Raw genomic sequence first — 64,821 nt, forward strand, 5'->3', positions numbered from 1 at the left:
CGGTCTGTTATTCCCTCCAGATAGGGAAGAATTATGCCTGGATGTAAAGGCTACAGTAGCCTAGTTCATTATAGCCTCAAAACAAACACAATGTGTGCTCAGCTCAGTTTGAGAGGGAGAGAGATAGAGAGAGAAGGTAAAAAGGAAGCTGTCACATTCTGCTAATAAAATGGTTGATTTGTTTGTTTTCTCTGCCATCACACCTCAAATGTCACGTCCAGCCAAACACCGGCTTCTCATTAGCTGAGCTAATTAACTTTGCAACTGTCAAACTAACAGACGCTAACGAAACTGACGGCGGGAAAAGAGGCGGTTGAAGGGTGCTTATAACTCAAGAGGCTAACAACAGCTGACACGACGCTCCCTTGGATGCCGGGAAGAAAAAAGGGAAATGTTGACATCAAATCGAGTTATCTCCGAGAGGAAAGGGAGAAAGGTTTGAGGATGGAGAGAGAGGGAGAGATAGACAGAAAGAGAGAAAGAGAGAAAGCAAGCCAAGGCAATCTCATCTTTAATGCTGGGTTATTGGCACCAGACAGAGTAGGCTTTGTTCCCGCTGTTTGCTCTGGCTTTGAGTCCGTGCCTCTTCACGGTCCCTCTGTCGGAGCCAGTAAAGAGGCTGTGAGTGACTCTCAATCTAATGATGAATAGTGCCCCGGGAAGCTGCGGGAGATTACTCCCCTGAGAACCTGAAAGCCACGGCCGCTGTGATTTATGACATATTTATCTGCCGCTATCTGAGGTGGCTGTCATCGGCCGGGAGAGTGAAGGAGGAGATGAGGGGATGACGGGCCGGGAGAGAATTATGCAGCTATAATTGTCAATCATGGGCAGGATTGAGCGGTGAGCGCTAGCTGTTTTCATAACAGAGGTGCATAAAGCTGTCTCGGAGGGCAGAGGGGGACTCTTAAACGAGAATGATTTCCACGTTATATATATTTATATATAGCATTACACTTAGATATCTTCTCCTCCTCAAATTTTAATTATATCCACATTATTCTTCACCCAGTCACCCACTGAGGTGATCACTTTAGAGTGTAAGGCCTCTGCCCATGGCAATCTACAGCCCCAACATTTACTATGGAACTGAGCAAATATGTGCAGATCTCATCCAGATGTTCATCATTCATATGTAGTGAGCTAAGTGTTTGGATTGTTTGCTTTTGTCTGCTTCAAGTGGCGCAAAACTCCCCCAAAGTGTCATTTGTCATTTTCCATGTTTGTAAACAGTTAATAGGCTTATATATCTGTATTTTATTTATAGATGCTTCGTAGATCCTTTTTGACATTCACTGTACTTACTCTTTCATTTACTTTATATTTGAAACCATACAATAAAAATGTTTATACGTCCCCTTTAATTGCACCTCTTAACACAGCTGAATTTCTTTGTCTCAGTCTATTCAGGCATAAATATGGGGATCAAATATTTATGGGATGTGGAAATAAAGCTTTTCAAATCTGAGTAAAAAGTAAATAGCCACATTGATTTGGACAGCCTCCTCCTTGCACCGCTCAGAATGGTTTGGTTGTTCAGTGCGGTAAGCAGCAGCTCAGCTGCCAGAGAGAGTGAGATCCCAGGACTGCCAATGAGCCTGATTACTGTGTGTGCAGTCAAGTAGAAAACTCATTAAACAACGTATAAGCCCCTTAATCAAATCAATAGCCAAAGCAACTCCAAACTGAGTAAAGCCTCAGTCTTTTCTCATTTAATTATGAGTATAAAGTCAGAGCTTGGATTTGTGTTAGAAAAAAACAAGATGATTTTTGTCTCTTTGGTTTAGCAGTAGGCCTAATGTTCTTGAGTAAAGGTGCATGGTCATTGAGTATTAAATATACAAAAGTAATGGCATTGTTATGACTGGTAACGCCACTTCTGTTTTTGATTTTGTTATTCATTTTGTAGAATTTATTTATGTATGATACAAACTCTAATATGTGTGTGTTCGAGAGAGTTTCTAAACACACGCTCGTGAACATGTCTCTGTGTGCCTATAGGTGTGTGTGTGTGTGTGTGTGTGTGTGTGTGTGTGTGTGTGTGTGTGTGTGTGTGTGTGTGTGTGTGTGTGTGTGTGTGTGTGTGTGTGTGTGTGTGTGTGTGTGTGTGTGTGTGTGTGTGTGTCTAGTAAAGTGCTGATGGACTGGGGAACTGGTGCGGGTAATTAACTCACTGAATGTGCAGATGTTTCTGAGGACTCATGGCGTTAGCACGCACACGCGCACGCGCACACACACACACACACACACACACACACACACACACACACACACACACACACACACACACACACACACACACACACACACACACACACACACACACACACCAGCATCTGCCTAAGCACCTTCCTGAGCATGAGGAGCTCAATCTTTTCCACTTGACAGCAGTGCAAGTGAAGCCATTTAGTGGCAGCTGGTTCGGCATGGCCAGGAGTAGATGGGTTGGAAAACCCTGTGTGCTTTAATTAATTGAGGGGAGATTACATGGTCTTCCAACCATGTAGTTTGTCATCAGAATCCATTACACATTGATATTAGACGTTTCTCCACAGTGTCAACAGCACTTTAGAGGGCAGCTGAAGTTTAAGAAGTGTGAAGGAAGTTTTCTGCTGAGACCTGATTATAGTGGTAAATGGCATTATGCAAAAAAGAGGTCAGTGACAATCGAAATTGTCTTGTCAATTACAGCCATTGTCACAGAATTTGCTGTAAAATAACATGATGTGTTCAGACATATTCTAGCACTTAAATGGAAACAGATGAGTTGAAAAATCCAGATTATCCAAGACCTCTACAAGTATTGTTTAAGTTTGACAAGCATTTCTGAATCTTCACCCTCACCTGAATTGTGGAGAGTTCACTATTCCGCATAGTGATTTAACTTCATAGCTTCCAAAGGTCTCTCCTCATCTCATAGTTAAATCCATAACCACTGTTGTTTACATTGATGACCTGTCAGCTGCAGGCACAATTTAATGACCAGCAAGACTGCACTTATTCTGCACCACTTTACTCAAAGCACTCTTAAAGACCTCTCCTATGGGTTATTATTGTCTCTGTCAATGATAGCATTTTTTATTTGCTACGTTTGTAAATCTCTGACTGCATTGCTGGGGGAGATTGAGTCCGTTTAACACCCACAGTCTGGAGACAGACCTCATAATGGCAGACTGTAAATAAAACATAAAGCCTTCGTTCCAAATGGCTCCCTATTCCCTAAATAGTGCTCTACTTTTGACCTGAGCCCCTTGGGCCCTGGTCAAAAGTAGTGTACAATAAAGGGAATAGGGTGCCATTTGGGATGGAGACCAATTATGAGCTCTCTGAGGTGGAATCTGCCCATTATAATCACATCAAGTGTTTGTTTACTGGAACAATGGGGCAGAATGTTAGAATGTTCCATTACCTTCTGGAACTGAGGAGATAATAATTACAGGTACAGCATCTATCTTCCTCTCTGTTGGTCTTGTTTCTTACACTTGGCACTTCCAAAACGAGGAAGCAAAGATGTCTTTGACTTTATCTCTCTAGAAGCTCCCGACTGTATGGCCTCTTCTAAATCTTCTGAAATACCTCAGTGTCTCTGTGACAGGGAAGAGAGAGAGCTGGGAGAGACAGAAGGGCAAAAGGCGGTTGACAGCAAAAGCATAGTAAATATTTACCATGTGTCTGTTCCTTTTTGAGTATAATTCAAAATAAGCTGTGCTCTTTGACAGTATTTTTCATGGAGGAGCCAATTCAGTAGGGAGCGTTTTAACCATTTCAAAGTTTAAATGTCTACATTTTTTTACATTTTAATTGCTACACTCATCTACTTAAAACAACATTCAATGATCCCCCAGAGACTGGAATAAAAACATTGTTTTAACCGTGACATTTCTTTCAAGAGTTTTTGAGTTTGAGTTCAGACTCAAAAAGGAATAGTTTACAAATGAAAAAGCACAAGTGACACATTGACTTTATTTTTTTACGTTAAAAGGGAAATTATTTATTTTTTAAATGACAAATGATCCATCTTTCTTTTAGTGGAAATTAGAATATGTCAGTCTCAGAATTATCTCATCTGATTAATTTACAATTAATGACATTTAGCAAACGCTGTTATCCATAAATGTGATGATTCATGATTTATGAAACACTGTCAAAACCCCCAACAATGATACCTGATTGAATCTGAATATGTGGGAATAATTTAAAATAAATGTCAATTCATGTTGCCTTCCTCATCTCTGACATTTTTTGTCATAGTGGGATTATTATTGCATATGAACTTTATTTGACATCTATTAAGAGTAACCCCTATTCTTCTAATAATACCAACGGACATTATTGCCAATAATCCCTTTGACAAATGAAACAGGATTAGTTGAGATTAACACCTTGGCATTTGTTCTATGAACAACAGCTGCAATATGATAGCTGTGACCACAATGACATTGTTTTGGGTAAAATTACATGTGTATCCCAAAATATGCACTACTGTCTAGACAGTCAACATTTAATTGAAAGTCACATGCAGGAGATGTTGGACTTGGATTGATTTTCAGTTTTTTCTTTACTGTATAAAGGACTTTGAGCTCAAATAGACAGGGATCCAACGGTGGAGAGGATGGGTGACAAACAATAATAGGACCCATAAAAACACAGGACCCATAAAAACACAGGACCCATAAAAACACAGGACCCGTAAAAACACAGGACCCATAAAAACACAGGACTCATAAAAACACAGGACCCGTAAAAACACAGGACCCATAAAAACACAGGACCCATAAAAACACAGGACCCATAAAAACACAGGACCCGTAAAAACACAGGACCCATAAAAACACAGGACCCATAAAAGCACAGGACCCATAAAAACACAGGACCCATAAAAACACAGGACCCGTAAAAACACAGGACCCGTAAAAACACAGTACCCATAAAAACACAGGACCCGTAAAAACACAGGACCCGTAAAAACACAGGACCCGTAAAAACACAGGAACCGTAAAAACACAGGACCCGTAAAAACACAGGTCTTTGGACCAATATTTAAAGGTATTTGGCCTTGACCATCCTGAGAACCCTGAGTGCCAACAGCATCAAAGATGCTCTCCCGCCAGATCCACCAGTCTAGTCCTAATTACCCCTTAGCCTTCTGCCACCATCTTCCCCACCTGCAGGGTCAGACGAACAGACAACAAACAATACCTCCTCATTCCCTGGCCGTCTGCCAGGGGCGGTGTAAAAATGGAGTAGAGACGTACGGCAGCTGATAAAAAGCATAAGCCAGTGTGAGTGGACTGTGATTGGAGATGAAGGGATAAGAGAGCTACAGATGTATGACCTTAATTTGATCACTCTTTTGTTGCTGGGAATTTTCCTTCACTGCAAGAAATGCAAACTAAATCTATCAACCCCTACCAAAATGTTCATGAATTATAATCCACATAATAATTCACATTTCCTGTTGCTGCAGGATTATTTTCCTGCTGGAGCATACTAGCCCAAATTAAGATCCTAAATCTGTATTAATTTGCCCCCTTGAGATGTAACTAAGAGGGAAAATGCAGTCCCCCTGTAGTCTAAAATAGAGAGGCGTTGAGTGGTTAAGTGGGTGGTGGTAGTAGGTCTACTGTAGTCTAGGCAGTCACAGCGGTTGAATGTGTGCTAAAGTCAGTGCAAGCCGTTTCATTCTGTCTCTTGCTCTTCAGTAAATCTCAGTTGATTAAACGTTGTTATCGGAGGACAACTGAGTCCCACCGTCATAATTAAAGAATAACAGCGTGCGACATTCTGAGAAGGCAAATGGTGTCATATGCTCTCCAGACCAGCTGCCTGCCAGCGCAAACATCCGACCGACACTTATCTGGTTAGGATTTATTGAGCTAAGGCTGAGCTGAGCTGGGTCCTGGAATCTATGGTTAACTGCCTTATAAAACCAGACAAGCCCCTCTCACATTAAGACTGAGCCCAGGGCTGTTTAAGAACACTACCTCGGTCTGCTGGCGATTAAAGTTCCTCACAGTCATTCATTAATTCACGAGGGATGGGCGGTTATTGTCAGTTCCAGACAATTGGAATTAGGAATGAGATTTAGAATGCATGCAGCAGATTACGTTTAGCTGATCCATCAGTTAAGTGATGGTGTGATGATGTAATGTGCAAATGGGGATGCAGCTGTTAGTCTGCTATCAATACAGGTCAGGTGTCCTGTACTTTGAAATGGCACACACATACATCCACAAACAGCAGAGACAACAACACACAACACAACTACAACTCAGACGTCAACAAATCAGTTTGTGAAATTGCTGTGTTAGCTCCAGTTCCTGATATGTAGACCTTGTGATTCCTTCTAAAACAGTAGATTTAGCTAGAACGCATGCATTGGAATCTTTGATTTGGCAAGACCTGCACAGGGGTTTCTGGTGGGTTGTTGTCCCCCCGGGTCTTGTCAGAAATGCCACACTCATACTATACTGCTCAGGTAGAAGACAACAATATTGATGTCCCTGAACTCTAATGAATGTCTCTTGTCTTGTCCTGTCCAAGAAAACAAGATTGACATCACAGAACTCTCCACTCTTAGAAGAAAAGCTTCCAAAAGGTTTCTTCAGCTGTCCCCATAGGAGAACCCTTTTTGGTTCTGCATAGAACACTTTTGGGTTCCATATAGAACCCTATCTGGAAAGAGTCCTACATGGAACCAAAAATGGTTCTACCTGGAACCAAAAAGTGTTCTTCAAAGGGTTATCCTATGGGGACAGCCAAATAACCATTTTAGGTTCTAGATAGTAATGAATGTCTCTTGTCTTGTCGTTTTCCCTTGTCAGTAAAGTACGGTGTTTACATTACCATAGGGAATTAGTACCATATCCTAATGGGAATTTGTGTATGCATGTGTTCCTGGCTGTGCAAAGTTGAAAATAAATAAATACATGGAAACCCACCTAGACTGGCCAAGGGTAATTATCAAAGGGAGAATCTCATTCAGTCCGCGACCGACAGATATCTCATCTCATTACATGATCAAACCACATATGGGCCAAAGCCAGCGTTACATAGCCCCACTACGACACTGTAGCCTGAACTTCCAGCCAGCTGGCGTGTTCCTCTGTTCAATTAATGATGTTCAGAGCCGCAGCCTAGCAGGTGAAAATGTGCCGCTACAATTATTCAGACCGGCGCTGGAATAACAACCAGGCAGCCCACCAAATGGTGCTGTCAGCCCCCGGGTTTAATTGCCTTGGCACCGGTGCCAGCTATAATCACCTGTCAATGCAAACAACGGCTGCATCTGTTTACACGTCTGTCAGAGGTGCCAGAATGCGCTGGCCTTCGGGACGAGACAGCTTTCACCGAAGATCGCGACCCAGACACAAAAGGTCACGGACCCTCCTGCTTTAGAAGTCATTCACCCAGCAGGAAGAAAGGCACTCAGAAGGAAGAGGACCAGTGGTGGTGGATGAGAAATGACGCCCCCGTAAATGTTACGGTGCTCTTGAATGATGAAGTTTTCTTGGATGGAAACATAGAATTCTTCTGAACTATTACAGATGATGTGTAGTTTCTGCACAAGACGTGCCATTTAATGAATAACTTTCTACCCTGATGTGTGATGTGTGTGTGTGTGTGTGTGTGTGTGTGTGTGTGTGTGTGTGTGTGTGTGTGTGTGTGTGTGTGTGTGTGTGTGTGTGTGTGTGTGTGTGTGTGTATTCTGGTTGCAGAAGAACCAATATACAGTCTTAGAAAAAAAGGTGCTATCTAGAACCTGAAAGGGTTCATCGGCTGTCCCCATAGGAGAACCCTTTGAAGAACCATTTTTTGTTCCAAAAAGAACCCTTTTGGTTTCAGGTAGAACCCTTTTGGGTTCCATATAGAACCCTCTGTGGAAAGGGTTCTACATGGAACCTAAAAGGGTTCTACCTGGAACCAAAGAGGGTCTACCTGGAACTAAAAAGGGTTATTTTTGGAACCAAAAATGGTTCTTCAAAGGGTTCTCCTATGGGGATAGCCGATGAACCCTTTCAGGTTCTAGATAGCACCTTTTTTTCTAAGACTGTATATTGGTTCTGTATATTGAATCATCTGATTCTACCTGGAACAAAAAGGGTTCTCCTATGGGGACACCCGAAAAACCCTTTAGGAACCCTTTTTTCTGAGAGTGTAGGCCCAGCCATCCCAACTGAGTATTTTGACAGCCAGACCCTATCCCCCCCTTCAGCCACCAACCCTTCAGCCACCATAGGTCACCCCATCCCTATTCCCCCCAACCTCCAGGTCTGACCCCCACCACTAGGCCCAGCGCCTCCACAGAAATGGCCACTGACAGGAGCAGCTGGGTCTCCCCTCGCCAGATTGATGAATTTTTCATAACGGCTTTCTTTCCCCAAGTCACCGTTCACCTTCAGCATAATTTATTACCTGCTCAGGAGCCTTGAACAGACAATATGCTTGAAGTGAACTGGAACAGTGTGGTGGATTATAACCAGTCCCTAACAACAGAGGCATGTAAATTCTTTACACTGTCATATCTACTGATACTATATATTCTAGGGCATAAACAAAAACTCATCACAAATATATATTTATCTCAACAAGACTTTACTATCAACCAAAGGCTACAGTATCATACTGTTTGCTTGTATGTTGTATCTGAATAACGGGGGCCCTTGTGGTTGTAAAATATATCATTTCCAAGTAAGGATGCATATGGTGGCAGTCTGACAACTCCACACTGACACTACATATACTTAACCTCTCTGCAGCTTTGAGCATACCGACAAGCACTCAACGCAGTACATTAACATTAGCATTGACCTTAACCTCCTCTTCCTCACCATTTAAACAGCCTGGTCAATAACCAGCAGTAATTAGTGTTCAGGGCAGACTGGGCTACATCCCAAATGGCACCCTATTACCTATAGTGCACTACTTCTTACCAGAATAGGGAATAGGGTGCAATTTTGGATTCAGGCTGGGTCTGCTGCACTGTGCTCAACTGTCTTGGGAGTGTATTGTCAGACAATGAAGCTTCTCATTAAAGTCATTGGATATGCACACAACAGTCACTTTTTGACTTGGTTATGCAGGCAGGCCCAAGAACATGTTGTCAGTTGCCACACCATCAGGAGATAATTGTGAAAATAAATGATTAGATCGCTTTATTGTGATATCAAAAATCAACATCTTTAATATCAATATAAAACTGCTGCATTTCTACAACTATGTGACTGTATTGTTTACTGGTTAAGTCTCATGTGGCAGCAGAGAATACTTTGACGATGTTAAAAATCAACTCTTGAAATTTCCCTGTTCCATAAACAGAACAAAAATATTAGATTAGTGACACTTTAATATATACAAGCTATTCTAAGAAACCTCTGTGGTGTCAAATCAAATATTAATTCATGTGTGTAAACACCACATCAGACACAGCAACGGACACAGTCTGATCCAGTAATCAGTCATTAACAAGAACAGACAGTAGGTGCGTCCCTATGGGCCCTGGTCAAAAGTAGTGCACTATGTAGGGAATAGGGTGCCATTTGGTATGCATACACTTTGACTCATGGACTACTTAAGCAATAGGGTCTGAGGAGGTGAGGTATATGGCCAATAACCCAGCTAAGGGGCTGATCGTAGGCACCACGCAAAGCCTTATTGGTATTATAAACTGGTTACCAACATAATTAGAACAGTAAACAAGTAATTTTGCGTCATACCTGGTTTATAATAAGTGATAATTAACGTATTGCTAACTTAGAGGGGACATTCATCTTAAACATAGTTGATATTCCTGGATGTCGGGCCGGGCCAATCGGGCCAATCGGGCCGGGCCAATGGGGCCCTGGCTGCAGTTTTGTATTGTATTGTAACAGCTCAGTCAGCCTTGTCTATAAATCACACAAGTCCCTGTGGTGGTCCTCCCACACACACAAGCACAAACGCACACATGCATGCACTCTCTCACACACACACACACACACAAGCCATTGCCAAGCACTCCATCACTATGGCATTTATTCTGTAAAACCACCATGAAAAATGAGTATGCCAACAGACCTCTTCTGCTCTCTCACAGTGATACCCAATAGAAGAGTCCACTAATTGTTCTTTCAGTCCGGGGGGGAAGTGCTATTCATTGGTCTAAACAGCAGGGTTGGCAGAGGTGAAATCACTCCTATGAAGATAGATCTCTCTCTTTCTCTCTGAATGTGTGGCCTAGATTTGATGGAGAGAAGTCCAGTACAGTACAGTGATCTCAAGCTTCTCGTGACCCAAGTGTATGTACTCTTAAAAGAACAATACAACCGAGTTACCATCATGGTACATACATGGCTGGCCATTTACCATTTTATCATGACAAAGACAAAGAGCTAAGGGACATCATGTAGGATACCAAACGTCCCTTTGTCACACATATACACTCAAAGGATATTTTCATTGCTAAGTGAATCACGTCATATGACAGAACACACAAAATTATACCAGAGTATTGATTTTCCTTTACTTTCTATGTGAGTTGAGTGAGGCTACGCAATGACATTAGACAACCTGCAGATGACTGAATTACATTATCTCTAGCCCGAGAATATACTGTCAATATTCTACCCAGACATCAATAAGTTAACCTTCCTTAGTGTACAGAAGCTTCTCCGATACAGTCCACTGAAGCTATCTAAAAACGAATCACTGCAATAACACTAAAGTGCATATGTTTATGTTAATATGAAACCAATTTAAAACTAGACTGCTGTAGAAGCGGTGACCCAAAACGTACCTACAAACGTCACGCTCATAGACACCTTTGAAACATGTGTAGCAGGTGTAGCGTGGCAGAGGTGAATGAATATTCAACATTACGACCTATAATAACATAAGGCTGCCATGGCCCTGCGCTGCGCTGCATGAAAACAAACACAACAGAACAGTAACAGGACAGGACAGAAGGCTAAGCCAGAAGAAGTGTGAGTGAGGGAGTACGGCCTCACAGATAGCGGTAACCAAGTGCCACCTAGTGTCACATGGGATTTCTGTGTCTAGGCCTAGTTCTCTTCCCTGCTGTTACTGTAGCCTAGAGTTACTTTTCCAGTTATTTCAAGAGCCATGTTGTTGTATCTAGCTCTGTCTGGTCTGCTTCTCTGACCCTGTTCCTCAAGGATCTAAATACAATAGATAGATAGGGGCGGCAGGTAGCCTAGTGGTTAGAGCGTTGGCCCAGTAACCGAAAGGTTGCTGAATAGAAACCCAGAGCTGACAAGGTCAAAATCGTTCTGCCCCTGAACAAGGCAGTTAACCCACTGTTCCCTGGTAGGACATTGTAAATAAGAATTTGATCTTAACTGACTTGCCTAGTTAAATAAAAAAATATATAGATAGATAGATAGATAGATAGATAGATAGATAGATAGATAGATAGATAGATAGATAGATAGATAGATAGATAGATAGATAGATAGATAGAATAATAAATTGATGTGAATGTAGGACTACAGTATGGATGTGGCATGCCTACAGGGATAACATAACAATAAATGAGCTATACCCAGATAAAGTATGTAAAGTATTCACCCTTTCTTCTGACCTTGTTCACTTTTTTATTTTCACTCGTTTCGTTTCACTAACCTCTCTGGTTTCTAACCGACAACAGGATCTGACCCGCTGCCCCTAGTGACACTCATCTGAATAAATTGAATAGAACCAGAGACAGCTAGGACACATTGGGGGGGAAATCTCCCTATATTACAATGGGGGAGGGAGGGGAAAGGAGGTGCAAAAAAAGTGCCCTCTACATGCTCGTCTGATCATGTGCTTGACAGTTCTGTTTTGCAGTGGAGGGGGTACGGCCTGTTGAACAAAAGGCTGAAAAGCATCATGGAACTCAACGACAGGCCAGCTCTGACAGTCAAACTAACACTGACCTGACATACAGACAGATAGGCAGACACGACTTGCCTTCGCTCCACGGCAGACCAACCGCCAAAACGAAAAATCATCCTGACCCACTCCAACCCTCCAATAAAGGAGAGATGGGGGGCAGAGTGGGGGGGGTCAAAGGTTAGGACTTAAGGAGGCAGCCATGAGAGGAGACTGTCATGCCCCAGTGCTCTCTGCGTGGCAGGCCTGGAGAGGAGCATGCAGAGTGAACTCATTCTGTCCAGTCCGGGTCTCATCTCAGCCTTCTAAATTAGCCCCATTGCCAATTCATGAAAGGCAGAGAGCTGACAGTCTGCCTGTCAAATCCCTGGCTGTAAACCAGGGCTCTTTTTCCATCTCAGATTACAAATAGGCCTACATGCAAAGTTTTGGGATTATGTATAGAACAGGACCTGATTGGTGGCCCTGCTGCTTCCATTCACAGAGGGTGGTCAGAGGGAAAGAAATGGTCCCATTTCAGATGAAAAGAAGAAACATACAAAACATGAAAAGGCATAGAAAGAATAGCATCAAACATAATAACATTCATTAACTTCATTATAAAATTCCCTAAACATTTAGGCTACAGCATTACTGATCTTGTAGGCCTACGTTAGAGACAGTATAAAAGACAGACACACAATGCATAAGAACATTAACTGAATTAATGTGCAAATAATGCCAATCAGCATTACAAAGTAGGCTACTGTACAAAATACTTTTAGATACTGACTGCACCAAAGATTTTGGAATATATTAATTTGCCTCTTCCTCTCTGACTGTAGGCTACTCGTCCACTCCTGAAACTACATACTATTTTGAAATGCATGCACACATGGGAACAGGAAGAAGGTTGTTTACTAGCAACTATCGTTGAGTGAAATGTTTAGGGAATTGATAGTTAACTGTCCAAATAATTCATGTATGTTTTACACTTTGGACAGATATTTTTAAACTTAACAATAGCTAGCTTGCTTAGTCAATCTAAAACTAGCTAATTGATACTTAGTATCAGATTTGAGCTGCTTGTTTTGCTAGCTAGCTACTTTAGGTAGCCAAACCTAGCTACCTACACTGTTTATGAGCTCAGTCTTTTGACCTAGAAAGATAGAAACTATAATGTCTCTCAACCTTTATTTCCAGATTGAACCATGTCTTCATTTGCTGACGAGATGGCGGGCGATGTGCTCGTTAAAGACATCACCCTAAACCTTCCTCAAATTGGAGTGGGATTACCAGGTTAGTAATGGCTTGAACTTCGCCTTACTTTACTTTACCTTATGTTTGTCTCTAAACTGGAGGTAACTTCCTGGCTCTGTTTGCAGAGTCACTGATGGCCCAGAATGCCCGTGCACGGCAGGCGATCTCGCGGGTGAGCAGGGAGGAGCTGGAAGACCGGCTCCTACAGCTCCATGAGGAAAACCTGCTCCACAAACAACACACCCAGAAACAGGAAGACAAAATCAAGAGGTGGGAACTGCACCCCTGCATACACACACAAACAAATACACAATAAAGGTTTCAATCCCAATGCATACCCCTACAGTATCAAACCTTAGAGTCTGAGGATTCTTCATATGTGGATTTCTTAAATATATATATATATTTTTTGGGGGGGGATATTTTTAACCCCTTTTCTCCCCAATTTCATGAAATACAATTGGTAGTTACAGTCCCATCAGGCCCATCACTGCAACTCCCCTATGGACTCGGGAGAGGTGAAGGTCAAGAGCCATGCATCCTCCAAAACACGACCCTGCCAAGCCGCACTGCTTCTTGACACACTGCTCACTTAACCCAGAAGCCAGCCACACCAATGTGTTGGAGGAAACGCCATCTGGCAACCGAAGTCAGCTTGCAGGCGCCCGGCCCGCCACAAGGAGTCGCTAGAGTGAGATGGGACAAGCAAACTCTCCCTTTAATCAAGACGACGCTGAGCTAACTGTGCACCGCCTCATTGGTCTCCCGGGCACGGCTGTGACACAGCCTGGGATCGAACCCGGGTCTGTAGTGATGCTTGAAGCACTGCAACACAATGCCTTAGACAACTGCACCACTCGGGAGGCCATATGTGGATTTGTAACCCTTTCTCATATTCCCATTATATGGATGCTCTAACTTATTTAATTTCACCTTGGCTTTTCACAGGATGGCCACCAAGCTGGTGCACTTAGTGAAGGACTGTTGGCGGGTGGAGCAAGTATTTTCAGGCGTGGTGCATCCAGGGGGCTGGGACATGGAGCTAGAGGATATGATGGAGGAGCTGCAGGAGAAGGTGGACCACTTCAAAAATAAGTGGATGCGTCCAAAATGGTACCCTTATTATTCCCTGTAATAGTGCACTAGTTTTAACTAGAGCTCTGGTCAAAAGTAGTGCAGGGAATAGGGTGCCATTTGGGACACAGACAGTGTTTCCATGTGTTATCTTCTGGGATTTTGAAATGCGCATCTTATCGATTGTATGTTTTGTTTATTTGCAACCCCAAATAAAATTGAATTCAAGGTCCAGGAGCTGCAGATGCAGAATGAGGCCCTGAAGCAGTGTCTGCTGGCCGCCAAACAGCAGCTGCAGACGCAAAGCAAACAAACCACCCCCTACTGCTATGTCCAATTACTCGTCAACATGGGCTGCGGAGGCTGAGGGAGGACACGGTCACACCCCTCACTGCTCCCAGAGGTGAATAGAAATAGAATAGATACTTTATTTTCCATTTGGTTAGAACGGAAATGTATCTTCTGCCTTTTCCGACACCAGAGCTGAGATCCGTAACCTGTATGTACGGTTCTCATCAGCTACACTGTGAAGGATTCAGTGCCTCTGTAGTGTTTTTGCTCCATGTTAGCAACATTCCATCTGTTATATTAATGCCTCTCTCCCTCTCTCTATCTCTCTCTCTCTCTCTCTCTCTCTCTCTCTCTCCTCTCTCTCTCTCTCTCTCTCTCTCTCTCCTCTCTCTCTCTCCTCTCTCTGCCTCACCCTTTCTCTCTGTGTCTGTTAGTGAGCAGAGCTGCTGAGAGACCAGCTGAGGAGGAAGAGAGGGGGTTTGAATAATCACTCCTCCACCTGTGAATCAGTAGACCACTGGACAGAGGTAACATATACTACTGGTAAAAAGTTTTAGTCACCTACTCATTCAAGGATTTTTCTTTATTTTTACTATTTTCACTGGCCTTTGTTATCCCCCGACCTCAACAAACAGAGTGAAGGTAAAGTAGCCAACAAGTGCTCAGTACATATGGGAACTCCTTCAATACTGTTGGAAAAGCATTCCAGGTGAAGCTGGTTAAGAGAAGCTGGTTGAGAGAAGAGTGTGCAAAACTGTCATCAAGGCAAAGGGTGGCTATTTGAATAATCTCAAATATAAAATATATTTGTATTTATTTAACACTTTTGGTTACTACATAATTCCATGTGTTATTGCATAGTTTTGATGGCTTCATTATTATTCTACAGTGTAGAAAATAGAGAAAAGCCTTGAATGAATAGGTGTTCTAAAACTTTTGACAGGTAGTGTAGCTTCTCTGTATCCTAACAATATACTCTATTCCAACAACTCCATTGAGCACGTTATTTCAAACATTTTGGAAAAGTTGTAGCAAAAAAATATAAACTCAGCAAAAAAGAAACGTCCCTTTTTCAGGACCCTGTCTTGTAAAAATCTAAATAACTTCACAGGTCTTCATTGTAAAGGGTTTAAACACTGTTTCCCATGCTTGTTCAATGAACCATAAACAATTTCTGTACATGCACCTGTGGAACGGTCGTTAAGACACGAACAGCTTACAGATGGTAGGCAATTACGGTCACAGTTATGAAAACATAGGACACTATAAAGAGGCCTTTATACTGATTCTGAAAAACACCAAAAGAAAGATGCCCAGGCTGCTCATCTGCGTGAACGTGCCTTAGACATGCTGCAAGGAGGCATGGGGACTGCAGATGTGGCCTGGGCAATAAATTGCAATGTCTGTACTGTGAGACGGCTAAAACAGCGCTATAGGGAGACAGGACGGACAGCTGATCGTCCTCGCAGTGGCAGACAACGGGTAACAACACCTGCACAGGATCGGTACATCTGAACACCACACCTGTGGAACAGGTACAGGATGGCAACAACAACTGCCGAGTTACACCAGGAACACACAATCCCTCCATCAGTGCTCAGACTGTCCGCAATAGAGAAAGAGGCAGGACTGAGGGCTTGTAGGCCTATTGTAATGCAGGTCCTCACCAGACATCACCGGAAACAACGTTGCCTATGGGCACAAACCCACCATCGCTGAACCAGAAAGGACTGGCAAAAAGTGCTCTTCACTAACAAGTTGTGGTTTTGTCTCACCAGGGGTGATGGTCAGATTCGCATTTATCGTTGAAGGAATGAGCATTACACCGAGGCCTGTACTCTGGAGTGGGATCGATTTGGAGGTGGAGGGTCCGTCATGGTCTGGGCTGGTGTGTCACAGCATCATCGGACTGAGCTTGTTGTCATTGCAGGCAATCTCAACGCTGTGCGTTACAGGGAAGACATCCTCTTCCCTCATGTGGTACCCTTCCTGCAGGCTCATCCTGACATGACCCTCCAGCATGACAATACTACCAGCCATACTGCTCGTTCTGTGCATGATTTCCTGCAAGACAGGAATGTCAGTGTTCTGCCATGGCCAGCGAAGAGCCCGGATCTCAATCCCATTGAGCAGGTCTGGGACCTGTTGGATCGGAGGGTCTGTGGAACTTGTTCAGTTTATGTCTCAGTCGTTGAGTTTTGTTATGTTCATACAAATATTTACACATGTTAAGTTTGCTGAAAATAAACGCAGTTGACAGTGAGAGGACGTTTCTTTTCTTTTCAGAGTTTCTATTGTGGATTGGAAATGATGCAGACAATTACATAGATGGAACTTGTTCCCCCTCGGTAATTATTTGAAATAATAAATAGCGTACAAAATACACACATACACTATATGGGGAATAGTGAACAAAAGCATACCCCTGTATTGTGTTGTGGTGTCTCTGCAGAAACAGCTAGGTGAAAAGGGCAACGCGTTCACTGTGCTCGAGGGCAGATTCCTACAACTCCAAGAGGTGAAACACAACAGCACGTTAAAGGAGACACTAGTTGATTAGCAAATGTTTTGGTCTCCCCAGCACGCTGTAATCAATAGTCGTCATGGAAACTTCAAACAACTTGTTCTTTCGAAAGAACACATACTATTTAAACCCAGTCACCATGGTAATGACCCCTATGTTGTGATTGCAGAGTCAGTAGACCCTGAAGTCCAGTCATGAAGCTGTGATGGCCAAGATGGACGAGCTCACGGGCCATCTGAAAGATGAGCAACTGAGGAGTCTTGGCCTGGAGAGCCAACTACAGGCCAACTCATTCTCATAGAGGAGGTAACCTTGCAATAAATTTAGTCTGGTTTCCCAGACACCGGTTAAGCCAAGTCCTCGACTAAAAAAGCACTTTCAATGGAGATTCTCCATTGAGCATGCTTTAAAGTCCTGTGTCTGGGAAACAGCCCTTTGGTTTAGCCTTTTAGTAGACTCTCTTATCAAGAGCAATTTGATGAGGCTGATACAATCTCAACAACGTAGGGAAACTTTTGGCTAACCTCTTGACTAATTAACTATCCTCTTTTAAAGGAAACACAGTTGCAGGAGCGAATCCATGACCTGGAGAAGGAGAGAGAGCTGCTAAAAGAGAACTGTGATAAACTACTTAACAGGTGAGGGATTTGACTCGACGTTTGTATTTTTCTTTGCATGTTGAAATCCTGCATTGAATACTTTTTTCTGCATGACCATTTTGTGGATTACATTTGGTTTTGTGTTCCCGGTGCTTTCTATGTAATCCGAGAACAGAAATTTGGGACGTTGCTGAAACTATAGTTAGTCCAGCTAGAGGTGGCACTGAAGTCTGACCTGACAGACTAAAACAAGATTCTGGACAAGATCAAAGTTGAAAGAGGTATCTGTCGACCAGGACCTTTGTGTCTTTAAAATTGTTTTGTGTGAATTCAGATTTACTTTTCTTTTCATGTATTATTAATCTGCCGCCCACTTTAACCAACATGTTTATAAATTGTACCCGCAAAACACCAGTCTCAACGTCAACAGTAAAGAGACGACTCCGGGATGCTGGCCTTCTAGGCAGAGTACCTCTGTCCAGTGTCTGTGTTCTTTTGCCCATCTTAATCTTGTATTTGTATCGGCCGGTCTGAGATATGGCTTTTTCTTTTCAACTCTGCCTAGAAGGCCAGCATCCCGGAGTCGCCTCTTCACTGTTGACATTGAGACTGGTGTTTTGCAGGTACTATTTAATGAAGTTGCCAGTTGAGAACTTGTGAGGTGTCTGTTTCTCAAACTAGACACCCTAATGTACTTGTCCTCTTGCTCAGTTGTGCACCGGGGCCTCCCACTCCTCTTTCTATTCTGGTTAGAGCCAGTTTGTGCTGTTCTGTGAAGGGAGTTGTACACAGCATTGTACGAGATCTTCAGTTTCTCTGCAATTTCTCGCATGGAATAGCCTTCATTTCTCAGAACAAAAATAGACTGACGAGTTTCAGAAGAAAGTTTTGTTTCTGGACATTTTGAGCCTGTAATCGAACCCACAAATGCTGATGCTCCAGATACTCAACTAGTCTAAAGAAGGCCAGTTTTGTTGCTTCTTTAATCAGAACAACAGTTTTCAGTTGTGCTAGCATAATTGCAAAAGTGTTTTCTAATGATCAATTAGCCTTTTAAAAGGATAAACTTGGATTAGCTAACACAACGTGCCATTGGAACACAGGAGTGATGGTTGATGATAATGGGCCTCTGTACGCCTATGTAAATATTCCATGAAAAATCTGCCGTTTCCAGCTACAATAGTCATTTACAACATTAACTATGTCTACAACTTGATGTTATTTTAAATTACAAAAAAACGCTTTTCTTTCAAAAACAAGGACATTTCTAAGTGACCCCAAACTTTTGAACAGTAGTGTGTGTGTGTGTGTGTGTGTGTGTGTGTGTGTGTGTGTGTGTGTGTGTGTGTGTGTGTGTGTGTGTGTGTGTGTGTGTGTGTGTGTGTGTGTGTGTGTGTGTGTGTGTGTGTGTGTGTATGAAAAATGTCATCTCTGCCACATGTCAAATGTATATAATTGCAGGAAATTAGCTTTAAAATAGCAACATTTTGTCACTGTAGCCAACAGGAGGTTCAATCCGCAAGTGCTTAATTGGCCACGCCCATGGCCAGACCCAACCATGCCATACTACCTAAGCCCCCATTTTGATCCAGAAAAAAACCCTGTAATCATTACCGATCGGGGGACCCCATTTGATTTGTAAGTCAATCTCACTCAAATATATAAAAAACTGCATACATTTATTGCCAGCCTATGGAAAAATGTGTGGAATTGCAGTAAATTTGCAATTAAGACTGCTGATTTTCCCTCCACCCATGGCAAAATTTGTAGAATTCCAGCAAATTAGTTATACTACTTTAAAATTGTCTCTCCGCCCCATGGCAAAATGTGTCGAATTGTTGGGAATTAACTTAAAAACATATTTTTTTTCTTGTCACTGTCGAGGGGGGTCGCTAAAATGTTTTGTGCTTGAAGATAGAACTTGGTTCTATTTGTGAAGCTTGACGGTCTGCAAGTCCTGCCTCTCCCATCTCATCATTGGTTTTTAGGAGCATATGCCCTTGTGGGTGATTGAAAGATGAACTGCGGTCCACACTCCAGTCCAGTTGGTGGTGATAATGTACCTTAGAGTTGTTTGCCAACCACCATATAAAGTCCAAAGAATAAGAAGAACCCTGAAGGAGGAGAGATTACTAGAAAGTAACTTGGTTTACCCTTTTATCTGTGGATTAATTGTCAGAGTAGAGGAGGACCTTGTGCATTTCAGGCAAAATAACAACCCAATGTTTATATCCCAGGACAAATTAGCTAGCAACCGCAAGCTAGCTAGCTAAATTGCCATAAGTGTTTGCTTTTAGACCTGTCCCCAAATTAATATAGTTGGTTCAGAGTTAGTTTTGATATTTCAACCTGCATGTCCTGATCGCGTCTGAGGTGGGTGGACAAATTCAAGATGCGTGCGATGCCACACGCTGACGCACGTGTCCGCGAGCGGTCTGGTCAGCATGTTATCCGCCCCCCTCTTTCCATTTCTCCCTCCCCCAAATGCAGAAGAGGCGCCAGCAGCAGAAGATGAGGATCAGACTGAATCGATCCTCTCAGACAGTGATGACTGCATTGTTCCTGGCCAGTCCTCCATGGGACGGAAGGTGGGTAAACCAGGGATACAGGATAGAACCTAGCCTGTTTACCTTGTACACTTTGATGAACCTCAGTCCGTAGACGATAGGAGTATAGTACCGTTGGATAGGAAGTACTGTATCAAGGTTATTGGGCTTGTTGTGTTTATATCAAGGCCGTTGGATCTTGAGGGTCCAGCATCACAGGAATAAAACAGCAGCATCCAAGTGAAAGCTGTACATCAGCTTTGGAAAAACAACTTTTTTCTCAACAAGTCTAGTTGCCTTTGTTTGTTTTTATTAGATTTGTATTGTTTATCTTGCCAACGCCATTGTTTGGACGAACCTCAAGTGCTGTAGGTATATCTGCTTCATGCTGAGGTTTGGTACTGATAGCCTTTAACCAGTTTGGCAGATGGGATTTTTTTCTTATTATTGAAAGCACAAAAGAAAACACAGGTGTTCATGAATCATTCATGGTGTGGGTTTGCACTGTAGAGATATGATGTCCTATTTAATATTAGCAGCATTATTGTTGTTGATGGATAGAAAAGCTTAGAAAGATAGCTAGAAAAATATTTCTCACTGATCATCTGGATGGGAGCAATTGTTCTGCATGTGAGTTGCTTGTATGTCCCTTTCACATCATCTGCTTAGAATGTTAATTGACAATTTACTTTGATTATTGTAGAAGTTTATGTTTCAGTGTTTTAACCTTTATTTAACTAGGCAAGTCAGTTAAAGAACAAATTCTTATTTTCAATGATGGCCTAGGAACAGTGGGTTACCTGCCTTGTTCAGGGACAGAACGACAGATTTTTATCTTGTCAGCTCGGGGATTTGATCTTGCAAGTCCACCACTCTAACCACTAGGCTACCTGCCCCTTCAAACATATTAGGAAGTATAAAAAATATTTATTTCTGTGCACTTCTTGCAACATATTGGACAGCGAGAATGGCATTAAGCCAATCAGAGCACAGGAGAGCGGAGCCTTCAGGCAAATGCCAGGCTAGTTAGACAGACATGGTTCCAGCCGTCCATCACCTAAACACTATCTGTTTCTATCTGAGGCAGAGTTGTTGTCTGAAGAAATGGATATCAGAGAAGACTTATATTTCTTTAAGTCTTTCAATGTTTTGACTAGAGCGTGTTGTTTTCTTTTATGCATTTTATAAAATGTTAAATTACTTACTGACATGGGGCCATGACTGTGTGGAATACTTTCGTCATTACTACCCTGGCTGGTAGGTTAAGATTCTATGGTGTGTTCCTATAGACCCATCATCAGCCTACTGAATAGGGATCCACAACAGCAATAATAACCACTAGACTTTCCAAAATCCAATCCAAAATCTGAGCGTGTGCATGTGGAGATCATGTCTCAGACACTGAGGCCTGAGTCTCGGGCGGCAGCAGACAGCAGCGTGGTCAGGCTGTTTGTAGAGTACTCCCTGTTGGACATTCCCTCTGAAGAGACCCCTCTCTCCCTGCCCAAGCCCCCACCTGGCAAGACCAGCCACTACAACTACAGCAACGGTAAGGGATAATGGATTGTTCACATACACCCAGTCACTCACTCATACACTGAATCACTCACTCATACACTGTACAAAACATTAATAACACCTTCCTAATATTGACTTGCACCTCCCTCAGAACAGCTTCAATTCGTCAGGGCATGGACTACAAGGTGACTAAATCATTCCACTGGGATGCTGGCCCAATTTGACACCAATGCTTCCCAGAGTTGTGTCTAGTTGGCTGAATGTCCTTTGGGTGTTGGACCATTCTTGATACGCATGGGAACTGTTGAGTGTGAAAAACCCAGCAGCGTTGCAGTTCTTGACTCAAACCGGTGCGCCTGTGTAACGGATGTGAAACGGCTAGCTAGTTAGCGGTGGTGCACGCTAAATAGCGTTTCAATCGGTGATGTCACTTGCTCTGAGACCTTGAAGTAGTGGTTCCCCTTGCTCTGCAAGTCTTTTGTGGAGCGATGGGTAATGATGCTTCGTGGTTGACTGTTGTTGATGTGTGCAGATTGTCCCTGGTTCGCGCCCGGGTATGGGCGAGGGGACGATCCAAAGTTACACCTGGCACCTACTACCATACCCCGTTCAAAGGCACTTCTATATTTTGTCTTGTCCATTCACCCTCTGAATGGCACACAATTGTCTCAAGGCTTAAAAATCCTTCTTAACCTGTCTCTTCCCCTTCATCTACAGTGATTTGAAGTGGATTTAACAAGTGGCATCAATAAGGAATCATAGCTTTCACCTGAATTCACCTGGTCTGTCAGGTCATTGATGGAGCAGGTGTTCATAATGTTTTGTCCACCCAGTGTAAATACTCTGTTATTGTCCTTGATGGAACCCATGCCAGTGTAGAATTTTAGCTTCCGATTAGGTATCTAGAGAGAAACTGACAGGCTTGATGGAGCAACTCTGAAATGTTTCCTGGGTCAGGTGTGGAGTGTCAGATGTGATTCAGTAAGCCATGCCTTGTTTCTACTGACAGTGATTCATGTGGACATAAAGAATAACAAGACCAGACGGGTGATTCTGAGGGGGGTACTAGATGGACGCAACCCACAAATGGAAAGGTTAGGAAAAAATAGTGTTTTGTACATTACCTGTGCATGCATATAAAAAAATAGACAAAGCTGAGATTTCCCTGGCAAGACTGAAAGTAACATTAGACAACATTACTGCTAGGTAGAAAAAACCTAAATCAATAGACCAGATAGTGATGAGCTATGTGTTTCTCTGTGGCGTCGCTCTTTATGGAAGACTGTTGTAGACTGAATTGGTCTAGAGATGACGGACTGTAGATCTGTGAATGTACAGACCGTTGCCTGATAACTGACCTGTTGTGATTGGTCCTGTCTGACTTCTGGTGAGTGGCCTACTTTAGGATCCCTAATATCCTGGAGGTGTCCGGGGGTGTCCTCAGATGGGGCCACAGTGTCTCCTGACACCTCCTGTCTCAGCCTCCAGTATTTATGCTGCAGTAGTTTATGTGTCGGGGGGCTAGGGTCAGTTTGTTATATCTGGAGTACTTCTCCTGTCCTATTCGGTGTCCTGTGTGAATTTAAGTGTGCTCTCTCTAATTCTCTCTTTCTCTCTTTCTTTCTCTCTCTCGGAGGATCTGAGCCCTTGGACCATGCCTCAGGACTACCTGACATGATGACTCCTTGCTGTCCCCAGTCCACTTGGCCGTGCTGCTGCTCCAGTTTCAACTGCCTTATTATTATTGGACCATGCTGGTCATTTATGAACATTTGAACATCTTGGCCATGTTCTGTTATAATCTCCACCCGGCACAGCCAGAAGAGGACTGGCCACCCCACATAGCCTGGTTCCTCTCTAGGTTTCTTCCTAGGTTTTGGCCTTTCTAGGGAGTTTTTCCTAGCCACCGTGCTTCTACACCTGCATTGCTTGCTGTTTGGGCTTTTAGGCTGGGTTTCTGTACAGCACTTTGAGATATCAGCTGATGTACGAAGGGCTATATAAATACATTTGATTTGATTTGATTTTGGAGCAACAGCAGGACCTGATTGAGACCAACCTGAACAGTAAGTATTATGTGTGTGTGTATAGAGTGTCGCAAACTAGGTGTTTATGTCAACTTGTGCAACAGGAAGTCATCTCTCTAATTTTCTGTGTGCGACTCTCTGTCTTCCCTCCTTTTCTTTTACTTCTTCTCCCTTTCTGCTCCTTCTCCCCCTCTTTGTCTGTCTGGGTGTGTAGTTGTCGATGTGCAGGACAGCAGTGTGGTGATGGGTAGTCTGTGTGTGTCTATAGAGGGACTGTAGGCACTACTGTCTATCATAGAGGACCCAGACCATAACCACTCCTCTCTTCTCACTGGAATCAGAGGCAGGGGGTTAAATCACACCACACATTTCACTAGTGCGAAAGACTGCACATCACTGTCTCCTGCATGCCACAAGACTGTGTTGGCTCACTGAGCTAAAGACTAGGTATTAGCTAGCACAAGTCTTCTGGTCTCAGGCAAGGTTACTTATCTCATAAATGTGGTTCACCAAATCACCACTGTAACACTATAAATACATTTTACTGCTGTTTACACATGCAATCATCAATTTACTTATTTATTCTGGAAGCTACAAGAAGTAAAACTTGAAACGTAATGGCGAATATGGTCTATTAACTTATTTTTCTATGTTATGATACTGTTATTTATATATATATGTATCAAATCAGTCATTTGCCAGTTATACTGTATTTAGGTACTGCATTGTATTTATATATATATGTATCAAATCAGTCATTTGCCAGTTATACTGTATTTAGGTACTGCATTGTATTTATATATTTTTTTTGTAGTTGAAAGGGATTGTTTTATGAGACAACTTGGCGCTCAATGTCAATGGCGTAATGTATGAAATTGTGTTTGTTAAACAGTGTGTTTTATGGGACCCCGTGACATTGGCTTTGATGTTCCCTTATTATCATTTTATAATTAGCACTTTCAAAATCCTGTTTAGGACATTTCAAATCAGGAGTAATGTATTGTTTGTGAAAATGTGTACCTCCAGAACATATTTTAGATCAAGTTTATATCTGAAATTAGGTTGTTTGGTAGAGGTATAGAATGTCCAAAAAAATGTTTTACCTGTGTCTGTATTTTAAGAGTATTAAAGAGTTTAGTTTTAGTTTTTACATTTTCTCCATATTGTATTGGTTTCTATCCATTAGTTTAGTTTTAATGATTGCCAGCACAACCTATATTTGCAAACATTATCCTTTTGGCATATGTCAAGTATTTGGCAGGATTTCATATCGCAAGGTTCACTTGCTCCGATAACAAGTGCTCAATGTCCCCTACGACGTTTCCCAGGGCAATTGGGTGCCCACTCATTTGTCTTATAAAGCCTCACATTCTGCTAATGGTCTGTGGTTGAGGGATTTTGGGTGCTTTCATAAATTACCTCAAATTCACTATGAAGTGCCAGAGTGCGCTCTGTGCGTCTAAATTCAGAGCATTTTTCTCTCAGTGTTCAGAGCACACACCGGACGCTCTGGCTGAGGAGTAAGGTTGATCCAAGCATTTTGACCTCACAATGACAGTCAAGCACCCAAGCTAACTGTCAAAAGTTGGCTAACTTGCCAACTACTTCCAGACACTCTGAACATTTTACTCACCCTAGTGTAATATTCATATGTTTAAACAAATGTGGAAAATGGAATCACTTTGCAAAAGTGTGCAGAGCTTACCGTGGAAAAACAGTAAACACAGTGAGTGAAGATGAAATGTCAATCAAATAGTCAAACGCTGATGAACTGTTTATTGAATCAGTGACACAGAAAAGTCAAATATCAGAGACAGAGCAAGCCTTTGCTGACATTGAGATAGGAACACAAGGCACAGAGCTAAAGTTCAAACTAGACACTGGTGCACAAGTAAACATTATTCCTCTGCATAAGTAAGCAGCTTGACATCTGAGTGCGAGCTACAGCCCACCACGTGCAGACTGACTGGTTATGGTGGTGAACAGCTCCCAGTAAAAGGCACATGCACTTTCAAATGCAAATACAAGGAAAGTGACATGATGTTGGACTTTTATGTTGTTGACACTAGAGCACCTGCAGTGCTAGGTCTTAAAGCATGTTTATACATGGACCTCATCAAGATAGTTTTTTCAGTGACAGCACCAGTAGAGACGTAATGTACTGGAGGAGTTTGCTTATGTTTTTACAGGAATAGGATTATTCCCAGGAGAATGTACCATTCACCTTGACCCAGACGCAACCCCTGTGGTCTACCCACCGAGAAAGATTGCCCTTGCTCTATGTGCCCGTCTGAAGAAAGAGTTGGAGAGCATGGAGCAATCTGACATAGTCACCAAGGTTACAGAACCAACTGACTGGGTAAACACGTTAGTGGTGGTGGAGAAACCACGCACAGGCAAGTTCCGAGTATGCCTCACCCAAGAGACTTGAACAGGGCTTTCGAACACCCCCATTATCCTTTACCGACGCTAGATGGCATCACACACAAGTTAGCGGGAGCACACTACTTCAGTGTCATGGATGCTGGATCAGGCTATTGGGCTATCAAGCTCACAGAAGAGTCATCTAAGCTCACAACATTCAACACACCGTTTGGACGCTACAGGTTCCGTCGCCTGCCTTTTGGGATTATCTCAGCCCAAGATGAGTTTCAGCGAAAGATCAACGAAGTGTACGAAGGCCTCGACTGAGTTGTGGCAATTGTGGACGACATCCTTGTCTATGGTCGAACCAAAGAGGACCACAACCAAAACCTAAGCGCGATGCTGAAAAGGTCCCACGGGAGAGGAGTCCGGCTCAACCCTGATAAGAGCACAGTAGGCGCTACAGAGGTCAGCTACTTCGGACGTCTTCTCACAGCGACTGGAATCAAGCCAGATCCACAGAAGATCTCAGCCATAAATGAAATGGAGCCACCAAAGAACCATGCAGAGCTGGAAACAGTGCTTGGCATGGTCAACTACTTAGCCAAGTTCGCACCCAGCCTCTCCAATGCTAATGCACCTCTGCGTCAACTGCTAAAGCAGTCCAGTGAGTTTCTCTGGGACAAGCAAGACGACATTGCTTTTCTCAGAATGTGAAAGACTTGATCACGAGAGAACCAGAACCAATTCACACTCTCCAGGAAGTGTCTTACCTATAAGGACAGCAGCCTCAGTGAAGACATGGACATGCAAGTGCACACTGTGTACAGCAACTTACCAGTTAGTGACACAAAACTGAAGGAGATCCAAGCAGAAACAGAAAAGGACTCACAACTCGCACAGCTGGGGAAAGTCATACAGGATGGATGGCCTGAGGAGAGGAGAAATTGCCCTTAGAGATTCTCAGGTTTCTGGAAACATCGTGATGAACTATCACAGATCAACTGAATAATTTTCAAAGGAGAGAAAATCCTCATTCCTACCAGTCTCAGAGAAGAGATTTTGACAAAGATCCATGCTGGACACATGGGCATTGAAAAGTGCAAACAGAGAGAACGGGACATTTTGTTTTGGCCCGGAATGTGTAAACAAATAGAGGACATTGTTGGTAAATGCCCCATATGTCTTGAACGACGCCCTTCAAACACCAAAGAGCCAATGTTACTTCACTGTATCCCAGACCGACCCTGGCAGGTCGTGGCAACCGATCTGTTCACCTGGAACAACGAGGACTACATGGTAACAGTGGACTACTACAGCAGATACTTCAAACTCGACAAGCTTCACAGCACCACATCTGCAGCTGTGATACACAAGCTGAAAGCAGCCTTTGCCAGGCATGGTATTGTAGAGACTTTAATATCTGACAAGGGGCCCTGTTACAGATCAAATGAGTTTGAATTCTTCACAAAAGCATGGGAGTTTACAAATGTCACCACAAGCCCACATTCCCTCAAAGTAATGGCCTTGCTGAAAAATCTGTGCAGATTGCTAAATCACTCATGGACAAAGCAAAAGCAGACAAGAGAGACCCCTACCTCAGTCTCCTTGAATACTCCAGTTGACAACTTCAAATCACCAGCCTAGCTTTTAATGAGCCGCAGACTTCGTTCAATCCTTCCCAGCACCAACCAGCAGCTGCAACCTGAGGTCAGCTACAAGGAAATGCATGAAAAACAACAACAGCGATACTACGACAGGTCAGCTAGACCACTGCCACCACTGTTCGACGGAGAGTCAGTTAGAATCCAGGAGCATGGCCTCTGGAAGCCAGCAGTCGTCATCCAGCCAGCTAACACTGAACGTTCATATCACTTCCGCACTACAGAAGGAGCGGGGTACCGCCGCAATCGTCGTCACCTACTGAACACAAAAGAACAACACACTGATGAGATGAACTGTTCCCCTGAAAGAGAACGTGATGGACTACACACACACACACAGCACAACATACAACATACTTACCTGCAACACCACAAGAGCTGTTGACTGAGGTGGAGTAACTTTATACTGCATCTAAAGTCAATCTGGCTGTATCAAAATGATAGCAAAAAGTCAATGTAAATAATAAAATATACTTAAGTATCAAAAGTAAAAGTATAAATCATTTCAAATTCCTTATATTTAGCAAACCGGACAGCGCCATGTTCTTGTTTTTTTATTTACAGATAGCCAGGGGAACACTCCAATACGCAGACATAATTTACAAATGAAGCATGTGCGTTTAGTGAGTATGCTAGATCAGAGACAGTAGGGATGACCAGGGATGTTATCTTGATACGCGTGTGAATTGGATCATTTTTCTGTCCTGCTAATTCAAATTTAACTTTTGGGTGTCAGGGAATATGTGTGGAGAAAATATTATATTATTTTCTTTAGGGATGTAGTAAAGTAAAAGTTGTGAAATATATTGATAGTAAAATGCAGATACAGTGGCTTGTGAAAGTACTCACCCCCTTGGCATTTTTGCTATTTTGTTGCCTTACAACCTGGAATTAAAAGGGGGTTTGTATAATTTGATTTACACAACATACCTACCACTTTGAAGATGCAAAATATTTGTTATTGTGAAACAAACAAATAAGACAAAAACCTGAAAACTTGAGCGTGCATAACTATTCACCCCCCAAAGTCAATACTTTGTAGAGCCACCTTTTGCAGCAATTACAGCTGCAAGTCTCTTGGGGTATGTCTCTATAAGCTTGGCACATCTAGCCACTGGGATTTTTGCCCATTCTTCAAGGCAAAACTGCTCCAGCTTCTTCAAGTTGGATGGATTCCACTGGTGTACAGAAATCATACCACAGATTCTCAATTGGATTGAAGTCTGGGCTTTGACTAGGCATTCCAAGACATTTAAATGTTTCCCCTTAAACCACTTTTTGCTTCTTGTTGCACTTGTTGCTTTAACAGTATGCGTAGGGTCATTGTCCTACTGGAAAGTGAACCCCTGTCCCAGTCTCAAATCTCTGGAAGACCGAAACAGGTTTCCCTCAAGAATTTCCCTGTATTTAGCACCATCCATCATTCCTTCAATTCTGACCATTTACCCAGTCCCTGCCGATGAAAAACATTCCCACAGAATGATGCTGCTACCACCATGCTTCACTGTGAGGATTGTGTTCTCGGGGTGATGAGAGGTGTTGGATTTGTGCCAGACATAGCGTTTTCCTTGATGGCCAAAAAGCTCAATTTGAGTCTCATCTGACCAGAGTACTTTCTTCCATATGTTTGATACGCGTGCCTTTTGGCAAACACCAAACATGTTTGCTTCTTATTTCCTTTAAGCAATGGCTTAAAGCCCAGCTCTGTGGAGTGTATGTCTTAAAGTGGTCCTATGGACAGATATTCCAATCTCCACTGTGTAACTTTGCAGCTCCTTCAGGGTTATCTTTGGTCTCCTTGTTGCCTCTGATTAATGCCCTCCTTGCCTGGTCCATGAGTTTTTGTGGGCGGCCTTCTCTTGGCAGGTGGTGCCATATTCTTTCCATTTTGTAATAATGGATTTAATGGTGCACCGTGGGATGTTCAAAATTCCAGATATTTTTTTATAACCCAACTCTGATCTTTACTTCTCCACAACTTTGTCCCTGACCTGTTTGGAGAGCTCCTTGGTCTTCATGGTGCCACTTGCTTGGTGGTTCCCCTTGCTTAGTGGTGTTGGAGACTCTGGGGCCTTTCAGAACAGGTGTCACATGATCTGTCACATGATCTCAGTATATATATATATATATATATATATACTGAGATCATGTGACAGATCATGTTACACTTAGATTGCACACAGGTGGACTTTATTAATCTAATTATGTGACTTCTGAAGGTAATTGGTTGCCCCAGATCTTATTTAGGGGCTTCATAGCAAAGGGGGTGAATACATATGCACGCACCATTTTTCTGTTATTTTTGTATTATTTTTGTATTTTTTTCACTTCTCCAAATAAAATCCATTTAAATTACAGGTTGTAATGGAACAAAATAGGAAAAAATGCCAAGGGGGATGACTACTTTTGCAAGGCACTGTACCCCAAAAAACAACTTAAGTAATACATATTTTTACTTAAGTACTTTTTTATTTGCCTCCTTTTGAATGGTATTGTATTACCAAGCAACTGTAATGCACTTTTGATTAAATCTTCATCAGCGCTCATCGACGGTACATTGAGTAGAATGCTCAGTTGGTCATCTGTCCAAAACTAATGTTCAAAAAACCATTGTGATGATACACGTAACCCATTAATTCTGTGCTTTATATGAAAATAATGTAAGCTCTAGAATGCCCTTCAAGCAAATCAGAAACAAGTATTCAACAATGCCATGGTCTAAGCTTTGTTACACCATTTGAGAACTTTATCAAAACAGGGGCTCCCGAGTGGCGCAGTGGTCTAAGGCACTGCATCTCAGTGCTAGAGGCATCACTACAGACCCTGGTTTGATTCCAGGCTGTATCACAACCGGCTGTGATTGGGAGTCCCATAGAGGTGGTGCACACTTTGCCCAGTGTCATCCGGGTTAGAGTTTGGCCAGGTAGGCCGTCATTGTAAATAAGAATTTGTTCTTAATTGACTTGCCTAGTTAAATACCTTTATTTAAATACAATACAAATTGAAAATGCTTGTCCCTTCCAATGCCACTCATTGCATAGCAATCTAATCTAGTGGGACATTCCTTTGTGCTGATAAACATTGTTGTGTTTTTCAACAATGAGTTGCCTGACAAAATAAGATGCCATTTAATAAATATTGGATGCAGTGTTGACGGAACAAAAGAACCACAAAGGATGTTCACGTTTTACATTGTATAATTTCAATCTGCATATAGCCGCAAGTAACCCAACCGTCCGCATGATGGCACTATTACTGCAGATGACAAGCGATGTAAAACGAATAATAGCGACATCTGGCGGCCTATTGGGCTAAAATGCAAGTTGTTGTTACATAGTTGCTACCAAGTTTCCTGCACAGCACTTGAACGTTGACTGGCAGGCACGTGGGTGGTGGTTGCTACAAAATTACACCCTATAGTGGCCAGAATGGGAAATTTGTCAAAATATCCATCTAAAAAGGAAAGTATCAAAGTTATCAGATGTATTTTAGTATGTAGTGGCTGGCATACGTTGTTGATCGTCGAATGTTGAGTATAAACACCCGAACGCATTTTTTGTGGGAGGAAACCTCCTGTACGCATGATGTTGCATTCACCAAACAACATACCATCCAAAATGTGACGTTGTACTGTACGCTAGCATTTGGCGTAGTCTTCTACGCACGATAGTTGCTTTCACTCAAATGACATTTAAATGGCTACACTGTACAGCACTGTATATCGGTGCTCAAAATGTACGAATAGTAACATTGTTTCCATGTACTTTGTAACAAACCGCGCTTGAGTCGATTGTTATTTGTACACGCATCTATTTGCCCCGACGTTTTTGACACACATTTGAAATGAACGAGGAGGAAGACTTTTTGCAGAAAATAAGGCTGGGGTTTGAAGAACTCTGTCGAGCTTTGAATATGGACGTGGAGGCGAGCAACGAAGCATGGAGGAGTTACGAAAGCATAAGAAAAAAATACACATTAGAGGTATGCCTAATTATGTCGGTTGTATTGTATATTGTACAGTATATTATAATTGTTCCTATTTTGGCAACCGGTTTAGCAGTAGTTCACGTGTAGTCTGCCTCGCCTCTACCTTATATGACACATATGTTAAGTCGTGACATTTTCTATTTAAAGACGCAGCTTCTAATATTTTTTGTAGATTTGCATAAATATATCATAAAACGGCATTATTGCAAATATTTGTCTATGGAAAGGGGAGGAGTTTTCCGGTGTTGGTCAGGTTTGGAGGCGGACCAATCTCAGGGTCTAGAATAGGACTAGGTTAGGACTAACACTGAGTATGATCAAACGTTTAACATAATTCAGTTTTTAGCCTATTATGTTGTTGAAATGTTCTATAATATATTGTTACAATATAGTCCGCAAACTCTAAATTCAAATGACAGTGTGCATTTTACATTGGCCTAATTAAAAATTGTCCGTAGGGATATGCAGTGGTGTGCCTATTTCAAGTTTCAACGTTTTATTGTCACATGCACAGGATACAGCAGGTGTACAGTACAGTGAAATGCTTAATTTGCGAGCTCATTCTCTGCAATGCAGAATAAAGGTAATAATATAGCTCAGAAGAAAAAAACACATGAAATACGAGATAAGAAATACATGAGGATGCAGTTATATAAAGGTCAGTGCCAGTACCATTAATATAATCTGCAGGGGTACTGGAGTGATTGAGGTAGGTATGAACATGTGAAGTGTGATAAAAGTGACTAGTAGTAGCAGTATAAATACCAATGGCAATAATGATAATCATAATAATTGAACAGGGGTAGAAAGTGGCTGGTAGCAGGATAATTACTAATGGTAATAATCACCACAGCAGCGAATGGTAATAGTAGTCATTATAATCACTATGTGTATATATATTTGTGTACATCTTAATGGTTTATTTTGGTTGCATAAGGTAATATGAAGAAAATAAGAAACCCCTTGAGGGGAGAATTTCCAACATGACAACTCTAGTCCCTGGCCCCATCAGCTCTGACTTACTATTGAGAGAGAACCCTGTGACAGAACAATCATTGAACCTCTCTAACTCTCTCGTTCACGCATACACACACACAGGGCAGTGACCTACACTGGCTGGCCTGTGCCATTTATGTGGCCTGTAGAACACCAGTACCAACAGTGGATAAGGGTACTGCAGAGGGAAACTACGTCTCCCTGACCCGAATACTCCGCTGTTCAGAACAAAGGTACGTACGCCCATGCACTTATCTAAATGGTCTGGTTTGCCAAATTAAGCGAAATCCTCAACAAAACAGTGTGTTTAATGGAGATTACACACAGAACGTGCCTCTTAACCCAGGACTAAGCTTATTCTGTGTCCAGGAAACTGGCTCTAAAGGTATCCCACATCATACAGTACACAATTTACTGTAGGACCCAAATCCTCATCCAAATTCATCATTGACTTTCATACATGTCTATATGGTATCTGGCCAGAACTTAGATTCTTGTTCCAGCCTGGTTCTTTGTGCAATAAATTATGTATTAATGTTTAAAAATGCTGAACAAATGACCACACATCAACTAATCATATCTATTTGTTGTAATATATAATTTAAAGAACAGTAAAATACAGTACTAATGGAATTACCCAAACAGTTGCCCTGTTCTCTGATTCCAGCCTCATTGAGTTCTTCAACAAGATAAAGAAATGGCAGGATATGGCCAGTCTTCCTCAGGACTTCCGCCAGAGCACGGAGAAGCTGGAGAGAAATTTCACAGTTTCCGCCGTCATCTTCAAGAAATACGTCCCCATTTTCAAAGCCATCTTTAAGGCGCCCTCGGATGAACCGCCCAGAGTCCACAGGAGCCGCAAACAGAGGTGAGTCAGTTGTTGATACTGTAGATAGATATGAACTTCTGATGCTTTACTATTTTATACTGTAGTTTGGCCACTCTTGAAAAAGCCAAGGGGTTTCTTTCCTGGTGCCAGCCTGATCGCGCAATATCTCTGATCAATGCGGTCAGTCTGCTTGACCAGGCTTAAGCATTCTGATTAAACTTATGTATGGATTTATTCTGATTTAATTTATGAATGGGCTTATTCAGATTACATTTATGTATGAACTTATTCAGATTACATTTATGTATGAACTTATTCTGATTAAATTGATGTATGAACTTATTCTGATTAAACTTATGTATGGACTTATTCTGATTTAGACGCCATCCCTGCACCGTTGCTGAAGTCTTCAACTTCTGCTGGATTCTGTTTGTCCACGCCAAAGGTGAGTACGTCTGTTTTGTTCATTGTAAAATACAGGAAAAGTGGGGAGGACAGAGGGAAAGGGCTATGGCTCAGTGGGGTACTTTGAAGGAGAAAAGGCTGGTTTGATTGTATTTGAAGTGTTCGCTGCTTGGTTACAGTCAAAGTATAAGTCAGTGACAAGGGCTAGGTACTCTACACTGGGCATGCCAAGGCCTGCACTGATGTCTTGACATCAGCAGGAGACCAGGTGCAAAGGCAAATACTGTAGATGTGTCCTTTTTATATCTCTTTAATCATTAATAATAACACACAAACACACACAGTCAGATCCTTCAGGGTGTATCCATTATCTTGGCAACATATTGCATTGGGGCAGGTCAGGACTTGCCTGTGTCACAGCCTGGATTTAGCACTGCCAGCAGGCACATGTGTTTATAATAGTTGGCAATACGACAGAGCAGCCTATTTAGCTTGGAAGCCAGTGATTGCTACATTCAGATAGATACATTTGCGGTGACATTTTGGTACGCTAATTGCAGTGAGCAAAATCAATGTTTGAGGCTACCGGCACTACTCTGCAGTCAATACAAGACCTCAATCCTTCAGATTAATTCTATTCAACAAGCTTTATTGGAATGACCAGATCATTGAGGGGGATTCCATTGTCCGTTGTGTCAAAGCGTATTTTGGTCTTTAGAAAAGCACAATAAAATCCTATGTATGATTATGTCTCCTACATTTCTCTGACTTGTCGCTTCTCTCTCTCCCTCTGCCAGGAAACTTCCCTATGATCAGTGATGACCTAGTGAATTCGTACCATCTCCTTCTGTGTGCTCTGGACCTGGTCTTCTCCAACGCCCTGCTCTGTAATACCAGGAAGGAGCTGCTCAACCCCAACTTCAAAGGTGCACTCCCAGCCCACGCCTATATCCCCTCCGTAGGCCTACATCCCCTCCGTAGGCCTATATCCCCTCCGTCGGCCTGTATCCCCTCCGTAGGCCTACATCCCCTTCGTAGGTCCGCGGCAGGGTAGCCTAGTGGTTAGAGCGTTGGACTAGTAACCGGAAGGTTGCAAGTTCAAACCCCCGAGCTGACAAGGTACAAATCTGTCGTTCTGCCCCTGAACAGGCAGTTAACCCACTGTTCCTAGGCTGTCATTGAAAATAAGAATTTGTTCTTAACTGACTTGCCTGGTTAAATAAAAGTAAAAGAAATAAAAACATTTTTTTATTTTTATCCCCCTCATAGGCCTGCATCCCATCCGTAGACCTGCATCCCCTCTGTAGGCCTATATCCCCTCCATAGGCTTATATCCCCTTTGAGGACCTATATCCCTTCGTAGGCCTGCATCCCCTCCGTATGCCTATATCCCCTCCATAGGCTTATATCCCCTTTGAGGGCCTATATCCCCTCCGTAGGCCTATATCCCCTCCGTAGGCCTATATCCCTTTCGTAGGCCTATATCCCCTCCCTAGGCCTATATCCCCTCCCTAGGCCTATATCCCCTTTGTAGGCCTAAATCCCCTTTGTAGGCCTATATCCCCTTCGTTATTATTGTAAAATTTTATGAAATTGTTCCCCCCATAATGACAATGTAAAAACAGGTTTTTGGAAATGTTGGAAAATGTATGGAATATTAAAACGGAAATATGACATTTACATAAGTATTTGGGGAGTTTCTCCCATTCTTTGGAGATTCTCTCAAGCTCTGTCAGGTTGGATGGGGAGCGTCGCTGCACAGCTATTTTCAGGTCTCTCCAAAGATGTTTGATCGGGTTCAAGTCCGGGCTCTGGCCGCGCCACTCAAGGACATTCAGAGACTTGTCCCGAAGCCACTCCTGCTTTGTCTTGGCTGTGTGCTTAGGGTCGTTGTCCTGTTGGAAGGTGAACCTTCGCCATAGTCTGAGGTACTGAGCGCTCTGGAGCAGTTTTTAATCAAGGATCTCTCTTTACTTTGCTTCATTTATCTTTCCCTTGATCCTGACTAGTCTCCCAGTTCCTGCCACGGAAAAACATTCCCACAGCATGATGCTGCCACCACCATGCTTCACCATAGGGTTGGTGCCAGGTTTCCTCCAGACGTGACACTTGGCATTCAGGCCAAAGAGTTCAATCTTGGTTTCATCAGACCAGGGAATATTGTTTCTCATGGCCTGATAGTCTTTAGGTGCCTTTAGGCTAACTCCAAGTGGACTGTCCTGTGTCTTTTACTGAGGAGTGGCTTCCATCTGGCTACTCTACCATAAAGGCCTGATTGGAGGAGTGCTGCAGAGATGGTTGTCATTTTGGAAGGTTCTCCCATCTCCACAGAGGAACTCAGGAGCTCTGTCAGATTAACCATCGGGTTCTTGGTCACCTCCCTGACCAAGGCCCATCTCCCCCGATTGCTCAGTTTGGCCGGGCGCCTTGGTGGTTCCAAACTTCTTCCATCTAAGAATGATGGAAGCCACTGTGTTCTTGGGGACATTCAATGCTGCAGACATTTTTTGGTGGACTTCCCCAGATCTGTGCCTCGACACAATCCTGTTACGGAGCTCTACGGACAATTCCTTTGACCTTATGGCTTAGTTTTTGCTCTGACATGCACTGTCAACTGTGGGACCTTATATAGACAAGTGTGTGCCTTTGCAAATCATGCCCAAACAATTGAATTTACCAAAGGTGGACTTCAATCAAGTTGTAGAAACATCTCAAGGATGAGTAATGGAAATAGGATGCACCTGAGCTCAATTTCGAGTCTCATAGCAAAGGGTCTGAATACTTATGTAAATAAGTTATTTAAGTTTTTACTTTTAATGCATTTGCTAAAAATTTTAAAAACATGTTTTCACTTTGTTATTATGGGTTATTGTGTGTAGATTGATGAGGATTTATTTGTATTATTTTTCATTTTTTGAATAAGGCTGTAAAGTAACAAAATGTGGAAAAAGGGAAGGGGTCTGAATGCTTTCCAAATGCACTGAAGGTAGGGATAAAGTGACTAGGCAACGGGATAGATAATAAACAGGAAATGCAGCATATGTGATGAGTCAAATTTTTGTGAAAAACAGGATCAATGCAGATACTCCATGTAGCTATTGGTTAACTATTTAACTAACTATTTAGCAGTCTTATAGCTGTTCAGGGTCCTATTGGTGTTTAGACTTGGTCCATCCGTACTGCTTGCCATGCAGAAGCAGAGAGAATAGTCTATGACTAGGGTGGCTGGAGTCTTTGACAATTTTTAGGGCCTTCCTCTGACACGCCCTGGTATAGAGGTCCTGGGTGGCAGGGATCTTGGCCCCAGTGATGTACTGGGCCGTACACACAAGAGGTCGACCGATTATGATTTTTCAACACCGATACCGATTATTGGAGGACCAAAAAAGTAAATACTGATTAATCGGATGATTTTTATATATATATTTGTAATAATGACAATTACAACAATACTGAATGAACACTTTTATTTCTCTCTAAACCATTTGTATTTCATATACCTTTGACTATTGGATGTTCTTATAGGCACTATACTATTGCCGGTCTAATCTCGGGAGTTGATAGGCTTGAAGTCATAAACAGTGCTGTGCTTCAAGCATTGCGAAGAGCTGTTGGCAAACACAGGAAAGTGCTGTTTGAATGAATGCTTACTAGCCTGCTGCTGCCTTCCATCGCTCAGTCAGACTGCTCTATCAAATTATAGACTTAATTATATAATTATTATTATTATAATATAATAACACACAGAAATACGAGCCGTAGGTCATTAATATGGTCAAATCCGGAAACTATAATTTAGAAAACAAAACGTTTATTCTTTCAGTGAAATACGGAACCGTTCCCTATTTTATCGAATGTGTGGCAACCCTGAGTCTAAATAAATATGGTCTTTGTTAGTAAGAAATGGTCTTCACACAGTTTGCAACGAGCCAGGTAGCCCAAACTGCTGCATAAACCCTGACGCAAATGCGCTTTTGAAAAATCATCAACCGTTTGGCGAAGTAGGTTGTGATTCGATGATAAATTAACAGGCACCGCATTGATTATATGCAACGCAGGACAAGCTAGTTAAACTAGTAATATCATCAACCATGTGTAGTTAACTGGTGATTATGTTAAAATTGATTGTTTTTTATAAGATAAGTTTAATGCTAGCTAGCACCTTACCTTGGCTCCTTGCTGCACTCATGTAACATGTTGTCAGCCTGCCATGCAGTCTCCTCGTGGATTGCAATGTAATCGGTGTCCAAAAATGCAGATTACCAATTGTTATACAAACTTGAAATCGGCCCTAATTAATCGGCCATGCCGACCTCTAGTATACACTACCCTGCGTACGTAGAGTATGTTAAATCTATGGTACGTTTCTGTATACAAATATGCATAGTTACTGAAATACCTTATCACGCATCTAATGCAGGAAGCTATTATGTCTCCTCTGATCCACAGGCCTTCCTGAGGACTTCAGCAGTAAGGACTACAAGCCCACTGCAGGGCCTTACTGCTTCATAGAGCAGCTGTGTGAACTGCATGATGGCCTGGTGCTGGAGGCCAAAGGGGTGAAGGAACACTTCTGGAAACCCTTCATCAGTAGGCTCTTCCATAAGAAGGTTAGGCAAACACACACACACACACATGGGCCACACAGACACACATACAGATGCACTCAAACACACGCACAGGCACGTACACACACACACACACACACACACACACACACACACACACACACACACACACACACACACACACACACACACACACACACACACACACATACACACACACACGCCTCAGTCCTACTTGTATGCTCTGCCTCATCTTGGATATTCTGTGTCCTCAACAGATTCTCAAAGGGAAAGAAGAGAGCTTGACTGGCTTCTTAGATCCTATGAATTTTGGAGACAGTTCGTATGTGTCAATCCTATAAGACTATATTGATAGTCTTTTGAGTGACATTACTCATATATTTGTGTATACATTTGTTTGTGTAGTGTGTCCATAGGCCGTGTGTATGAGGAGCATGTTCTGGCCACTGGAGGTCTGGATGATAGGATCTTTTTGGGAGAGGGCACCCCAGGCCCCTGTCTCTGTGAGGGAGCGGAGAACCAGGACGCCTCAGCATACAGACTCTACAACAGTCAGACTGTAAGACACACACACACACACACATCCGTTACTTGTGTCTTTGAGTCTGAATTCAATCATATGTACAGTAATCCCTGTGTTATGTCTCCTGTGTGTGCACTGTAGGCCTCAGTCCTGAAGGTGTCCACTTCCTTTACGGGTCGTAATTATGTCCAGGACAACAGTCTGTGTATGCCGGTCTCTACTGCCATGCAGAGTGTTGGTCGACTACACAGCCTGCTCACTGGACTGAAGCGCGGCCCCAGCCGGAGACTCACAGACTTACTGAGGTATTGCACACCATACAAATAATACATTTACAGAGTGGCTACGGATACGGAGTTTCTCTATCACAATTTGCCCAGGCAAAAATGACTGATATTTCTGCGCATGAGCAGGATTGTTTTTTATTTAGCTGAGTGCCCACTCCGCTGCCAATGTAGCTGCTGTGCTGAGTGCTGCGCTGCCTCTCCCCCTTCATCGCCTTTGTCTGGTCGCTGGTGTAGCCTACAAACGTCATGTTGTACCCAAAACTGTTCTCACTACTGCGTTCCCTGTCTCAGTAAGCAAAAAAAAAACATTTTTCCAACAATTGTTTACAGACAGATTATTTCACTTGTAATTCACTGTATCGCAATTCCAGTGGGTCAGAAGTTTACATACACTATGTTGACTGTGCCTTTAAACTTCTTGGAAAATTCCCGAAAATGATGTCATGGTTTTAGAAGCTTCTGATAGGCTAATTGATATAATTTGAGTCATTTGGAGGTGTACCTGTGGATGTATTTCAAGGCCTACCTTCAAACTCAGTGCCTCTTTGCTTGACATCATGGAGAAATCAAAATAAATCAGCAATGACCTCAGAATTTTTTTTTGTAGACCTCCACAAGTCTGGTTCATCCTTGGGAGCAATTTTCAAACGCCTGAAGGTACCACGTTCATCTGTACAAACAATAGTACGCAAGCATAAACACCATGGGACCACGCAGCCGTCATACCGCTCAGGAAGGAGACGCGTTCTGTCTCCTAGAGATGAACGTACTTTGGTGCAAAAAGTGCAAATCAATTCCAGGCCAACAGCAAAGGACCTTGTGAAGATGCTGGAGGAAACAGGTACAAAATTATCTATATCCACAGTAAAACAAGTCCTATATCGACATAACCTGAAAGGCTGCTCCGCAAGGAAGAAGCCACTGCTCCAAAACCACCATAAAAAAGCCAGACTACGGATTACAGCTGCACATGGGGACAAAGATCATACTTTTTGGAGAAATGTCCTCTGGTCTGATGAAACAAAAATAGGAACTGTTTGGCCATATTGACCATCATTGTGTTTGGAGGAAAAAGGGGGAGGCTTGCAAGCTGAAGATCACCATCCCAACTGTGAAGCACGGGGGTGGCAGCATCATATTGTGGGGGTGCTTTGCTGCAGGAGGGATTGGTGCACTTCACAAAATAGATGGCATCATGAAGATGGAAAATGATGTGGATATATTGAAGCAATATCTCAGTCAGGAAGTTAATGCTTGGTCGCAAATGGGTCTTCCAAATGGACAATGACCCCAAGCATACTTCCAAAGTTGTGGCAAAATGGCTTAAGGACAACAAAGTCAAGGTATTGAAGTGGCCATCACAAAGCCCTGACCTCAATCCCATAGAAAATTTGTGTGCAGAACTGAAAAAGAGTGTGGGAGCAAGGAGGCTTCCAACCTGATTACACTAGCTCTGTCAGGAGGAATGGGACAAAATTCACCCTACTTATTGTGGGAAGCTTGTGGAAGGTCACCCAAAACATTTGACCCAAATTAAACAATTTAAAGGCAATGCTACCAAATACTAATTGAGTGTATGTAAACTTCTGACCCACTGGGAATGTGATGAAAGAAATAAAAGCTGAAATAAATAATTCTCTCTCTTATTATTCTGACATTTCACATTCTTAAAATAAAGTGGTGATCCTAACTGACCTAAGACAGGGAATTTTTACTAGGATTAAATGTCAAGAATTGTGAATAACTGAGTTAAAATGTATTTGGCAAAGGTGTATGTAAACTTCCGACTTCAACTGTATATCTGCATATATGGCCTGTGGCATAGCTATGGCACAGGGCGATACAAAACGAACTCGCCCATGTTTACCAGTCCAGATACATGCTCGGCTGCTTAGAATGTTCGGCTGCCCAGAGGTGGAACGCAGCAAGACACAGACATGCAGTCTAAACAGAGATTGAATGTTCTCTTTTCATCATCATTGCAAACACTGGCTTAGCTGTGCAGGAGGCAGACAGGCAGTCAAGTAGTGTTGTTTTTTCAGGAACTACGATATAACAGCAGTGGTGTAGTAACATCACTGGTGTTGTAACAGCATTGGTGTAGTAACAGCAGTGGTGTAGTAACAGCACTGGTGTTGTAACAGCATTGGTGTAGTAACAGCATTGGTGTAGTAACAACAGTGGTGTTGTAACAGCAGTGGTGTAGTAACAGCAGTGGTGTAGTAACAGCACTGGTGTTGTAACAGCATTGGTGTAGTAACAGCATTGGTGTAGTAACAACAGTGGTGTTGTAACAGCAGTGGTGTAGTAACAGCAGTGGTGTAGTAACAGCACTGGTGTTGTAACAGCAGTGGTGTTGTAACAGCAGTGGTGTAGTAACAGCACTGGTGTTGTAACAGCATTGGTGTAGTAACAGCATTGGTGTAGTAACAGCAGTGGTGTAGTAACAGCAGTGGTGTTGTAACAGCAGTGGTGTGGTAACAGCACTGGTGTTGTAACAGCACTGGTGTTGTAACAGCAGTGGTGTAGTAACAGCAGTGGTGTAGTAACAGCACTGGTGTTGTAACAGCACTGGTGTTGTAACAGCACTGGTGTAGTAAGAGCACTGGTGTTGTAACAGCATTGGTGTAGTAACAGCACTGGTGTTGTAACAGCACTGGTGTAGTAACAGCACTGGTGTTGTAACAGCAGTGGTGTAGCAACAGCAGTGGTGTAGTAACAGCACTGGTGTTGTAACAGCATTGGTGTAGTAACAGCACTGGTGTTGTAACAGCATTGGTGTAGTAACAGCACTGGTGTAGTAACAGCATTGGTGTAGTAACAGCACTGGTGTTGTAACAGCATTGGTGTAGTAACAGCACTGGTGTTGTAACAGCACTGGTGTAGTAACAGCACTGGTGTTGTAACAGCAGTGGTGTAGCAACAGCAGTGGTGTAGTAACAGCACTGGTGTTGTAACAGCATTGGTGTAGTAACAGCACTGGTGTTGTAACAGCATTGGTGTAGTAACAGCACTGGTGTTGTAACAGCATTGGTGTAGTAACAGCACTGGTGTTGTAACAGCATTGGTGTTGTAACAGCAGTGGTGTTGTAACAGCAGTGGTGTAGTAAGAGTACATTCATCTGTGTTGTCTTGTGTCAGGTCGTGTGCCAGAGACCCCAGTGAGGTCATCTCCACTAGGCTGAAGGACATGTGTCAGCTCTTCTGCCAGCACTATGAGGGCAACTGGGAAGAGAACGCAGGACTGGGGAAAGACATCGCAGTGTACTTCTGCCTGGCAGAGGCGCTCTACTATAAAACCCTGGAGGCCGTCATTGACCAGGAGAAGAAGAGACTGGGCAACTTGGATCTCTCTGTGAGTCTCACCTGCCCTGCTAGCTTAGCTCAGTTTGCTGTAACTAACTAGAAATTTCACAGAGGTTTCCCATTGACTTTAAAGCATGATTTATGGAAAGGTCCAAGTTACGCTCTTGTGTTTTTGGTTCACAGATGTGTTTAACTTGATCCATATGTTGAGATATTGCATGTTATGACACCTTTGACACCGTTGGCCCTGCCAGTCTTGCTTGTAAAATATGAACAATCAACCCTGTGTTCTGGTGTCTGTCCTTAGGGTATTCTGGAACAGGATGTGTTCCAGCGCTCTCTGCTGGCCTGCTGTCTGGAGATTGTCATCTTCTCCTACCGACCTCCAGGGGACTTCCCACGAATCATACACATTTTCCAGCTCCCTGCATACCACTTTTATAAGGTACATACTTGTATTTATATCTGTATTTGTACTTTATATTTTTATTTTATTTCACCTTTATTTAACCAGGTAGGCTAGTTGAGAACAAGTTCTCATTTGCAACTGTGACCTGGCCAAGATAAAGCATAGCAATTCGACACATACAACAACACAGAGTTACACATGGAATAAACAAAACATACAGTCAATAATACAGTCGAAAAAATAAAACAAAAAGTCTATATACAGTGAGTGCAAATGAGGTAAGATAAGGGAGTTAAGGCAATAAATAGGCCATGGTGGTGATGTAATTACAATATAGCAACTAAACACTGGAATGGTAGATGTGCAAAAGATGAATGTGCAAGTAGAGATACTGGGGTGTGAAGGAGCAAGATAAATAAATAAATACAGTATGGGGATGAGGTAGATAGATGGGCTGTTTACAGGTGGGCTATGTAAAGGTGCAGTGATCTGTGAGCTGCTCTGACAGCTTGTGCTTAAAGCTAGTGAGGGAGATATGAGTCTCCAGCTTCAGTGATTTTTGCAGTTCGTTCCAGTCATTGACAAAAGAGAACTGGAAGGAAAGGCGACCAAAGGAGGAATTGGCTTTGGGGGTGACCAGTGAGATATACCTGCTGGAGCGCGTGATACGAGTGGGTGCTGCTATGGTGACCAGTGAGCTGAGATAAGGCGGGGCTTTGCCTAGCAGAGACTTGTAGATAACCTGTAGCCAGTGGGTTTGGCGATGAGTATGAAAGCCAACCAACGAGAGCGTACAGGTCGCAGTGGTGGGTAGTGTATGGGGCTTTGGTGACAAAACGGATCGCACTGTGATAGACTGCATCCAATTTGTTGAGTAGAGTGTTGGAGGCTATTTTATAGATGATATCGCCGAAGTCGAGGATCGGTAGGATTGTCAGTTTTACGTGGGTATGTTTGGCATTATGTGTGAAGGATGCTTTGTTGCGATATAGGAAGCCGATTATAGATTTACTTTTGGATTGGAGATGCTTAATGTGAGTCTGGAAGGAGAGTTTACAGTCTAACCAGACACCTAGGTATTTGTAGTTGTCCACATATTCTAAGTCAGAGCCGTCCAGTGTAGAGGTCGACCGATTAATCGGAATGGCCAATTAATTAGGGCCGATTTCAAGTTTTCATAACAATCGGAAATCGATTGTTCGATATACCTTTATTTAACTAGGCAAGTCAGTTTAAGAACACATTCTTATTTTCAGCCTAGGAACGACAGATTTTCACCTTGTCAGCTCGGGGGATCCAATCTTGCAAAATTACAGTTAACTAGTCCAACGCAATAACGACCTGCCTCTCTCTCGATGCACTCCACAAGGAGACTGACTGCCTGTTACGGGAATGCAGTAAGCTAAGGTAAGTTGCTAGCTAGGATTAAACAACAAAACAATCAATCATAATCACTAGTTAACTACACATGGTTGATGATATTACTAGATATTATCTAGCGTGTCCTGCGTTGCATATAATCTGACTGAGCATACAAGTATCTAAGTATCTGACTGAGCGGTGGTAGGCAGAAGCAGGCACGTAAACATTAATTCAAACAGCACTTTCGTGCTTTTTGCCAGCCGCTCTTCGTTGTGCGTCAAGCATTGCGCTGTTTATGACTTCAAGCCTATCAACTCCCGAGATGAGGCTGCTGTAACCGAAGTGAAATGGCTAGCTAGTTAGCGCGCGCTAATAGTGTTTCAAACTTCACTCGCTCTGAGCCTTGGGGTGGTTGGTTTCCTTGCTCTGCATGGGTAACGTTGCTTCGATGGTGGCTGTTGTCATTGTGTTGCTGGTTCGAGCCCAGGGAGTAGCGAGGAGTGGGACGGAAGCTATACTGTTACACTGGCAATACTAAAGTGCCTATAAGAACATCCAATAGTCAAAGGTTAATGAAATACAAATGGTATATAGGGAAATAGTCCTATAATTCCTATAATAACTACAACCTAAAACTTCTTACGTGGGAATATTGAAGACTTGTGTTAAAAGGAACCACCAGCTTTCATATGTTCTCATGTTCTGGGCAAGGAACTTAAACGTTACCTTTTTACATGGCACATATTGCACTTTTACTTTCTTCTCCAACACTTTGTTTTTGCATTATTTAAACCAAATTGAACACGTTTCATTATTTACTTGAGGCTACATTGATTTTATTGATGTATTATATTAAGTTAAAATAAATGTTCATTCAGTATTGTTGTAATTGTCATTATTACAAATACAAATGTTGTAAATAATCGGCCGATTAATCGGTATCTGCTTTAATTGGTCCTCCAATAATCGGTATAGGTATCGGCGTTGAAAAATCATAATCGGTCGACCTCTGGCGGGCGGGTTTGGGCAGTGATCGATTGAACAGTATGCATTTAGTTTTATTTGCATTTAAGAGCAGTTGGGGGTCACAGAAGGAGAATGGAGTGGCATCAGTGATGTATACAGAGAAAAGAGTCGGACCGAGAATTGAACCCTGTGGCACCCCCATAGAGACTGCCAGAGGTCCGGACAACAGGCCCTCCGATTTGACACAAGGAACTCTATCAGAGAAGTAGTTGGTAAACCAGGCGAGGCAAACGTTTGAGAAACCAAGGCTGTCGAGTCTGCCAATAAGAATGTGGTGATTGACAGATTCGAAAGCCTTGGACATGTTGATGAATATGGCTGCACAGTAATGTCTCTTATTGATGGTGGTTATGATATTGTTTAGGACCTTGAGCATGGCTGAGGTGCACCCATGACCAGCCCTGAAACCAGATAGCATAGCGGAGAAGGTACGGTGGGATTCAAAATGGTCTGTAATCTGTTAGTTAACTTGGTTTCGAAGAACTTAGAAAGACAGGGTAGGATATATATAGGTCTGTAGCAGTTTGGGTCTAGAGTGTCACCCCCTTTGAAGAGGGGGATGACTGCAGCAGCTTTCCAATCTTTGGGAATCTCAGACGATACAAAAGAGAGGTTGAACAGACTAGTAATAGGGGTTGCAACAATTTCGGCAGATCATTTTAGAAAGAGAGGGTCCAGATTGTCTAGACCGGCTAATTTGTAGGGTTCCAGATTTTGCAGCTCTTTCAGAACATCAGCTATCTGGATTTGGGTGAAGGAGAAATGTTGGGGGCTTGGGCGGGTTGCTGTGGAGGGTGCCGGGCAGTTGACCGGGGTAGGGGGAGCCAGGTGGAAAGCATGGCCAGCCGTGGAGAAATGCTTATTGAAATTCTCAATTATAGTGGATTTATCGGTGGTAACAGTGTTTCCTAGCCTCAGAGGAGTGGGCACCTGGGAGGAGGTGCTCTTATTCTCCATCGACTTTACAGTGTCCCAGAACTTTTTTGAGTTTGTACAACAGGATGCAAATTTATGTTTGAAAAAGCTATCCTTAGCTTTCCTAACTGCCTGTATATACTTGTTACTAACTTCCCTGAAAGGTTGCATATCACGGGGGCTATTCGATGCTAATGCAGAATGCCACATGATGTTTTTGTGCTGGTCAAGGGCAGACAGGTCTAGAGTGAACCAAGGACTATATCTATTTCTATTTCTATATTTTTTGAATGGATCATGCTTATTGGGGCGGCAGGGTAGTAACCGGAAGGTTGCAAGTTCAAACCCCCGAGCTGACAAGGTACAAATCTGTCGTTCTGCCCCTGAACAGCCACTGTTCCTAGGCCGTCATTGAAAATAAGAATTTATTCTTAACTGACTTGCCTGGTTAAGTAAAGGTAAAAAATTAAACTGGTGAGGAAGGCACTTTAAAAGAATAACCAGGCATCCTCTACTGACGGGATGAGGTCAATGTCATTCCAGGATACCCCGGCCAGGTCGATTAGAAAGGCTTGCTCGCAGCAGTGTTTTAGGGAGCGTTTGACAAAAATAGATGAGGGGTGGTCGTTTGGTCGCAGACACATTACGGATGCAGGCAATGAGGCAGTGATCGCTGAGATCTTGATTGAAAACAGCAGAGGTGTATTTGGAGGGCGAGTTAGTTAGGATGATGTCTATGAGGGTGCCCATGTTTATGGATTTGGGGTTGTACCTGGTAGGTTCATTGATAATTGGTGTGAGATTGAGGGCATCAAGCTTAGATTGTACGATGGCCGGGGAGGTCTATAGCAAGCAGCAACGGTGAGAGACTTGTATCTGGAAAGGTGAATTTTTAGAAGTAGAAACTCGAATTGTTTGGGTACAGACCTGGATAGTAAGACCGAACTCTGCAGGCTATCTTTGCAGTAGATTGCCACACCGCCCCCTTTGGTAGTTCTATCTTGGCGGAAAATATTATAGTTAGGGATGGAGATTTCAGGGTTTTTGGTGGTTTTCCAGGGTCAGGATTCGGACACGGCTAAGACATCCAGGTTGGCAGAGTGTGCTAAAGCAGTGAGTAAAACAAACTTAGGGAGTAGGCTTCTAATGTTAACATGCATGAAACCAAGGCTTTTACGGTTATAGAAGTCAACAAATGAGAGCACCTGATGAGTGGGAGTGGAGCTAGGCACTGCAGGACCTGGATTAACCTCTACATCACCAGAGGAACAGAGGAGAAGTAGGATAAGGGTACGGCTAAAGACTATACGAACTGTCCGTCTAGCACGTTCAGAACAGAGAGTAAAAGGAGCAGGTTTCTGGGCACGAAAGCATAGATTCAAGGCATAGTGTACAGACAAAGGTAAGGTAGGATGTGTGTACATTGGAGGTTAACTTAGGCATTGAGTAATGATGAGAGAGATATAGTCTCTAGAGACGTTTAAACCAGGTGATGTCATCGCATATATAGGAGGTGGAACAACATGGTTGGTTAAGGCATATTGAGCAGGGCTAGAGGCTCTACAGTGAAATAAGACAGTAATCACTAACCAGGACAGTAATGGATGAGGCATATTGATATTATAGAGAGGCATGCATAGCCAAGTGATCATATGGGTCCAGTGAGTGGTTGGGCTGGCTGGGGACACGGCGATTCAGACAGTTAGCAGGCCGGGGCTAACAAGCTAGCATTTAGTAGGCCGGGGCTAACAAGCTAGCAGTTAGCAGACCGGGGCTAGCAAGCTAGCAGTTAGCAGACCGGGGCTAGCAAGCTAGCAGTTAGTAGACCATGGCTAGTAAGTTAGCAGAAGGTCCTTTGGGGGACGTCACGATGGAGGTAAGTCTATTTTTGCCTCCTTGTGCGGTGACGTCGATAGACCAGTCGTAGATTAGTAGGGTTCCAAGTAGCTCTAGATAGCTAGCAGGCCACGGTTAGCAGAATGGGCCTTCAGCGGACGTCGCGCCTAAGGGGCCTGTTGGAATCCTCGGGCAGATTATGTCGGTATTCCAGTCGTAGAGGATCGGCGGGGTTCAGTCCCCTGTACCGGCAGTAGAAGGGGTCTGGATATTGTAGCCCAGGAGTGGGTTTCGGTGGTAGCCCAGGAGCCCTAGCCGGGCTAGCTTCAGGCTAATTGGTGCTTGCTCCGGGATGGAAACGCTAGCCAGAAGTAGTCACCCGGGATTGAGGTTAGCTAGTTGCGAAGATCCAGGTGAAAAGGTTCAGAGTTTGCGGCAGGAATCCGGGGATATGGAGAGAAAAATAGATCCGTTCTGCTGTTTTTTGAGTCACGTTGTACGAACCTGCTAGAGCTTTCTGAGCTAAAGGTTAGCTGATGACCGATAGCAGTGGTTTGCTGACTGATAGCTGGTAGCTAGTTAGCTAGCTAGCTTCAGTTGAGGGATTCCAGATCCAAAGTAAATAGAAATACTTTAGAAAAAAACAGATCCACGCCAGATCCTCACCCATTGGGTAAGGCGGGTTGCACGAGAGTATTTAGAAGTTGAGGTTTAGGAAAATATTTTTAAAAGATATGCAAAGAAAATATGTAAAAAGATATATACAAGGGACACGACAGGACAACAACGTCTGCTACGCCATCTTGGAATCATCACACATACTGTATGTGTTGACTGTTCTAGTTACGAGTAATTGATTAGACTGTATGTAACCCCTGTCTGAGTGCTTCCATGTGTTTATGGATATATGTGTGCATGCATATCATATCTGTGTAATGTATCTCAGGTGATCGAGGTGCTGGTGCGGGTGGAGCAGGGTCTATTCAGGAAGGTGGTGAAGCATCTGAACCAGGTGGAGGAGCAGGTTCTGGAGAGCCTGGCCTGGAGGGGGGGATCCCCGCTGTGGGACAGCGTCAGGGGGGCCAAGAACCAACCACCCTCCTGCCAGGAGGTAAGACATCCACAGTATCCCTCCCAATCCCTCATCACTTTAACAGACAGGAAAATGATGCCAATTTTCACTTCTCACCCACATGCTGAATCATGTGAACCCAAAGGAATACTGAATTCAATGTCTTAAAAAAGATGGACTGGACTGAAATTAGTACTTAATAATACTTTTTCTCATTGATGTTCAGGTGATGCCACCACAGCATCTGGAGGATGGGGACGGAGCCGCCCCTCTCACCCCCAGCAACCATGGCACTGACCTGGGCACCAACCGTGGTGCGAAAGGTTAGTCAGTTCGCTTTCTATTCAGAAAGTCAGTTTGTCATTTAGCTCAAAATCAAATCAAATTGTATTGGTCACATATACATGGTTAGCAAATGTTAATGCGAGTGCAGCAAAATGCTTGTGCTTCTAGTTCCGACAATGCAGTAATAAAAAGTAATCAAACAATTTCCCAACAACTACCTAATACACACAAATCTAGAGGGGTGAATGAGAATATGTACATAAACTCTGCAAAAAAAGTAACGTCCTCTCACTGTCAACTGCGTTTATTTTCAGCAAATTTAACATGTGTAAGTATTTGTATGAACATAACAAGATTCAACAACTGAGACGTAAACTGAACAAGTTCCACAGACATGTGACTAACAGAAATGGAATAATGTGTCCCTGAACAAAGAGGGGTCAAAATCTAAAGTAACAGTCAGTATCTGGTGTGGCCACCACCATTAAGTACTGCAGTGCATCTTCTACTCATGGACTGCACCAGATTTGCCAGTTCTTTCTGTGAGATGTTACCCCATTCTTCCACCAAGGAACCTGCATGTTCCCGGACATTTCTGGGGGGAAGGCCCTAGCTCTCACCCTCCGATCCAACAGGTCCCAGACGTGCTCAATGGGATTGAGATCCGGGCTCTTCGCTGGCCATGGCACTGACATTCCTATCTTGCAGGAAATCACGCACAGAACGAACAGTATGGCTAGTGGTATTGTCATGCTGGAGGGTCATGTCAGGATGAGCCTGCAGGAGGGGTACCACATGAGGGAGGAGGATGTCTCCCCTGTAACGCACAGCGTTGAGATTGCCTGCAATGACAACAAGCTCAGTCCGATGATGCTGTGACACACCACCCCAGACCATGACGGACCCTCCAGCTCCAAATCGATCCCACTCCAGAGTACAGGCCTCAGTGTAATGCTCATTCCTTTGACGATAAAAGCGAATCCGACCATCATCCCTGGTGAGACAAAACCACAACTTGTTAGTGAAGAGCACTTTTTGCCAGTCCTTTCTGGTCCAGCAACGGTGGGTTTGTGCCCATAGCCAACGTTGTTTCCGCTGATGTCTGGTGAGGACCTGCCTTACAACAGGCCTACAAGCCCTCAGTCCAGCCTCTCTCAGCCTATTGCTGACAGTCTGAGCACTGATGGAGGGATTGTGCGTTCCTGGTGTAACTCTGGCAGTTGTTGTTGCCATCCTGTACCTGTCCTGCAGGTGTGATGTTCAGATGTACCGATCCGGTGCAGGTGTTGTTACCCGTTGTCTGCCACTGCGAGGACGATCAGCTGTCCGTCCTGTCTCCCTATAGCGCTGTTTTAGGCGTGTCACAGTACAGACATTGCAATTTATTGCCCAGGCCACATCTGCAGTCCTCATGCCTCCTTGCAGCATGCCTAAGGCACGTTCATGCAGATGAGCAGGGACCCTGGGCATCTTTCTTTTGGTGTTTTTCAGAGTCAGTAGAAAGGCCTCTTTAGTGTCCTATGTTTTCATAACTGTGACCGTAATTGCCTACCTTCTGTAAGATGTTAGTGTCTTAACAACCGTTCCACAGGTGCATGTTCATTAATTATTTATGGTTCATTGAACAAGCATGGGAAACAGCAGTGTTTAACCTCGCCAACAGCCAGTGAAAGTGCACGGCGCCAAATTCAAGAAGGCTTTTCGGCGAAAGCAGAAAATATCATTATGTTAGGTCAGCAACTAGTCACAGAAAGCCTTCAGCCATTTTCCAACCAAAGAGAGGTGTCACAAAAAGCATAAAACACAGTATATTCATGTGATATGAGTAATGTAAGATATGTAAACATTATTAAAGTGGCATTATTTAAGTGGCATTGTTTAAAGTGACTAGTGATACATTTATTAGTGGCCAGTGATTGGGTCTCAATGTAGGCAGCAGCCTCTCTGAGTTAGTGATTGCTGTTTAGCAGTCTGATGGCCTTGAATTCTTCAGTCTCTCGGTCCCAGCTTTGACGCACCTATACTGACATTGCCTTCTGGATGGAAGCGGGGTGAACAGGCAGTGGCTCGGGTGGTTGATGTCCTTGATTATCTTTTTGGCCTTCCTGTGACAAGCCAAATTTCTTCAGTCTCCTGAGGTTGAAGAGGCGCTGTTACATCTTCTCCACCTGTATGGGTGGACCATTTCAGTTTGTTCATGATGTGTACGCCGAGGAACTTAAAACTTTACACCTTCTCCACTGCTGTCCCTTCGATATGAGTAGGGGGTGCTCCCTCTGCTGTATCCTGAAGTCCACGTTCATCTTCTTTGTTTTGTTGACGTTGAGTGAGAGGTTGTTTTCCTGACACCACACTCCGGGCGCCCTCACCTCCTCCCTGTAGGCTGTCTCATCGTTGTTGGTAATCAAGCCCACTACTGTTGTGTCGTCTGCAAACATGATGATTGAGTTGGAGGCGTGCATGGCCACGCAGTCATGGGTGAACAGGGAGTACAGGAGGAGGCTGAGCACGCATCCTTGTGGGGCCCCAGTGTTGAGCGTCAGCAAAGTGGAGATGTTGTTCCCAACCTTCACCACCTGGGGCGGCCCATCAGAAAGTCCAGGACCCAATAGCATAGGGTAGGGTTGAGTCCCAGGGCCACCAGCTTGATGATGAGCTTGGAGGGTACTGAGCTCTAGTCAATGAACATCATTCTTACAAAGGTATTCCTCTTGTCTTGTCCAGATGGGATAGGGCAGTGTGCATTGTAATGGTGATTGCATTGTCTCCGGACCTGTTGGGGAGTAATGCAAACTGAAGTGGGTTTAGGGTGGCCGGTAAGGTGGAGCGGAGATGATGCTTGACTAGTCTCTCATTTTTTATATTTTTATTTTTATTTATTTTTATTTAACCAGGTAGGCTAGTTGAGAACACCTTTATTTAACCAGGTAGGCTAGTTGAGAACAAGTTCTCATTTACAACTGCGACCTGGCCAAGATAAAGCATAGCAGTGTGAGCAGACAACAAAGAGTTACACATGGAGTAAACAATTAACAAGTCAATAACACAGTAGAAACCAAAGGGGGAGTCTATATACAATGTGTGCAAAAGGCATGAGGAGGTAGGCAAATAATTACAATTTTGCAGATTAACACTGGAGTGATGAATGATCAGATGGTCATGTACAGGTAGAGATATTCGTGTGCAAAAGAGCAGAAAAGTAAATAAATAAAAACAGTATGGGGATGAGGTAGGTGAGAAAGGGTGGGCTATTTACCAATAGACTATGTACAGCTGCAGCGATCGGTTAGCCGCTCAGATAGCTGATGTTTGAAGTTGGTGAGGGAGATAAAAGTCTCCAACTTCAGCGATTTTTGCAATTCGTTCCAGTCACAGGCAGCAGAGTACTGGAACGAAAGGCGGCCAAATGAGGTGTTGGCTTTAGGGATGATCAGTGAGATACACCTGCTGGAGCGCGTGCTACGGATGGGTGTTGCCATCGTGACCAGCGAGCTGAGATAAGGCGGAGCTTTACCTAGCATGGACTTGCACTTCATGATGACAGAAGTGAGTGCTAGTCATTTAGTTCAGTTATCTTGGCCTTCTTGGGTACAGGAACAATGGTGGCCATCTTGAAGCATGTGGGGACAGCAGCCTGGGATAGGGAGCTTTTGAATATGTCTGTAAACACACTAGCCAGCTGGTCTGCGTGTGCTCTGAGGATGCGGCTAGGGATGCCGTCTGGGCCGGCAGCCTTGCGAGGGTTAACACATTTAAATATTTTACTCACGTCGGCCACAGAGAAAGAGAGGGGGGGGTGCAGTCCTTGTTAGTGGGCCGCGACGATGGCACTGTATTATCCTCAAAGCGGGCAAAGAAAGTGTTTAGTTTGTCTGGAAGCGTGGCTGGTTTTCTTTTTGTAGTCCGTGATTTCCTGTAGACCCTGCCACGTATGTCTCGTGTCTGAGCCGTTGAATTGCGACTTCACTTTGTCTCTATACCGACATTTTGCCTGTTTGTATGCATGATCGAGTGTATTACACCCACGCGTAGTACAATCAATATGCTGAATTTAGGTAGCCTTGTTCTCAAACTTGCGTTGTTAAAATCCCCAGCTACAATAAATGCAGCTTCAGGATATATGGTTACCAGTTTACATAGAGTCCAGTGACGTTCCTTGAGGGCCGTCGTGGTGTCTGCTTGAGGGGGAATGTACACAGCTGTGACGATAATTTACAATAATTCCCTTGGGAGATAAATGGCTGGCATTTGATTGTAAGGAATTCTAGGTCTGGTGAGCAGAAGGACTTGAGTTCCTGTATGTTGTTATGATTACACCATGAGTCGTTAATCATGAAGCATACACCCCCGCCCTTCCTCTTCCCAGAGAGGAGTTTACCTCTGTCTGCGTGATGCATGGAGAAGTGGCTGAACTGATTCCGACAACATATGCAGAGAGAGCCTTGTTTCTGTGAAACAGAGAATGTTACAATCTCTGATGTCTCTCTGGAAGGTAACCTTTGCTCGAATTTCATCTAACTTGTTGTCAAGAGACTGGACATTAGCGAGTAGTATACTCGGGAGCGGTGGGCGATGTGCACGTCCACGGTGCCAGACCAGGAGGCCACTCCGTCTGCCCCTTCTGCAGTGCCTTTGTTTTGGGTCGGCTTCTGGGATTAGGTCCATTGTCCTGGGTGGTGGTCCAATCAGAGGATCCGCATTGGGAAAGTCGTATTCCTGGTCATAATGTTGGTCAGTTGACGTCGCTCTTATATATCGAATAGTTCTTCCCGGCTGTATGTAATTAGACTTCCTGAGATAAGAATGTAAGAAGTAATACATTTAAAAAAACTAAATACTGCATAGTTTCCTTAGGACTCGAAGCGAGGCAACCATCTCTGTTGGCGCCATCTTGCTGCTATTCACAGCCATCAGTCATCCAGTCAGGCAGTCAATTTATCAGTCTGTTGTGTAATAAATTAAAATAGTCAGTCAGTCAATGGGTTACAGTCAGTTGGTTACTCAGTCAAGTTAACCATGTCACTCCTCCCTTTCCTCTCCCCCCCAGGTGTGTCCACCTCCCCCACTACCATGTTGGACCGCTACAGCTGCCCCACCACGGGCTCGGCCAGGAGACGGCTGTTTGTGGATGTGTCCTGCGACGCCCCCTCGGACCCCTCCACCACCAACCTCACTACCAACCTCAGGACCTCCCAGGCCATCCCTGCTGGACAGACTGTGGTCACCATGGCAACGGCCACAGTTACCGCTAACAACGGACAGACGGTCACCATACCTGTGCAAGGTGACATTTGCAGATTAATTACTGTACAGTATGTCATTATGTTTTCTTGTACACCTTATGCCCCTTCAGCCAAATTACTGTGTGACTCATATATGCATTATATAGGGAGATTTCTGACTCCAATGCAGCATGCAGGTTGCTACACTATGATGAATCCTATACAATTATTACATATTATAAATTAGCAATATCATGCCCTCTGACCTTTTTAGGAATAGCCAATGAGAACGGAGGCATCACCTTCATCCCTGTCAAGGTAAGTGTGACGGGACAAGGTACGCTCCAGCCCCTGTCTGCCCAGTCCCTGACTGGCACTTTGACCAGCCAACCACAGACCACCACCACCCTGAAAAGTCCCACTCTCCAGGGCAGCCACGCCGCCGGCAAGCCAATCGAGAAGCCGGCAGCCCAGGGCCCGTCCAATAACGGGCCTCAGAAAAAGAGTTCCCTCTCGCTGTTCTTCCGCAAGGTAAGGGAACACAAACACCATCTTCATCTGGCACGGAATGTAAAGGGATACTTCAGGCATGTTACAAATCTAACTCATCTTTTGGATATGGAGAAAGTCGTTTGGATCTGTCCTAGTAGTCTGTTTCTGCCCTAGCTTTAAGAACCATACAACTATAGCGCTTCATACCATAAATTATAGATTTTTGCTTGAGTTTAAAGACTTAAAGCCACTGTGCTGTGCCAACAGGTGTACCACCTGGCCAGTGTGCGTCTCAGAGACATGTGTGCCAAGCTGGACATCTCTAGTGAGCTGCGGAGGAAGATCTGGACATGTTTCGAGTACTCTCTGGTGCACTACACAGAGCTCATGATGGACCGACACCTAGACCAGCTCCTCATGTGTGCTGTGTACGTCATGACCAAGGTAGGTTAGAGTGTGTGTGTTGGATGTTTGTATGGGGTGGGGGTTATGGGGGTGTGTGTGTGCATAAGGTACTGTACCATGCAGTTTATGTGTAGCATGCAGATTGTTTGTGTGTCCTCTTCCTAAAGACTTGTATTTGTGTTTCCTTCCGTTGTTAAGGTGACCAAAGAGGACAAGTCCTTCCAGAACATCATGAAGTGTTACCGCTCTCAGCCCCAGGCTAGCAGCAGCGTGAGTAATGTAGTAGGGCCTTATGGCTAGGGTCAGGAGATTTTCCTGACCTGACCAGTAATAACTTCAGGCCCTAGTTTGAGCCTATTGTACTGTGGCAGCGTCATTGTTTTTCCCTTATAGACACTGAAGTATTGTCAGTTGGAAGGAATAGTGGCAAAGCTATCATTGGACCACCAGCTGTCTGATTTTGTTTACCAGGTCTACAGGAGTGTGTTGATCTCTGGGAGGAAGAGACATCACTCAGGAAGCAGTGAGAGAAATGGACAGAGCTCTCCTACAGAGACCAGCCATGAGGGTAGGAACACAAACACACCCACACACACACACACACACTCACACACACACACACACAAATGCTATTTTCCATCTCCCTTTCTCTCTACGCCCCTTAGGAAGTGGAAACAGCAGCCCCGTACCCATGCGTTCCACCAGCACCCTACCCACCCATCAGCCTGGCAGCACCCCATCCACCCCCACCCTGGCCCCCTCCACCTTCCTCTCTACGTCCTCATCCCTCCCTCCCTCCCAGCAGCAGGATGATGAAGGGGGAGTGGTGGTGGGGGGGAGGGTGGAGGAGCGAGGAGACCTCATCCACTTCTACAACCGGGTCTACATCAAACAGATGCGCCACTTTGCCCTGCGCTACTCGCCCAGCTCATCCTCTGCAGGGGTGAGCGAGAGAGAGAAAAGAAGGAAGTTATGTTTACAAACTAGACTCTATTCTGCAAACCTTTCACTTTTTGCATTGTCTTTTGTTTTGAAAACTAACTCTGCTGCGTGTGTTTATCCTTGACAGCTAGAGTCTCCTCCCCTGTGCCTGTACCCCTCCCTGAGGACCAGCTCCCCTCGCCGGGTCCTCCTGTCCCACAACCACTCCATCTATATCTCCCCCCATAAGGCTAGTGACAGCCCCCCCACAGCTACCGCACAGGACAAGATATTCTACTACATCTGCAGTGGCCCAGCCAACGTGAGTCACAAGTACACACACATACATTACCGTACTCATGCACACAATGTACACTGGTTCAGCACAGTATTTTTCAAAGCCTTACAGTGGCTAATTGATTAGTTGAATCAGGTGTGTTAATGCTGGGGTAGAAAAAAAGCCTACACACCCTATAGTGGAGCTTCAGGACCAGGTTTTGATGGCGTCTTGTACTAGTGTCCTTAATCTAAAAACCCTAACTCTTTCTGGAACCTGACCTGTGATGATGATGATGATGATGAACCTCCCTAACCTGTGTCTCTGACCTCTATCTCTTAATGTGCAGCGCCTGGCGGAGATCAACAGTATGATCCGCACCGGGGAGACGCCCACCAAGAAGCGCAGTATGCAGCTGGAGGAGGAGCCATCTCCCAAGAGGTTGTGTCCGGACAACCAGACAGCCCTCTTCCGCAGGCTACAAGACGTGGCCAACGATCGTAGCTCCTCCCACTAAGGTTGAACACACCCCCTTCAGAACACACCACTGGCTGAAGTCGGGAGTCACCATACTAGACTGGCATGTTAGAAACAAATAAACTGGCAACATCATCAATATCAAAATTGATGAGGATACATTTGTTTTTCATAAAGGATAAGATCTTCTAGTCTAAGGTTAGTATGATGGTTTAATTTCAGAGTTAGCCTAGTGGTTTGGTAGTTAAACATCAGATTTTAGGTTACTTCCGTCTCTTCTAGCATGGCCAGATTGTGTCCCTTAACACCATATTTTTCTATATACAGGGAGTGCACAAAATATTAGGAACACCTCCTAATGTTGAATTGCACCCCCCATTTTGCCCTCAAAACAGTCTCAATTCATTGGGGCATGGACTACAAGGTGTCGAAAGCATTCCAAAGGGATGCTGGCTGATGTTGCCTCCAATGCTCCCCACAGTTGTATCAAGTTGGCTGGATGTCCTTTGGATGGTGGACCATTCTTGATACACACAGGAAACTTGAGAGTGAAAATCCCGCCGGCGTTGCAGTTCTTGACACACTCAAAGTGGTGCGCCTGGCATCTACTACCATAACCCGCTCAAAGGCACTTCAATCCACGTCTCAATTGTCTCAATGCTTAAAAATCCTTATTTAACCTGTCTCCTCCTCTTCATCAACGTTGATTTGAAGTGGATTTAACATCAATAACGGATCATAGCTTTCACCTGGATTCACCTGGTCAGTCTATGTCATGGAAAGAGCAGGTGTTCTTAATGTTTTGTACACTGTGTATGTCCAGAGTCAAATGAATGTATTTTGTCTAGAATACACAGCAATTACAGAATGGACTGCCATTGGTGTGGAGCTTTGCAAGTTTGTGTATATGGTGGAGAATAATTCAAAATCACATGCATTTTGAAGTGTATTCTATCAGTGTTACTTAACTTGCTCATGCCCACAATTTAGCTGTTCAATATACTATGAATGAATTCCTTTCAGTGTTTTGATATTCTTCTTGAGACAAAATCCATCATTACACTCATATTCAGTATGTATTTAGGATTTCATATCTCAGAAGTTTATAAGATTCGTTTTTTTATTGAGTTGCGTCAGAATAGAAGAAAGCACTTAACAATGACCATGTTCTTCAAATATTTTGTACATTGTTTGGCCTTGAGTACATGCAAGCATTTCAAATATGTATTTTTAAAGCTTTTGTAACACCAGAGAAGATGACATGGTGTCGTTAACTCTGCCGGGTTTCTTTTCCAAAGTCTTTTGAGCTTAGTTTTATTTAGTTATTTTGTGTATAATTGTTTAACAAGGCAAGTCAGTTAAGGACAAATTCTTATTTTCAATGACAGCCTAGGAACAGTGGGTTAACTGCCTTGTTCAGGGGCAAAATGACAAATCTTTACTTTGTCAGCTCGGGGATTCAATCTTGCAACCTTTTGGTTACTAGTCCAACACTCTAACCACTAGGCTACCTGCCGCCGTAACATATTCATGCTATTTTTCTAACTTTAGATATGTTAGCAAAAAACAGTAACTTTCCATTTTACCAATGACAATACTTAGTAGTAGAATCACTGACAACAATATTTGTTTTCTGTCTCATGTAGCTTCCATTAATTATAAGGTAATACTTTTAGTATCCAATACATTTTATAATTGTGTTGTTAGTCACAATGCCATGTTATCGTTTTGTTGATCAGCAACTTAAAAGTCATGGCAAATGTCTTTGTCTGAACATTGTTGTAAAATAAATAAAAAATAAAGCATATTATTTTATCGTAGGCAGTGTGATTAGTGCCTTTATCCGTATCCGTTAAGCGATGTAGTACTTGTACATGTCTTTGTTTAAATTGTCTTTCCTTTAAAAATAATCATCCTTTGGAAATAAAAAGATCTACTTAGGAACCATACATAAGTGCCCTTAATTCATCACAAGATGTTATGTTTGTAATTGTCAGTAAACTCACCACTAGATGGTGCTGTATGTATATCCAGTAGTAAAATACTATGGTGAGAAGACCTGAGGTCTTTATAAAGTACAGAATCACTATGTCAACACCATAGTTCAGTGGCTCGTGCCAAATGGGCCATTCAAGTAATCTGTATTGTCTGTAATTGTAGACTTCTATAATGTGTGAGAAGTATACAGGAGGACAGGGATTGTGCTTTATGTGAAAGTCTTTGTTACTTTTTCAATTAGGCATTCAACCGTCTCCACATGTACATATGTCAATGTTGTTCCTTCTCTTGTGTTGCTAGTGCTTTTGTCTGGGAATACCATGAGCCAATAGTTTATCAGATCATAATAATAAGCATTTTTTCTACATAACATCTGATTTGTAAGGGGGACAGTCCAACCGCAGCTGTTGAAGATAGCCAGGGCTGAAACCTGACTAGGTCATAAGCAGCAGGGAGCATAGCGATTAAGAGCGTTGGGTCAGTAACCAAAAGGTTGTTGTTTTGAATCCACGAGCTGACTAGGTGAACATTTGGTCGATGTGCCCTTGAGCAAGGTCAATTAACCCTAATTGCTCCTGTAAGTCGCTCTGGATAAGTATGTCTGCTAAATTACTCAAATGTAAATAAGCAATGTGCCATGATCCCATCTCTTAACTTCAATGGTACAGAATACAAAGCAACCTGTTCATGCTCTTGAACTGAAATATGTCACGGTTACGATAATCATAACAGGGACAGTGGTGTGTTATGTTGTGACTTTGACAAAGCTCTGTCCACAGCAAAGATACCTGGGTAAAAGATACATGCAATAAACCCAACTAAAATGCATTCACACAACAAAATGGGACTATGGCTATGTCACAGATGTAACTAATTGCCTATAATTTAAATGAATTAATTGACTATTTAAGTGGTCATCTGTACTATATTTAACCCTTTGTTCTGTCTTGTTGAGAAAGTGGTGAATGTATTTGACAGACAAAAACACTACAAGGAAAGCAGACGGCTGCTTCCTGGGCTGCACCACTTCCTGTGCTTTTCACTTATTTTCTTTTGAACCGTTTTATTTGCATGGTTTATTGAATGCTTGTTTCTGAGAATGTGTGAATGTGTTCAGATAATTCCCCGGCTGAGAGGTGAACAACTGTATAAACCATTCTATTATTTATTAAATGTGTACTCTTTTGTGTTAGCTTCTACTTCATGCTGCTGCTTCAATTTTCCACCTTTTTACATTTGGCAGGATCTGGGCCACTAATGCTGTGTTTACACAGGCAGCCCATTTCTGATATTATTCCACTAATTGGTCTTTTGACCAATCAGATCAGCTCTTTTGCCAATAAGATCAGAATGGGCTGCCTGTGTAAACATAGCTTTAGTGGGCAGATGTGGAGTAGATCCAGTTTTCTCTCAATTGGTGGTTCTGGGGGTGGCTGGAGCAGAATATGTAACTATCCCCTGTTGGTCTTGTTGGAGACAAAGTGTTGGCTCTTATATAAAGTTGTGATTGGAAAAGAAGCTCATTCATTTCATGATTTATTGGTCAATTGAGGAGAAATTAGCAACAACAACAACAAAAAAGACTCCTGGGCTGTGCTTCACCACTGAAGCTGGATGCTTCCTGAAAGAACACGAAAGCTCTACCTCCTGTGCCTTTGGCTTCTTTTCTAAGATATGCTTTAAGGGTTTTTTCTGGGGTAATTAATTGCTCCTACTCAAAAGGTGAACTGTCTAAATGACACCCAATCATTTATTAAATTAGTATACTTTTTGTTTGCCTTTACTCCATGCTGTCAAGCCTTAACCTGAAACCCACAAGGGAATAGGCCAAGAAACACATAGAGGCGTCAGCTTGAGGCAGATACTAAGAAAACCGGCGGTGGAGCGAGCTGGAGAAGACTGCCCAGAACAGAATGTGATGGAGATTTGTCAATGGCCCTATGTACTTCCTGAAGTGTGATAGTAAGACATGATTGGCTCATGGTAAAAAAGCATCATGCTGTTTTTGCTCCTACTGTACTACTGTGACCTAAACTCAGGCAAGATGTCTCTCTTAATTCTCCATGTCCTTCCAGACCCTTTGGTGTCTTCAAATCAAGTCAGATACCTTTAGGCACTCAAAATGCATCTGCCACTGTGCTATAAAATGTTATTTGCATGAGGTTGTGAGTGTTACAGAGCGACAGCACTCTCATCCTTATATTTTAATGTTGATATTCACCTTTTAAATACATTTGTACATAGCATCGCTCCCTCTATGGATTTGATGTGTCTGTTATACAGATGTAGGATCTTCATTTGACCTATATTGTCGCAGGAAAATATTCCTGCAGCAACTGGATTTTTATGTTTAGTCCATAATGGTGCATGATCAGTGGTTAGGCTATTACCTATAAACTCAACTCTGGACCTCGAACCCAGTTCCACTGCAGTTTTACCTGGGACTCCAGGTGTGTGCCATTAGTTATCAGGTAGAACAGAAAACCAGCAGGCTCCAGACCTCGTAGGGCAGGTCTGGGCATCTCCAGTCCTCGGGGGGCCTGATTGGTGTCACACTTTTGCCCCAGCCCCAGCTAACACACCTGACTCCATCAACTAATCATGATCTTCAGTTAAAAATGCAATTGGTTTAAATCAGGTATGTATGCTAGGTTGGGGGAGAAGTGTGACACCAATCACTCAAAATTAAAGGGGAAAACCACACTACAGGCTGATCCAACTTTGGTAATGTCCTTAAAACAAGTCAAAATGAGGCTCAGTAGTGTGTGGCCTCCACGTGCCTGTATGACCTCCCTACAACGCCTGGGCATGCTCCTGATGAGGTGGCGGATGGTCTCCTGAGGGATCTCCTCCCAGACCTGGATTAAAGCATCCGCCAACTCCTGGACAGTCTGTGGTGCAACGTGGCGTTGGTGGATGGAGCCGAGACATGATGTCCCAGATGTGCTCAATTGGATTCAGGTCTGGGGAACGGGCGGGCCAGTCCATAGCATCAATGCCTTCCTCTTGCAGGAACTGCTGACACACTCCAGCCACATGAGGTCTAGCATTGTCTTGCATTAGGAGGAACCCAGGGCCAACCGCACCAGCATATGGTCTCACAAGGGGTCTGAGGATCTCATCTCGGTACCTAATGGCAGTCAGGCTACCACTGGCGAGCACATGGAGGGCTGTGCGGCCCCCCAAAGAAATGCCACCCCACACCATGACTGACCCACCGCCAAACCGGTCATGCTGGAGGATGTTGCAGGCAGCAGAACGTTCTCCACGGCGTCTCCAGACTCTGTCACGTCTGTCACATGCTCAGTGTGAACCTGCTTTCATCTGTGAAGAGCACAGGGCGCCAGTGGCGAATTTGCCAATCTTGGTGTTCTCTGGAAAATGCCAAACGTCCTGCACGGTGTTGGGCTGTAAGCACAACCCCCACCTGTGGACGTCGGGCCCTCATACCACCCTCATGGAGTCTGTTTCTGACCGTTTGAGCAGACACATGCACATTTGTGGCCTGCTGGACATCATTTTGCAGGGCTCTGGCAGTGTTCCTCCTGCTCCTCCTTGCACAAAGGCGGAGGTAGCGGTCCTGCTGCTGGGTTGTTGCCCTCTTACGGTCTCCTTCACGTCTCCTGATGTACTGGCCTGTCTCCTGGTAGCGCCTCCATGCTCTGGACACTACGCTGACAGACACAGCAAACCTTCTTGCCACAGCTCGCATTGATGTTCCATCCTGGATGAGCTGCACTACCTGAGCTACTTGTGTGGGTTGTAGACTCATGCTACCACTAGAGTGAAAGCACCGCCAGCATTCAAAAGTGACCGAAACATCAGCCACAAAGCATAGGAACTGAGAAGTGGTCTGTGGTCCCCACCTGCAGAACCACTCCTTTATTGGGGGTGTCTTGCTAATTGCCTATAATTTCCACCTGTTGTCTATTCCATTTGCACAACAGCATGTGAAATTTATTGTCAATCAGTGTTGCTTCCTAAGTGGACAGTTTGATTTCACAGAAGTGTGATTGACTTGGAGTTACATTGTGTTGTTTAAGTGTTCCCTTTATTTTTTTGAGCAGTGTATATAATCATCTGTTAGTGTGGGTTTTCAGTGAATTTATGTAAATCAGGAAGCTCATCTGCATTCCCTGAGGATCAGTAAAATTCTCAACAACAAAAGAGTGATCAAATTAAGATCCTACATCATTAGGAATGGCAGCTTAAATAGGAACCCAGCATAGAAAAGAAATCAACATAAAAGACTCATTGCTTGTTGAAATTATTACTAATGCAGACCATTGTAAAGTACAGTATTACACATTTCAATAACCCTTGGAGAAATTGAAGGGGGAAATGCTAATTGGGTTTAGTGGTATTCAGACCCCTACCCTTTTTTTCACATTTTGTTAAGTTACTTGTTCTAAAATGTATTAAATTGTAGTTTTCCCCCCTCATCAATCTACACACAATACCCCACAATGAAAAAGCGAATTAAGGTTTAGATTGAAGATGAAATATCATATTTACATAAGCATTCAGACCATTTACTCAGTACTTTGTTGAAGCACCTTTGGCAGCGATTACAGCCTTGAGTCTTCTTGGGTATGACGCCACAAGCTTGGCACACCTGTATTTTGGGAGTTTCTACAATTCTTCCCTGCAGATCCTCTCAAGCTCTGTCAGGTTGGATAGGAACTTTGCTGCACAGAGATGTTCGATCGGGTTCAAATTCGGGCTCTGGCTGGGCACATTCAAGGACATTCAAAGACTTGTCCCGAAGCCACTCCTGCTCCTCCTGTACTTTGCTCTGTTCATCTTTCCCTCAATCTCTCAAATTTTGTTTCTCATGGTCTGAGAGTCATTTAGGTGCCTTTTGGCAAACTCCAAGCAGTCTGTCATGTTCATTTTACTGAGGAGTGGCTTCCATCTGGCCACTACCATAAAGGCCTGATTGGTGGAGGGCTGCAGAGATGGCAGTTATTCTGGAAGGTTCTCCCATCTCCACAGAGGAACTCCGGAGCTCTGTCAGAGTGACCATCGGGTTCTTGGTCACCTCCCTGATCAAGGCCCTTCTCCGTGGATTACTCAGATTGGCCGGGCGGCCAGCTCTAGGAAGAGTCTTGGTGGTTCCAAACTATTTCCATTTAAGAATGATGGAGGCCACTGGGGGACGTTCAATGCTGCAGACATTTTTAAGTACCCTTCCCCAGATCTGTGCCTCGACACAATCCTGTCTCAGAGCTCCACGGACAATTCCTTCAGGCCTTATGGCTTTGTTTTTGCTCTGACATGCTCTGTCAAATGTGGGACCATATCAAATCAAATTGTGTTAGTCACATGCCCCAAATACAACAGGTGTAGATCTTACAGTGAAGAGCCCACAACCAACAATGCAGTTTTAAAAAATACGGACAAGAATAAGAGACAAAAGTAACAAGTAATTAAAGAGGAGCAGTACAACAACAATAGTGAGACTATATACAGGCGGGTACCGGTT

The 64,821-nt window shown here is 43.5% G+C and overlaps 1 protein-coding gene across 1 annotated transcript; it reads left to right on the forward strand.

The window, feature by feature from the left end:
• The first annotated feature begins 31,107 nt into the window (after positions 1-31,107).
• Positions 31,108-60,528, forward strand: LOC109867316 (retinoblastoma-like protein 2). The gene is made up of 21 exons (XM_020456417.2): positions 31,108-31,698; positions 32,803-32,933; positions 33,368-33,568; positions 33,910-33,974; positions 34,732-34,860; positions 38,384-38,544; positions 38,781-38,845; positions 38,929-39,082; positions 39,188-39,351; positions 42,475-42,688; positions 42,947-43,084; positions 49,134-49,298; positions 49,486-49,582; positions 54,592-54,828; positions 55,041-55,297; positions 55,526-55,702; positions 55,862-55,933; positions 56,135-56,231; positions 56,329-56,606; positions 56,733-56,906; positions 57,211-60,528. Exons 1-21 carry the CDS (start codon positions 31,561-31,563, stop codon positions 57,376-57,378), a joined length of 3,282 nt encoding a protein of 1,093 aa, XP_020312006.1. The 5' UTR covers positions 31,108-31,560; the 3' UTR covers positions 57,379-60,528.
• Positions 60,529-64,821: the final 4,293 nt, after the last annotated feature.

Source organism: Oncorhynchus kisutch, linkage group LG22 (genome assembly GCF_002021735.2).
Source record: "Oncorhynchus kisutch isolate 150728-3 linkage group LG22, Okis_V2, whole genome shotgun sequence".
In the NCBI taxonomy this organism is placed as follows: Eukaryota; Metazoa; Chordata; class Actinopteri; order Salmoniformes; family Salmonidae; genus Oncorhynchus; species Oncorhynchus kisutch.

Excerpts from the sequence above, each read along its gene's own strand:
- LOC109867316 (XM_020456417.2), top strand. The coding sequence starts at position 31,561 with ATGAACGAGGAGGAAGACTTTTTGCAGAAAATAAGGCTGGGGTTTGAA. Across the intron at positions 33,975-34,731 it reads TCTGTTTGTCCACGCCAAAG|GAAACTTCCCTATGATCAGT; the intron begins GTGAGTACGTCT and ends TCCCTCTGCCAG. Across the intron at positions 56,907-57,210 it reads TCTGCAGTGGCCCAGCCAAC|CGCCTGGCGGAGATCAACAG; the intron begins GTGAGTCACAAG and ends CTTAATGTGCAG.